The sequence below is a fragment of the Physcomitrium patens genome, chromosome 25, assembly GCF_059467195.1.
Source record: "Physcomitrium patens ecotype Gransden chromosome 25, ASM5946719v1, whole genome shotgun sequence".
Taxonomy (NCBI): Eukaryota; Viridiplantae; Streptophyta; class Bryopsida; order Funariales; family Funariaceae; genus Physcomitrium; species Physcomitrium patens.
In genome coordinates, this window is record NC_143434.1 from 5383176 (window position 1) to 5455264 (window position 72089).

Consider the following 72089-nt stretch of genomic DNA (forward strand, 5'->3'; position numbering starts at 1 on the left):
ACATTCCAAAAGGACCAGCACGACTCCGAGTTCTTCAATCTCGCCATGATTTTCCAGCTGCGAGACATTTTCGATTCAACAAGACCTTGGAGCTTATTTCCCGAGATTTTTGGTGGCTCCAAATGTGGAAGGATGTGAAAGATTTTGTCCTCTCTTGTGACATCTGTTCAAGATCTAAGAATCCTCGACATCGCCCTTATGGACTTCTACAGCCATTGCCAATTCCACGTCGACCATGGTCTTCAATTTCTATGGACTTCATCACGGACTTGCCATCATCAAACTCATTTGACAGCATCTTTGTCGTGGTAGATCGGCTTACGAAGATGGCACACTTTGTTCCTTGTAAGAAGACATCGTCTAGTGAAGTCACAGCAAGACTCTTTCTCGATAATGTGTATCGATATCATGGACTACCAGATGATATCATATCAGATCGAGGTACCCAGTTCGTATCAAAGTTTTGGAGATCTCTCTTTGGGATATTGAAGGTGGATATCAAGCTTTCTTCAGCTTTTCATCCTCAAACTGATGGCCAAACGGAATGGGTGAACCAAGTCTTGGAGCAATACTTACGATGCAGCATCAACTATCAGCAAGACAATTGGACTGCATATCTACCGCTAGCCGAGTTTGCATATAACAACACCCTCCATGCGTCGACTCAACAAACACCATTCTTTTCCAACTATGGGTATCATCCGAAGCTTGATTTATTGAGTCCGTCAATAAATAATAATTCAGCAGCTGAAGGATTTGCAAAGCAACTATCAAAGCTTCAAACTATGTTGAAGCTTCAATTACAATCCGCTCAAGAATCCTATAAGACTTCTGCAGATAGATTTCAGAATCCAGCACCTACTTTCAAAGTTGGAGACAAAGCCTGGCTTCTTTGACAAAATATCAAGACCAAGCGACCATGTGATAAGTTGGACTATCGAAGATTGGGACCATTTATCATCCAGAAGCAAATTAATCCAGTGGCATACCGGCTGGAGTTATCTGCTTCTATGAAGGTACATCCAGTCTTTCATGTTTCTCTATTGGAACCTTATCGAGAGTCATCTTTTCCTGGAAGAGTGCAATATCCGCCACCTAGTATTGAAATCGAGAACCACGAAGAATACGAGGTTGAAAAGGTATTGGATTCACGGCGAAGGTGGGAAAAGTTAGAATATCTTGTTCATTGGTGCGGCTATGACATTAATGAGCGAACGTGGGAGCCAGCTGAAAATCTTACGAATGCGCCACAAAAGGTAGAGGAGTTTCATCAACGACATCCTGATAAACCTAAATCAATTCGATGATAGCTTCTTTCTGAAGCTTGTTCTCCCAACAATATAAGAAAAGGAGAGAGCACCAACAAAATTCATAGTTGATGTAGTTATTTTTTCCAAGATAGATCGTAGTTTGGTCTTTTGATATGGATAGCCAAGAGATAGATACTATGCCAGTCAGAGTATCGCAACCGAGTAGCTCACGAAGGCGACCCCGAGATGAAGAACTACGTGTTCCATGACGACAACGTAAGATACCGAGTAACCGATCACTAGTGATCGTATTTGAGATCAAGCCTGCTTACGTTGGTCAACCAGAAGGCGTGTTTGTAGGAAAATTTCACAATGAGGACACAGAAGTTCATGCTTGGTCAGAAGTCGAAGGCGTGGGCCACTACCATTGGCTTCAAGGGTCGATGAACCACTTGCCTCATGAACAACAGTTGGAGTTCATAGCAGAAGTTATGCGATTGATGTTCATTTTCTTGCGTTGGTACTGATAAACAACATTGCTTCTCAGAGACCTCGAAGCTAAAGGAGGGGGTGATTTTAGGGACATATTCCTTAGAACTTTTTAGAGAGAAGTTTCTAGAACCTTCTAGAAGAGAAGCCTCTGGAACCTTTTAGAGAGAAGTTTCCAGAAGCTTCTAGAAAGGAAGTCTCTGGAACCTTCTAGAAGAGAAGTTTCTAGAAGCTTCTAGAAAGGAAGTCTCTGGAACCTTCTAGAAGAGAAGTTTCTAGAAGCTTCTAGAAAAGAATCTCCTGGAACTTTCTAGAAGCTTCCTAGTTAATAGAAGTAGCTCGAGAAGTTTCTAGAACCTTCTAGAAAGGAAGCCTCTGGAACCTTCTAGAAGCTTCCTAGTTAATAGAAGTAGCTCGAGAAGCTTCCTAAGTAGGAGTATATATAGGGATCGAAGTTGAAGAGTTCTTCAGTCTGGACAAGACATCTCTTGGAGTTCTAGCTCACCTTTCTGGTGTTGTTCTTGTACTCATCTGTTTAATCTAGTTCTGCCACTTTTTCTTGAACTTCTTGTTAAATTTCAAGTCTGTATTTTGTGTCCGTGACATTACCAATGATTAGTTGTTAGGTATTCTTTGACATCTTTACATTTTAAAGAATTATTCTTCTTAAGGACAATAATGTGAATTACTTAGTTAAAATAGTCTAATATGAAAACTAACTTTTTTTTGATAATTTAAGGTTGATATTATTAAATTAGAATAAGATAGACTACCAAAATAAGGTACAATAGAATGGATACAAGTTGCTACTTATATTATCTATTGAATCTCAATTTTTTGTTTGTTTGTTTGTTTGTTTGTTTTTTTTTTTCTTTTTTTTTTGTTTTTTTTTTTTTGTAGTTTCTTCTTTCTTTTCTATAAAGAATCTTAAAAAATTTTCAAAGCATAATATTCATACTTATGGACTAGATATTATAGCAATATCATCTAGTAGTAGCTATACATGTTTCCGCTTTTGGTTTGGAAGGATGTTGTTGATAAAAATCTTGTACCTTTTAAAGCACATATACTTAATTTTTGAGCAAGCTGCCATGTTCAATCACTAATAATATAACTACGCCAATATACAAAATATTTTAGATATCCTTATTTTATCTTTAAATCAAATACTTTTTCCATTTCAAATTCTTTATGATTATCTATTTTGAGATAAGATTGTGGTACTTGTACACTTCTTGATATGTTTGATTCTTTATAAGGTTTTAAAAAAAATATAAAAAACATGATATATTTTCATTAATGCTAGTAACTCTAAATAATAAGCAACAAGATTAGTTTTTTTCTAAACAAGAAATGTTCCTAACTCTTTATATTTTAACATATAAAGAGTTTTGTTGATAGATGGAACATTATTTTTTTACATATTAATTTTTGATTACTAAGATTATATATATATATATATATATATTTCTAAGATTAAAATCTTATTATTTAGTATATAAAACATATTTTTTTTCTAGACATAAATCAGATATTTAAAAAATACCTCAAAATTATCTAAGATAGAATCATTTAATTCTAAAAATAATAAAAATAAAGCTATACTTAGTTTACTTATTAATATTTAATTAAATATAATTTAGAATAGAATGTCAAAATCTTTGTGTTTAGAGCATAATAATATATTTTTAAAATAAAAAATAAATAAAAATTAGATTTTTTCTATAAATCCTTTTTTAAAAGAATAACTTTTGGTTTTTTAATATCTAAAATTGTAATTATATTTAAATTTATACTAATTTTTTAAAGCTAAATATATTTTTTAAATAAATTTCTAGCAACTTTATTATTTTATTTCTATATATTAAAAGAGAATAATAGAGAAAAATCCAGAAAAAAAGAAAAGAAAAATATAGAAAGATAGAAACATAGAAATTTTTAAAATAAAAATAAAAAAATAATTTTCTATATTGCATTTAATAATCTTGTAAAAATTTTAGAATTATGAATCTTATCAAAATTTTAAAAAATAATATATTCATGTATAATCAAATAAAAAAATAGTGATTAAAAAGAGGTGTATTTATAAGTAATGAAACCACTACAATAAAACTTTTAAAGTTAAAAGGATTAAATAAAGTTAAACCACAATTAGAAAATAAAACAAAATCATTTATAAGATTAAGATTAATATCAGTCGTTCTTTTATATATAATAGCTATCAAGAAGGCTACGTAGAAGCTTTTAAATAATACAAGTCTTATACACTAAGTCTTTAAGTTTCAAGAACTTCTATAGTGGCTTTCTAAAAATAAAAATAAAACTTATTTTAGTTATTATAATTAATTAAAATACATATACATTTGATTTAAATCAAAAAAAATTACCTTGAAGATTTTTATAAAAATATCATCTACCTAATATATTTTTTCTTCTTTCTACTTAATTAAATAATATAATCCTTTATAATAATTGATATTTTTAAAGACAAGAATAAAAATTCTATATTAAAAAATTTTAAATTAAAATTAAGATATATTATATAAATATTTATTTAAAAAAATAGTATATATATATATATTATATATATATATATATATATATATACATAGATATAGAATTGTTAAAGCCACACCTCAAAGTTGTTATAGCCACACCTCTCCTCCCTTATCATCTCATAATTGATTTTATCTATATCCCATCTCCATCCTCTATTTTTGTCTCCTCTCTTGTTCTTTGTCTTCCATTCCAAATTTGTCTTTGTTCCTGTTTCCATCTTTTGTTCTTTATCTCTAAGTATTCTTTATAAAAAATCATCATAAATTAGCATGCTTTGTCTCCAAATTCTTTTAAGTCTTTTATATCATAATACATTGACCAATCTCATTGTCACATTTTGACTTGAAATATTATGACTCCTCAGCCCACTCTACAAACATGTCCTACACTTCTTCCAAATTTATCAAAAAAATTACATGAACTTATAATAGAAATCAAGCAGTCATAGTAGTGGTTAACCAAATAAAGTTTAAACAGACTTAAAAAACACTTCTCTCTACCTCACATTTCAAAAATTGAAGGAATGGCTTGACAATACCAAAGCCATTATTCTTTACTAAAAATGGTTATCACGTCTTGAAACTTATTGCAATGCTACATATATTGGCATAGGACCAACCCTCTTTTTAAGTCATTCACCACCAAAAATTAGCAACAGAATATATAATCTTTGATAGTTAGCTCATCATATAATACTCAACAATCTTTTGTGGGACCTCCTCAAAAGGTTGCATTATTAAGAAACTAATCTCCACTTCTTAATAATCTAAGTAACAAACTAATAGTATCTAAGTATTTGCCTTATGAATGTTGGTAATAGACTTAAAGAAAGTAAAGAGCAATTGGCACAAGAAATGAGAGAGAGAAATGGAGATGAAAGAGAGTTTGAGATGGAGGATAGGGAACAAGAGACAAAGATAAGGAATGGATAGAAACAATCATGAGATGGCAAAGAGGAATAAGTCTTTAACAACTATATATATATATATATATATATATATATATATTCTAAAAAAATAATTATTATAGAATAGAAAAAAATATTTTAAGATATATAATATTTTTTAGGTTTTTAAAAAATAGAATATTCATTATAGATTTTCTTTTGAGATAACTTTTTATAAGATTAGTAGAAAATTTTGATAAAATAAAAAAAAGTAAATATTAAAAAATATTTTAAAAATATACTTAAATCAATATTACTATTAATATCTTTATAACTAAATTTTATTACTAATCTTATATATATATATATATATATATATATATATAATAAAAAAATTACTATATTACTCTCAAATTTATGATTTTGTAATGATTAATGCTTTAGAAGAATGCTATTATATACTTCATGGAGCTCAATATGAAATAATAGTATACTTATATTCTTTAAGGTTATTTGTAACTATTTATTATCATAGCAACTTCAAAAGAAAATTAGATATCTTTTCTTACAAATCATATTTAGTGTCCAATTAAAAAATTAAAAATCTAAATTTATAAAAATAAAAACAAAAGTAATTGAAGCCAATATAATTAAAGTTAAATCTATTATCAATTTCAAATTTTGGACCTAATAGTATTTTTAATTCTTTTTTAAATTTTTTTTTCAAAGTAATCTTTAGTAGACAAAAAACTTTATTGGGACCTTTTTAATTAAGATCTAAAAGTGGGGCCCCTTAGATAAGTTCGACTAATTGGTGCAAATAGAAGAGATTTTTCGTATTTTGAAACATAAGGAATTTAAGGCTAGATGAAGTGAAGAAAAAATACATTTTGTTACTTTGGCAAATATAAAGAATAGATATTCTTCTGATTTATAATGTAAGTTCTGTCGTTTAAGTACTCTCAAACTTGAAGATTAACATATCATCATGTGGTTTATTTACTGCATTTTCCTAATATTTCTGTTGCATTGCTATGAAAAAAATTATTTTGTGAAAGCCAAAATTTTAAATTTGCAATACATCATCATGCAAACAATGTTTTAGTAGCTACATATTTCAATTATAATGTAGTTGTGCTTTTTTCTATGGCTGGTTGACCACGTCTCACCAGTAGTACATCTTATTAATATGTGCCATTATGAAGAATGGTCATAAATCATTTTTAAAATTCCGGTTCTTTGCCAAAAGAAAGAATTTATGTACACAAAAGAATAAAATTATATGTGAAAAATGCTACAACTGCAAAGGAAAACTAAAATATCTTCGAGACGAAACTTGTGTATAAAATGACAGAAACTGTGCAACAATTAGGTACTATTCTAATTTTTTATTTCTGTATTATTAACTGGTCAGATAACTTGGTTTATTTATTATTAGAATAAAAATAAGGTGAAATTAAGTTGGAAGCTGCTATAACAAAAAAAGATGTGGCAAAATTGTTTAATTATATGGAACACAATTTATAAAATACACAAAAAGTTTTTAAAAAAATATAGGTTTTCAAAGGTTAAGAATACAAAATACTTGGCATGAGGGTTTCATGATGAGGCACTATTCAAATGACTTCTACCATTACAAAATATATTAGTGAATTGATGGCACTTGTATAAATGATTATTGAATTGTCTAAATAATGATACTTAGAACTTCCATGTAATTTTCTATTGATATATTATCATCATTTGGAACAGGGATGAGCATTTTGTTCTTCCTCAAGCAGTTGTTTGGAAAAAGAAAATTGGTTTACTAATAAAAACTGATACAAATTAAATACATTAATGTTTACAATAATTGTGTGTATATGTACCGAAATCAGCAATGAACATTTTTTAAATATATATTTTAAGGAATAATATTACTTATCAATATGTTTTGTACCATTAGTTCTTCAGCTTTGTTTTATAATAAATTTTGAATAGTTCTTAGATAAATAGTTCGTTAGCTTTATTTTGATAAAATTTAATTTATATTATATATACTGATTGATTGATTTATTTATTAATTATAAAATAAAGTACATTTATTGAGTAAAAATACTAGTTTTTAATATAGTTTAAGAATATACCTCAAGGTTAGTTAGTTTTTTATTATTATTATTTTTTTTGACACAAATAGAAGTTGCTTCGATTGCATTTTGAAGTATAATACAAAAAAGGAACCCAGCCATGTCTGGCCAGGCCCAGAACAAGAATTTGCACTAACTGTGCAATGCATTAACTGAACTTTGAATTGGAAACTTTTCTAATAAGGTGTTATTGAGTCCCACTACAAGCCTCACACATATATGTGTGGATTAATAGATATATATATATATATATATATATATAAACATATGCTTAATAAATAATTATATATGAAAGTGTGGATGTTGTCAGAGTTTCTCTTAGTATCTATATTCTTTCTTTCAAAATGGCTTTGACATTACCAAGGCATGACACTCACAGAGCACAGGAGGGAGGGTCTCACACAAATAGTACAACTTCTGTAACAAAATATTATAAGAAAAATCAAGGAAATAGATTTAATTTATAGACACACACACACACATACTTGCATGTGTCGCAACCAGCTGCCTTTCCTTCATCCATACCTTTCTATCTATTCAGAGAGCTCCTGACTCCTGAATAATATACATTCTTCATTTTGTTCCTCCTGCCATTCCACATCCCCTCTTCTTCTTCTTTTTATCATTGCCACTTTTTGAACATATATTTTTTTAGTTCTGAGAAGAATGAAGGGAATAGTCCTGCAGAAGTGATTGATTTTTTAATTTTTTAATTTTTTAATTTTTTTCATGAAAAAACTATTGTTATGATTGTCATTATTATGTGGACTTTATTGAAGGCAATGAATAGTGTGTGTGAAAGAGGAGCTATTTTAGGGTTTGTTCTGAGCTATAGAGAGGACCAGATTAGGGTTTAGCAGAAATGGGGCTTTTTCCAGCAGCTGGCTCTAGTGGCTGTTACTAATACATGTATTAAAATAAATAAATAAACAAATAAACCATATATATACACACACACACACACACACACACACAGTGTGTTGGGAACAGATGTGTCTTGTGATCATACATTCTCTCTCTCCCATCCTATGAGTTGTGGACAGAGGTATTCCTTGGTTATTGGATGAATTCATTCATTCATTCAACTGTCAAATGCTACAAATTGCATAGGGAGTGATGATGTGAGGGGTGGGGAGTAGGATGTTGATGTCAAAACAGAGATTCAAGACATCATTTTATTTCATTTTAAAATAATAATAACAGAAACAAAATGGGTTAAGTATTAGGAGGGTGTTTCAAAGGCTTTTGTCACCTGTGTGTGTATCTTTAGGATTTGTGGATCCTAAAGATATGGTTACACCACACTCTGCAGTCGAAGTAGTTGTAGTCAGGGGTGCACATGAATTGCAGAGTCTGGTATGCTGCCAATCAATTTTGTTGCTTCCCTTGTCCAGTACCCCCCAAAAAACCAGAGCATAATATCAGTTAGCAGCAAACAGTAGATAAGTAAAACAAGCAACGGAAGGAAGAGGAGGAGTCCTGGGAATTGCGGCTGGGCAGGGCCAAAGGGGGCACAGAGCTCCATAAGCAGGAGCAGTGCAGAGAATAATAGCATAGCCAGTGTAGTACAGTGTGTGTGGGGGGATCAATCAAGTCTCCTTCCTTTCTCTGCCCACACCCAACACCTTCTTGCTGGCCCTGGCTGTCTCTTGGGCTCCCTTTTCTTCGTTTCCTCTTTATTTTATTTTATTATATTTTTCTTCTTTATGCTGATGCTGTAGAAGCTGCCAACATATATACACACCCCCCCCCCTTTTTGAATGTCTGTGCACCTGTGCTTCATTCTATTTCATCATCATTTGCAGATTGCCCTCTTTTGCTGATTCCTGGGCTCATCCATAGTGGGGCGCTTTAGTCAATTCAGCCTTCCCATACTTATCTCTCTTGCTCTCTTCTTTTTACCACAATTGACATGTGGGCTGGGCAGCCTTAAATATAAGAATGTAAAAAAGTTACAAGGGCAAATATATAAATAGTAGCAATGATGGCAATGGCAAAAATAATAAGAACTATTCATCTGGCAACAAACTCTCCAACTTATTCTTGAGAGAAAAACAAAAGTTGTTGGATGTGGGTGGACTTGTGCCCCCTGATGTTTGGTACTTTCGATGGTTTGTTGTGGTGGTTTTCTGGTGTCCTATCAAAACTAAATTAGAATTAATGTTTTTTTTTTTTTTTTTTTTTTTTTTTTGTCTCCTTGCATTTGAAACTGTGATCAAATGGATGGGTTATTTGGAACATGGTTATATTTTTATTTATTTATTTATTTAAATATTTTTGTAGCAAACGTTTTATTTAATACCTCTAAAATCTTGGGAAGTTCTCCAACAAATTCCTCTGCACATGTGCATGTCATTCAATATGGTCAAATTATAATGTGTTTCAAATCTTTCATTTTGTTTCTAGTTGTTATTCCAAAGTTCGGTTAGATTGATTAGAATTAAGGATGGATTCTACATAAAACAACTTCTTTTTGTAACCTTCTTATTCTAAATATTATCACTACCACAATCTTACTAAGATAATAATACCTTTTTCACTTAATTATTTAAAATCAAGCCTAAACATGTCTTTTTTAAGAATACCTCCAGATCTAAAAGGAAAGTATCTCTAAATACACTTTATAATAAATTATATTGTAAAAGTAAAAAAATATCCTTTTGGTAGCATTAAGTCACTTTAAAACTCCGTCCTATTGCATTGCATTGGCAAAGAGCCAAGTTTGCATTTTAATTAGAAATGATCATTACAACGTACTTTTTACACTGCAATAATGTCCTTTGAGATTTTCAATTCAATGTGATTGACCTTATAGGAATCTAAATAAAGTATACTACAAGTTCACACCATGGTATAGAACTACATTTATTTTCATTTGTCATCATTGAGACTTTAATTCAAATTTAGATTTTACTATATATACATGAGTTTTACTATAATATTTTAATAGATCTATTTTTTTTTTAAGTATAAAAATTGTAATTAAGCTTGTGAGAATTGATATAAAGTATCATCTATAATCCAGTTATATTATTAATGCCAAACTAAAATAAGGTCTATAACTCCAAAAGCTACTATTTTAAAAAAATTGTATAATATTTTATTATATTGATATATTTATAAAAATAATACAGGGAGTCTAATTCTGAACGATTTAAAAATACCAAAATATTGAATCAATTAGCAGATGCTACAAAAGTTGATGCTTTTTGTTAAGATAAAAATAGCAAATAGATTTTAACCTTATATATATATATATATATATATGTATATATATATATATATATATATAGATAACTGAACAAAATTCGTCTATAAAACTTTCACTATAGTCATCAAATTTAAAACAACTTTTTTTCATATTTATTATATAAAATACATGGAAGATTAAATATTTTAAATTATCAAAAATAAGATTTTTGATTTTTGATTTTTTTTTTCTTAAATATCTACTTAATACAAAAAAAATTATATTTATTGAACCTTTAAAGTATAATTTTATAGTTTTTGAGTGTAAAAAAATAAACAACAAAAAATTTAAAACTTAGAAAAGTTTGTAGAATAGAATGAAAAACAGTAATCAGAAATTATCTTAAGTGGTGAAATAATTTGATTAAATCATGCAAATGAGGCTTTATACAATGTAAGTAGTAATAATTTAATTTCCAAGCTATGAACTAAATTGGAAAGTTTTTAAATGAAAAAATTATAAACACAATTACTATATTTAATACAATAGTTGTATATTGTACATAAACAAAAGCACCAATGTGACAAATCATCTAAGTACATTTAAGAAGAGGTTTTGTAAAATAATACTTATTGATGTTAAATTCAATAATGAAGATAAATATTTTTATTTGTATTTTTATTTTTTCATTAAATTTATTGCTTCTATTATTTAAGTATTTGTCCAATAATCTAATAATTAAATTTAATAAAGTAGAGGTAAAGGTCTTTACAACTCCCTAATTTTTTAAGATAAAATATATGCATATGTATATATATATATATCCAATAGTTAGATTTTATATTTTAAACCATGTTTAAAAATCCAAAACAACAATCAAAGAGCTGAATTTAAGAAAATCCAGATCGAAATCTAAAACTTGATTTCAAAAGCTGAAGATGAAGTTATGTAAGTACAGAAAGGTAGAACATCTTTAATAAGAGTGAAAATACTATTAAAAAAAATCCAAAAAAGACAAAAGAAAAGAAAAGAAAAAAAAAAAAAAAAAAACTTTTTTTTGCAAAAATTAGTTCTATTGATTTAGATAAAGCAAACACAAATTATTTTATTGTGACCATTAAAAATAATAAGTTTTAAGATATGTGGATCCTTAAATTTAATATTTTATATTACAAAAATTATTAAAATATTTGGTTTTGTATCTATAATTTATATAATGATAATAGAATATTAAAAGAAAACAACATGCTATTACAAAATTGTAGCATGTAGTATAATTTTTATTTAATTATATAATAAAATTTGTATGAACATTGATTAATATTTGATATGTTCTTTATTTACAAGACAACTTGATTTCTTTGGTTGCATTGGGCCAAGTTAGTTGTAGATGGCCATCCTTGCAAGAGTGGAGGTTCTCTTGTTTTTTACAAGAAAGATAAGGCTTTGTTCTTGATTGATCTCTCCTTATCTAAGCTAGGTTTTTGTAACCTAGAAGTTGCTTATTTTGCATCCATAATTCATGGATTTTGCAACATTAACATAGTATGTATCATTAAGTTGATTTTAGAATACTCCAAGCATGCTGCCAATTAATTTTAAAACTGTTGAGAATATTTGGACAAATACAAGAGTAGTTAGAAGTAATGTGTACAAAAATACATACACATATATACACACACAAGGGAGTATGATGATGTGGTTATCTCACTTATACAAAGATAAGATGAGAAGATAAACAATATCTCCCCACTACATTATAAACACTATAGCTGTTAGGGACATATTCCTTAGAACTTTTTAGAGAGAAGTTTCTAGAACCTTCTAGAAAACAAGCCTCTGGAACCTTCAAGAAGAGAAGCCTCTGGAACCTTTTAGAGAGAAGTTTCTAGAAGCTTCTAGAAAGGAAGTCTTTGGAACCTTCTAGAAGAGAAGTTTCTAGAAGCTTCTAGAAAAGAATCTCCTGGAACTTTCTAGAAGCTTCCTAGTTAATAGAAGTAGCTCGAGAAGTTTCTAGAACCTTCTAGAAAGGAAGCCTCTGGAACCTTCTAGAAGCTTTCTAGTTAATAGAAGTAGCTCGAGAAGCTTCCTAAGTAGGAGTATATATAGGGATCGAGGTTGAAGAGTTCTTCAGTCTCGACAACACATCTCTTGGAGTTCTAGCTCACCTTTCTAGTGTTGTTCTTGTACTCATCTGTTTAATCTAGTTTTGCCACTTCTTCTTGAACTTCTTGTTAGATTTCAAGTCTGTATTTTGTGTCTGTGACAGTTTGTCGAGACTACACTAACTTGAGATATCAAAGCTAGTTCTTTCTTAGTAGAGTGTGGATTACCCCTCTACTTGAAGGTATACTAGCATTTTTTAGAGGTTGCGGATTACCCTCCTCTAAACTGATACTTCTTCTGTTACAATATTGGAGTCTTATTCTTCTTAGAGAGAGTGGATTACCCCTCTTTTTGAAATTCTTAAGGCGTTTTATAGGTTGTGGATTACCCTCCTATAAACCAATATTGCCTCTTATAGGGTCATTTTTATCCTTCTTTTAGAATGGCCGGAGGTCAAGACATTAGTATGACAGAAAGTTCAGAGTCTAAGTTAGATGCTATTATGAATGCCCTCACTACGTTATCACAAAGAACTGCAGAGATTGAAGGAGTGGTGGCAAGGCTTCATAATGATGGAGTATCTGGGATAGCACAATCTAAACTACACCAGCCTCAAATTTCGGCACTTGGAGAAACAACTTTACCTCAAGTTCGACAAGAACCACTAGTTCTACAACATAAGGAGCCTCGAGTTAGCCTTCCAGATAAGTTTGATGGAACACGTTCCAAGTTTCAAGGATTCGTCAATCAAATCAGGTTGATAACAGTTTTACAACCCGAATGATATCCAACGGAGGAGTCACGTGTTGGGCTTGTTGGAACCTTACTTACGAGACAAGTTCTATCATGGTTTGCTCCTTTGTTTGAGAAACGATCATCCATATTAAGTAACTTCAAAACCTTTTTGGAAGCATTTGCGAAAGCATTTGGTGAAGACGATAAGGTTCGATGGGCTACAACAAAGATCCGGTCGCTACGACAAGGGATGCGTTCTACATTAGTCTATGCTTCGGATTTCAGGCAATTAGTATGCGACATCAATTGGGATGAAGAAGCGTTGATGAGTCAATTCTATTGGGGTTTAAGAGATGATGTGAAGGATTTGCTGCTAACTCTTCCTGATCCACGAACGCTCAATGAAGCCATTAGCCAAGCTGTGAAGTGCGATAATCGCCTATTCCAACGTCGCCAAGACCAACGCTTAAGACAACATACAATTCGCCATGCTCCAACTATGTCGGCAAGCGGTGTGAATTCGCATTCAGAGGTAGAAGACATGCAAATTGATGCGGTACGTATCAAATCTCTTACTATAGAAGAAAAAAAGCGACGTATGGAGGAAAATTTATGCTTGTATTGCGGTGGAGAAGGCCACAAAGTCGAAAACTGCCCCAAAAAGCAAAATCAAGGCATAGTCAAGACTAGGGGAGTATTTGTTCAAGAAAACGAAGATGCCCAGCCACAGTAGGAACCGTGCGGCTGGACAATGAAATATCCCAACAACAATCAGGTTCCTTTCTTTCTGCCCAACCTGCACTTTGTTTTACAATCCCTCTGTTTATCGGCCCTCAAAAACTGAGAACCTTAGCACTACTAGACTCAGGAGCATCTGCTTGTTTTTTAAACGAAGAATTTGTAAAGCGTCATAAGATCCCTTTAGTACAAAAATCAAAACCTGTTCATGTTGAGGTCATAGATGGGCGACCTTTATTGTCTGGTAGCATCATCCATGAATCAAAACCTATAGAAGTAACATTTAAAGACCATAGTAGTCATATTATTTTTAATATTATTAGAACTCCATCAAATCCTATTATTCTTGGTCTTTCTTGGTTGGAAAAACATAATCCATTGATAGATTGGAGGTTGCGGAAGATGACTTTTTCCACAAAACCACCCAAGAAAAAACCTAGTAAAAAACCTCGAAAAAAGAAATCCTTATTCATTGGAGCAAGAGTGTTTATAAGATCATCTAAGGAAGGCACTCCATTTGTCATTTATGTGGCTCTAACTACCGAGGAGAAGATCTCAACAGCAAGTATACCGGAGCAATATAAAGATTTTGAAGATGTGTTTCAAAAGAAGAACGCCGACATACTACCGGAACACCGACCATATGATTGTACCATAGACTTGCAAGAAAGAGCACAACCACCTTTTGGCCCAATCTATAATCTATCGCAAACGGAGTTGGCAGAGTTACGAAAGTACATCGACGAAAATCTAGCCAAGAACTTCATTCATCATTCAAAATCATCAGCTGGAGCACCCATCTTATTTGTGAAGAAGAAAGATGGATCATTACGGATGTGTGTGGACTATTGAGGCCTCAACAAGGTAACAAAGAAAAATCGTTACCCATTATCCTTGATTTCTAGTCTCTTAGAACAACTTGGACATGCGAAGATCTTTACAAAAATTGATCTAAGAGGAGCTTATAATCTCGTACGAATCAAAGAAGGAGATGAGTAGAAGACAACATTCCGTACAAGGTATGGTCATTTCGAATATAATGTCATGCCTTTTGGTCTTACCAATGCTCCAGCGGTTTTCCAACATATGATGAATGATATCTTTCGAGAACACCTCGACGATTTTGTTGTCATCTACTTGGACGATATTCTAATATTCTCTAAAAACGAGGAAGAGCATGAAGAGCATGTTCGTTTGGTCTTGGAGAAACTACGCAAGCGAGGACTATATGCCAAATTAGAAAAGTGTTTATTTCACCAGACGGAGATGGAATTTTTGGGGTTCATTGCGACTACAGAAGGTTTGAAGATGGATCCCAAGAAAGTAGAAGCAATCATGTCTTGGGAGGTTCCGAAGACGGTTAGAGACGTACAATGCTTTCTTGGTTTTGCTAACTTTTATCAGATCTTCATCAAGAATTATTCTCAAGTTGCTACTCCTCTCACTCGATTAACATGCAAGGATAAGTTGGAATGGGGACCTTTGGCGGAGAAGGCGTTTCAAGATTTGAAGACAGCATCTACTACAGCTCCAATTTTGGTACATCCAGACTTTACAAAGGCCTTCTATTTAGAAACTAATGCTTCAGATTTTGCTTTGAGAGCTGTGCTTTCACAAATGAGTGAAGATAAGAAGCTCCATCCAGTTGCATTCTATTCTCGGAAGTTCTCTATTGCTAAAATCAATTATGAGATCCACGATAAGGAACTTCTTGCTATAGTGGATTCTTTCGAAGAATGGCGTCACTTTCTTGAAGGAGCTGCAGATCTAATAACCGTATATACAGATCACAAGAATTTGGAGTATTTCATGACGGCTCGAGTTTTAAATCGGCGTCAAGCTCAGTGGATTATGTCGTTATCTAGATTAGATTTTGTTATCACTTATCGACCTGAAAGGCAGCAAGGACTATCCGATGCTTTATCAAGGAGATCGTATCTTGTACCAAAGGTTGGAGAAGCAGCGTTTGATCAACAATGTACAACGTTATTGAAGCCAGAGAGATTTCAACTTTGTACTATTATTGTATCATTTGATGCTGACTTCCTAAATGAGGTACGTGCTATGACCATTAAAGATTTAGTAGCCATTGATATCAAGCAACGTACCAATGATGAGAAGTTCAAGGTGGAGGGAGATCTTTTATACTTTGAAGAGCGATTGTACATTCCAAAAGGACCAGCACGACTCCGAGTTCTTCAATCTCGCCATGATTTTCCAGCTGCGAGACATTTTCGATTCAACAAGACCTTGGAGCTTATTTCCCGAGATTTTTGGTGGCTCCAAATGTGGAAGGATGTGAAAGATTTTGTCCTCTCTTGTGATATCTGTTCAAGATCTAAGAATCCTCGACATCGCCCTTATGGACTTCTACAGCCATTGCCAATTCCACGTCGACCATGGTCTTCAATTTCTATGGACTTCATCACGGACTTGCCATCATCAAACTCATTTGACAGCATCTTTGTCGTGGTAGATCGGCTTACGAAGATGGCACACTTTGTTCCTTGTAAGAAGACATCGTCTAGTGAAGTCACAACAAGACTCTTTCTCGATAATGTGTATCAATATCATGGACTACCAGATGATATCATATCAGATCGAGGTACCCAGTTCATATCAAAGTTTTGGAGATCTCTCTTTGGGATATTGAAGGTGGATATCAAGCTTTCTTCAGCTTTTCATCTTCAAACTGATGGCCAAACGGAATGGGTGAACCAAGTCTTGGAGCAATACTTACGATGCAGCATCAACTATCAGCAAGACAATTGGACTGCATATCTACCGCTAGCCGAGTTTGCATATAACAACACCCTCCATGCGTCGACTCAACAAACACCATTCTTTTCCAACTATGGGTATCATCCGAAGCTTGATTTATTGAGTCCGTCAACAAATAACAATCCAGCAGCTGAAAGATTTGCGAAGCAACTATCAAAGCTTCAAACTATGTTGAAGCTTCAATTACAATCCGCTCAAGAATCCTATAAGACTTCTGCAGATAGATTTCGGAATCCAGCACCTACTTTCAAAGTTGGAGACAAAGCCTGGCTTCTTTTACGAAATATCAAGACCAAGCGACTATGTGATAAGTTGGACTATCGAAGATTGGGACCATTTATCATCCAGAAGCAAATTAATCCAGTGGCATACCGGCTGGAGTTATCGGCTTCTATGAAGGTACATCCAGTCTTTCATGTTTCTCTGTTGGAACCTTATCGAGAGTCATCTTTTCTTGGAAGAGTGCAATGTCCGCCACCTAGTATTGAAATCGAGAACCACGAAGAATACGAGGTTGAAAAGGTATTGGATTCACGGCGAAGGTGGGAAAAGTTAGAATATCTTGTTCATTGGTGCGGCTATGACATTAATGAGCGAACGTGGGAGCCAGCTGAAAATCTTACGAATGCGCCACAAAAGGTAGAGGAGTTTCATCAACGACATCCTGATAAACCTAAATCAATTCGATGATAGCTTCTTTCTGAAGCTTGTTCTCCCAACAATATAAGAAAAGGAGAGAGCACCAACAAAATTCATAGTTGATGTAGTTATTTTTTCCAAGATAGATCGTAGTTTGGTCTTTTGATATGGATAGCCAAGAGATAGATACTATGCCAGTCAGAGTATCGCAACCGAGTAGCTCACGAAGGCGATCCCGAGATGAAGAACTACATGTTCCATGACGACAACGTAAGATACCGAGTAACCGATCATTGGTGATCGTATTTGAGATCAAGCCTGCTTACGATGGTCAACCAAAAGGCATGTTTGCAAGACAATTTCACAATGAGGACACGGAAGTTCATGCTTGGTCAGAAGTCGAAGGCGTGGGCCACTACCATTGGCTTCAAGGGTCGATGAACCACTTGCCTCGTGAACAACAGTTGGAGTTCATAGCAGAAGTTATACGAGAGATCTTCATTTTCTTGCGTTGGTACTGATAAACAACATTGCTTCTCAGAGACCTCGAAGCTAAAGGAGGGGGTGATTTTAGGGACATATTCCTTAGAACTTTTTAGAGAGAAGTTTCTAGAACCTTCTAGAAGAGAAGCCTCTGGAACCTTTTAGAGAGAAGTTTCTAGAAGCTTCTAGAAAGGAAGTCTCTAGAACCTTCTAGAAGAGAAGTTTCTAGAAGCTTCTAGAAAGGAAGTCTCTAGAACCTTCTAGAAGAGAAGTTTCTAGAAGCTTCTAGAAAGGAAGTCTCTGGAACCTTCTAGAAGAGAAGTTTCTAGAAGCTTCTAGAAAAGAATCTCCTAGAACTTTCTAGAAGCTTCCTAGTTAATAGAAGTAGCTCGAGAAGTTTCTAGAACCTTCTAGAAAGGAAGCCTCTGGAACCTTCTAGAAGCTTCATTGTTAATAGAAGTAGCTCGAGAAGCTTCCTAAGTAGGAGTATATATATGGATCGAAGTTGAAGAGTTCTTCAGTCTCGACAACACATCTCTTGGAGTTCTAGCTCACCTTTCTGGTGTTGTTCTTGTACTCATCTGTTTAATCTAGTTCTGCCACTTCTTCTTGAATTTCTTTTTAGATTTTAAGTCTGTATTTTGTGTCCGTGACAATAGCTACAATATTTACTTATCTAAAAAAAAATTATTATATTTAAGGGCAAAACCATAGATTTAGGAAAAATGATACAATATCCTTTTAAGAATTTATTAATATTTTTGTTCATGAAAAATAAGTCGCTGCATGCCAATACTATAAGTAGGTTGTTGATGGTTGCACAAAAGGAAAAATTTGGTGAAAAGATTAGCAAGATTATTTGTAGATTCAATTTTCTTGATCTTAAGTGCTTGATTAGTAACTATTTTATGGATATAACTAAAATACTTTGAATCAATATGCTTTGTCTTGTGGCTTTTAATGAAATCAACTTATATCTATGCAATTCAAATACTATTATCTTCATACAAAGTTGGAGAATCATCATGTGAAAGTACACAAATTATTTGAATGAATATCAATTGATTGCAACCAAATACATTTCCAAGATACTTCATGTAAGGCAATAATTTTTGCATGGTTGGATGAAGATGCAGTTATAGTTTATTTCACTAATTTCTATGATATTACAACTCCATGTCTTAAGAATATATAGCTTGTTTCAGATTTAGCTATTGCAATATCAAATTTATATCTTGCATCAAAATATCCAATTAATTTTAGATATGTAGATTGTTTGTAGTATAATCCCAAATCTTTAGTATGTGTTAAATAACATAATAAATGTTTGATGCTATTCTAATATTATAGTATTGGATGTACACTGTGTCTTGCAAGAATACTGATTGTAAATGTAATATATGATCTTGTAGATGTAGCTAAATATAAAAGTGTCCCAATTATTGTGAGATATAGATATTGATCTCTCAATATTTCTTCCTCCTCCTTGTACAAACATTATGGATCATGGCCATCACAACCATGTCCAACCATTGGTGTTGATAATTTAGAAGCATAAATCATATTGAAATTTTGCAAGATTTTTCTAATATATATTAGTTGGTAGAAAAAAAAATGCTACTATTTGTGAGATGCATAATCTGAAGACCAATACAAAAAATTATTTTTCCTAGAATTTTCATCTCAAACTCATAGATAAATAGGTTAATAGCTGCAACATATGTAGATCTAATATCCACTAGGTTAAGATCATCAACATATACAGTGATGATCACAAAACGAGTTTTATTTCATTTGATTAATAAACAAGGAATTAGTGGATTACTTATAAATTTATTTATAATTAAATAATCTCAAAGACATTGACATTATATGCATCTAAATTACTTTAGATCATACATGGCCTTGTATAATTTAATACCATGATATTATCTTGGAACAAGTGCATATGGAATTCTTATTTTCAAACTAAGAGGAACTTTCATATAAATATTTGTATCAAGAGGACTATAGAAATACGCAGTTATCACATCCATGAGATATATCTCAAGGGTGGCATGAACTGCCATTCTAATAATATATGAGAATGTAATTGAATCCATGACTAAAAAATATGTAGATTCATAATCAATGCCAAATCATTGGATAAATCTTTGGACAATAAGACAAGCTTTATAGTGGATTATTTGACCCTTGGCATCTTACTTACATATTAATACTATCTTATACTTCATAAGGCAAGAAGTATGAGTGTCCACAATTAAACCAAAGACTTTTCTTTTATTCAAAGAAGCATACTCTTCTTTGATGATAGTTTTCCATTTTAACCAATCAAAATGATGCATTACTTCTTCGATGGTTTGAATTCAAGGTCTTTTTTCTTATAAGAAAGAGCTTTTGCAATTATGAATGCAAATGATTTATCTATTACAATAATTAGTCTATCTCAAATATTGATTGTAGTACAATATGAAACAAATAATTTTGTACTCAACTTGATTTTATTTCTCTTTATTTTAAGATTTTCTATTGCATGAAGTGATGGTATAATTTGCATGGACATATCATCACTTATTGATGGTCTCATAGGTTTAATAGGAACTTCTACGGAAACAATATCAAAAACACTACATGTAATAGCCTTCTTCTTTTGTGATTACTTATCTAGTCCATAAGTTTTTCTAATTTTTTGATGTTTTAATCCGAGGTATATTAGTTAATGGTATTGCAATCTAAGCAAGTTCATTTTGAGCTTCATTAATTGAAACTCTTGTAATTTGAGGCGTATCATTGAAGCCATCAAGTATTTCATCTACAATCCGTTTTAGATACAAAATCTTAGCAATTTCAATTTAAACTAAAGATATTCTATGATTAGAATTCATTGTAAATATTTTTGGTATTTTAAATATAAATATTAATTTTTTTTGATTAAATATTTTTTTTCAAAGAAATAAAAATATATTTTCTTCAAAATAGAAATTTTATAAATGTGCACATAAAAATGTGCCAATTGATGGATCAACAATAAAAATAATGCTCGATGAAACAAAACCAACATATATGAACTCTTGTCAATAAGTTCTAATAGTATGTCATTGAGGTTTTGATATTGGAATCCAAGTATTGCAATCAAGCATTTGTAGGTGACATAAATTTCGAACACAATCTAAAATGAGCTCTTGTGGTATAATAATTTCAAAAAAAGAAGGACAGAGGCGTATTAATATTGCAGCATGCAAAACTCCATGATCCCATATAGATGCAAGTAAATTTGCTTGAAGAAAGTGTAGCTGGGTAATGAATTGTATATGCTTTATAAATGAATCTATAAGTTCATTTTAAGCATGTTCATATGGAACACAATATGTTAACTCAATCCTTGTTGTAATACAATAGTCTTCAAAAGACTTTGATAGAAATTCTTTTGTATTATTTATACACAATGTTTTGATAGGATAATCAAGAAAATGTGCTCAAAAACAAATAAGCAAAGATATAAGATTGGCAAAGACCATGATTTGAATTGATAATAATAAAAAATATGATTTTTTGCGTGATGCATCAACAATGACTAAATATAATGAAATGGTCTAGATGTTGGATTAATAGGACCACAAATATCACCATTCAATCTTTTAAGCATTGGTGGTAACTCTCATGGAAGTTTTCAAACTGAAGGCCAAGTAATCATCTTGCCTTGCATACATATACAACATAATTTTATAGAATTTGCATCTACGAGTCTTAAATTATGTCTAATTATACATAGAATTATCTTCCAAAATAATATAAATCTTAGATGTCCCAATTATCCATGCTAGAAAAAAACATAATTCTTTATGATAGATGATAAAAAAAAATAAATATAATATGAGGCTGAATTGCAATTTGGTATAAATCATTTGTCGCAGTAAAGGCTTTATTTATAACTTTATGTTTCCATGCAAGAACCAAAATCTCCCGCCTATTTAGAATTGCAATTGAAAGGTGATAACCATTGGTACGCACATCTTGGTGGCTAATCAAACTTTCTAAGGTACTAAAGATACAAACATTGCATGTTTATATTTTAAGATGAAACTTGTACGTAATTTTACCATCACTGTTCCCTCTTGTAAATAAAATCCATTTGTTCCAACCACAGTTATTAAATTTCTAGTTTGCCAAGTTGAAGATTTTTCAATAAATAACTATCTATTCCACAAGATAGTATGTGTTGTTGCAAAATCAATGAATACATCATTTGACTCATCATTAGAGGTTTTGTCATTCATATAAGCTTCTAAATCATCAACACTAATTAAATCCATGGACACATCCATGGTATGAACTTTACAAGCCTCAGCTTGAAATTTCTTATTTTTTTGGAATATTTTAACAAAGTATTCTAAAATATGGCACAAATATCTTAAATATTCAATCATCCCATATTTATCGCAAGAACCTAACTTTGATTTTTATTTTTCACTGTAATTAGTTGTAGAATGTTTATTCTTTTTATATGGATAGAAATAGTCATGACCATGACTGACCTAGTGGTTATGAACACTTTTTTCATATTTGTATAATTATTTTTTAGAATTTAAATTATTAAGTACATGAGATTATGGAACCATAATTCCAATAGAATGAGCTTCCGCATTATGTAAGAGTAGCTTATTTTATTTCTCTACAAGAAATAGATAGGACATGAAATTAGGATGATTTTAAAATTTCATGTTTCTATATTGTTGTGTAAGTACAATAAATGTGGAAGGAAATGTAGAGAGAGTTTTTTCAATCATTTCTTCTTCAGAGTTGCTTTGTCTGTATAACCATAGTTGTAAGATAATATGATACATTTCACTGTTAAAAGCATTTAAATTTAAAAAATCTAAAACACATAAATAAGTCGAATTATGACATGCACATAGAAGGAAAATAGTCTTTTGATGATCAAAGGTAGATTTAAGATTCTTCCAAAGCTTGGCTAAATCTTTTATTTTTAAATATTGATGTTGCAATGCAAGTATAAAATGATGATGAAGGAAAAGAAGTATTTTCCAAAGAATAGCAAGAAAAATTGAATTACTTATAGTAGGAGATTTTTCAAATAGAATTGCATCTGAGAGTTATTTTGCAAATAAATTTATTTTTGCCATTTTTGCCCATAATAGATAATTATTTCTATTAGTAGCTAATGGTGGAAATAAAAAAGCTTGAAAATATTGAAATGCAATGGTGATAGTTGAAAACATAGTAGAAATAGTTGAAGATATTGAAGAACTCATTATAAATAAATCTATAAACAAAAAATACAAGATCAAGTAAAAAAGGTTGAATAAAATGCTCCTTAAAATATAAAGCCAAACAAAATAATAAAGTTGAAGCTTGAAATCAAAAATATTAAAAAACTTGAAGAAATATATATATATATATATATATATACATATATATATTTATACAAAAATAAAGATCTATGATGGATTGCAGTAGATGGCAGCAAGGCGTGACAGTTTGAAAGCAAAGCATGGCAATCATAGGTGGGATGTGGCATAATACAATAAAATCGTAGTACAATAGCATGGTAGAATGTAACATAGTAGCAAGATAGGACACATCACAACATAATAGTAGCAGCAACACAACACAATAGTAATAAGAGCACAACAACAATACATCAATATAGTACAATAATAGTAGTAGCTTAGCAATAGGATAGAAATTAAAAACAAGGAAAAAACAAAAGATAAAGTTGACATAAGCTTTTAAAAACCAAGACTAGTATATGAAAGAAATTATATTGATAACGTATTGAGAATGTTTGGAAAAATACAAGAGTAGTTAGAAGTAATGTGTACAAAAACATATACATATACATACACAAAAGAAGCATATTTATGTAATTATCTCACTTATACAAAGAGAAGAAGAGAAGATAAATAATTTCTCTCTACTACATTCCAAACACTCTAGCTATAATATTTACTCTAAATTATAGTAAATATTATAAAAAGTCCTAGCTATATTTAATGCTATCAATACAAACTTTATCTAAGCTTAATAGTAATTTTTTAGTAGTGGCTTTGCCCAACTATAAGCAACTTACACCAACATTTAGTGTAGTAGATGATAAATTTCAATATTAACAATACTATTTTTTATAACTTTTCAAGCTACTTCTTATAAGAATTAGACATAGAATCTAACACAATTATGTAAAAAAATAAAATTAAAAATTAAATAGTTGTAAATAAGTCTATAGAAAAAAACATCTCTTTGAGATAAGTAGATGAAGATACAAGCTCATATTTTTAGCAAAGATATATACATAAAAGAATGATACTGATTTTAACAAGATCCTCTTATTTAAAATAAAGAATATTTTTATTTAGATGTTATTAGTTAAAACTACATAATATAATTTTAAATTAAAGAAATTCATACTTAATATTTTTTTGCAAAAATAAAAATAAAAAATGATCTAAATATATTAATCCAAAGCTTAGAATGACTTAAAAAAATAAAAAAATACTATATTAATATCAAAAATTGAAAAATATCTATTGATCTATTAGTATTACTTATATTATATATTAATAGTATGTTTGATTTTAATAATATAATTGATACTAATATAGTATCAAATTTTATTGTATTAGTATCAAACATACTAATAATATGTTTGATACAACAATAAAAAAGAAATTTGATACTAATAGATTAAAAATACAACTAAGCAAATTATATATATATATATATATATATATATATTAAATCTACTTTTTTTAAGTATTAATATCTATAGAAATTATAAAGGATATAAACTTTGCATGTTGCTAATAAGATAATATTGAGATGATATTAATGCACTTAGATATTATAAAACTCAATATATATGTTTTTAGTATATGCTTTTAGATTATATTCAATGCAATTTTTAAGTAGTACTAAAGATGAAAGAAAGTATATTTAACATTCTATACTCAAGTGCAACAAGCAAGCTTATATATGCAATAGTATGTGCTTGATCGAATATCTTGTATGTTTTAACTGAAATTAATAAATATATATTAGACTTACTCAAGAATATTAGAAGTTACTAAAAAAATACTTTGTTATTTGAAAAGATGCATAAATATTTTAATTATGTATATTGCAAAACATAAAAATAAAAATAAAATATATATTTTATATTTTTTCCTAGTCACTATGATAAAAATTTATTATTTTTATAAAAAATATATTATAAATATATATCTTTATTATGTTTAATAATTTTTTAAGTAAGAAGTCTATTTTACAATATATTAGAACACTTCCAACCACATAAGTAATGTATATGCCTGTTATAAAAGCAACTAAAGATGCAATACACTTTAGTAGAATAAATATATAATTAAATCAATCTCTTTTTAAGGAAAAAAAAATGTTTATTTCATATACAAAAAATATTAGAAATAACCTTTCTCCTGGCAAGAACTTTTTCCCACCCATTAACAAAGACCCTCTCACGCATGTCAGGCTATAAACAACAAAGAAGAGAATTTGAACTTGTTTTTTATTCCCCTTTCCATCCACAGAACCACAAAAACTGTCTTGTACCAAACTGACATGAGTACACAAAAATCATCATCAACATAATAATAATAAACCACATGTCATCAAGAACCAAAAGGCTGACAAAGACATTCCACAAAAAGCCACCAACTGCAACAATTAACAGAGGCCAAAATCCAAAGCACAGCTCCCTTGGGTATTGAATCACCATGGGCATGAATATTCAAAGCTACATTTCCCTCAATTCTCATATAGAGGAATATATATATATATATATATATATATTTATTCATTCATTCATCAATCCATTCATTTAATGTATGTAAGTATGTAAGTATACAGATACATATATATTAAAATAAAGGAATGGAACAGGGAAGGGATTGACTCTTCATGCGACAGTGTATCTGTAAGGAAGCGAGTGCAGAGAGAGTCTGCATGCAGGGCGAGATGGAGGGAGGGAGTTAAAAGGAGGGAGGGAGTTTAAAGGAGGGAGGGAGGGAGTTAAAAGGAGGGAGGGAGGGAGTTAAAAGGAGGGAGCGAGGGAGGGGAATGGGGCCCAGTTACTGACTGCGAGCCACGCAGGTTCCATACAAGGATAGGGTACGACGAAGGAAGGAACGGGGCAAGACGGGGGAGTTGGGGGGGGGGGGGCATTGAAAACCAGGCAACACGGTGGGAGTGTTTAATCCCTGGCTCCATATATATAGACGCCAGCCGCCCCAAGGGGTTTGACAATTCCAGAATCCCAGGGGGGATACCCAGCAAGCAAGCATCACCCTCACCCATGAGCAGCACCGCAGCAGCAGCAGTAGTTGCCAGTAGTATTAGTAGTGATAGTGCCAGGCATGAGCAGCATGAGCTGCAGCAGAAGCCACAGGGTGGAGGAGGAGCTCTGACACCCCCTCCCCTCCCCACCCCACCCCAGCCCCACACTCTCATCCAACCCAGCCCAGCGTTGCGAGGTTCAGACTGCACAGCGCATCGCATCGCAGACCAGGGACAGAGACAGCACAGGACTCGCACCAGTAGCAGCATCTCCAGCAGCAGCAGTGCCAGTGCTGGCTGCTGCTCATGAAAGCGGAAGAGAAGGCCAGGGAATGCCACCACTGCAAAGAAAGTGAAAGGGGGGATATTGTTAGCTCCAGGGTAATAGGCATTTTGTTGCAGGTGGGGCGTGAGGGGGGAGCCTGACAAAGGCAAGCGGGATGCAGGTGCAAGGCATACAGTGACCTACGCAACGGCGCAGGTGACGACGAGCGATAGGCTGGCTACGAGTCTCGATAGCCGAGGAGGAACGACTGAAGAAAGGACGAGGCGGAGGGATGAGAAATAGTAGCAGAAAGGAAGAATGAGGGGGTGCGAAGAAATTGGGATGTGTGATGGGGGGGGGGGGTACTGATTGCGGCGCTGAGGAGCTCGCGTACCGATTTCTAAAGGACGGTTGTGGAAGACGAGGCAATGGAGCATCCGGCGGCACCACCACGAGACGCGGGGGACGGACGGAAGGTGCCCGGGACGGGACCGGGTGAAGGGGAAGCGACGCGACACCGCATGGACAGGAAGGGAGTGAGGAGAGTGAGGGAGTGAGGCGAGGGAGGGAGGAGTATATGTATGAGAGGGCACTCCCGAGGGGCCTCGCAAATGGCCCACACGCAGATCGTTCGCATTCCCACGCACCCTCGTCTCCTCTCGTCTGTCTGTCTGGCTGTCTCGCAGCGGCAGCAGCTGGTCACTCATGGGCGCAGTGCACCTCAGGCTACGTCACCACAAAATTCGTGTCGTTGTCGCCATCGCTGCAGTAGCATCTTCGGCGCCGCAGTTCGTTGCTGAGCTGGTTGATGTTTGAAAGTCCCGCTGGTGGAGAGTTGTGCTTGGTTTCTTCTTCTTCTACTACTTCTTCTTCTTCTTTTTCTTCTTTTTTTCTTTGTTCCTTTCTTCTGTTGTGATGCGATCGGCATGGTGCCAGAGTGATGAGAGGGCGTGAGAGGGCTTAAAGGAGGTTGAGAATTTGCAATCTTGGTGTGGTGTGAGGAAAGTGATCGGGGAGTGGATCGGGGAGGATTGAGGGATTGGGTACCAAAGAAGAAGTATTCAGCTACATGTGGACTTCAAGAGCATGTACTTGCCTGTCCAGTAGAAGTGGAGAATTAGTGGCGGGGGGTAATTATGGACGACAGCATTGGGAGGACCGGTTCAGTAGCGTCGAAAGGGGTGGGGCTGAGAGGATGGAGCTCGTGGTGGTGCGCGCGAAAGTGGCTGTCGGCGAGAATGGCTGGAGTGCAAGGCTGCTGACTGAAGCTGGCGGAGGGGCCTCGAAGCTTGCGTGCCTGAAATTCGCCGGGACGCTGGACAAAGTGGACAGCAGGTCCAGCGGCAAGGTGACGGGGTTGGGGACGCAGAAAGGTCGCGTGGTGATCATCGCGGGTCCGACTGCCGTCGGCAAGTCACGCGTTGCGATAGACTTGGCCAAGCAGCTTGGCGGGGAAATCATCAGTGCGGACTCGATACAGGTCCGACCTGGTCTCATTTTAACGTCTCGCCCAGGATACTGAAGCTCGAGGTTTTGTCACTCGCTCATGCAATTAAGCGGCTTCTAAATTGATCACTGACAGGTTTCGTCAATTACGAGCATGCCGACAAAGAAGTAGATGCTACGTATCCTCAATTTGGATGCATTGTGGTTGAGAAATAGTGTCACCAGCTGCTTTTGCTAAACCGTCTGACCCCCCTGCGGCCACTTCGATTCAGCTTGTTCCGTTACATATATATATATATATATATATATATATACACCCTTCTATTCCTCTGCGCAGTCTTCATTAAGCTTCGCGCCGATTCAATATGCTTGCGCCGCCCTTGCAACTTCAGCTTAATTATTGAGAATTAAGATTAGGCTAATCCTCAAGAATGTCATTACAAGAACCCCCTCGGATACCTCAAACATCTTGAATCCCTCTCTTGCTTGTACCGGGGGTTTCCACTGTTACAACAAGACAGAGTTGGATTAACATCCACTCCAGCGCATGAACCCATTAGTGCTAAGTTGAATAACAACGGCGCGCATCTTTTTATTCTTCCAAATCATGAAGGATTTTTGTTACGTATTTGGTGACAGATTCTCAGTAGATGAGTTGGGGCGTCTGTGTCTTGTCTACTGGAAGAAATTTCGAAGGGAGGGTCAGAAACAGTTCAATCGATTTCAGCTTTGGTTCCATCCAAGTAAAACGTTGTTTCGTCATTGAATTGCAGGTTTACCAAGGCTTGAACGTCGGAAGTGCCAAGACGCCATTGCATGAACGGGAGGTGAGTAGACTCTCAGACTTTTAATTTATTATCGCTCCTTTCAATTCTTGCTCACGATTCAGCTGCATTGTTCATCTCTTAGCTTTTATTGGTGCGCTACAGGAGATCGATTACTTAACGGCTTAGTTGAAGCTAGGTGACTGGGTCGTTTTATGCGCAACCAATTTTGATTTTTTGTAGCGGTCTTGTACAGGGCATCCCGCATCACCTGGTTGATATTGTCCCTCCAACGGAAGGTTTGTGAACAAGGCCTGTTTACTGCACATTCCCCGAGGTTGACAGTAGGAATTTTCTCACATTGCTCTATTCAGCTATTTCTTAGGAAACTGTTTCCAGGATTAAGGTAGTGATGGAATAGACTGCGAACTCAAAGAATCACGACGAGTGTGATCGCTCACCGATGTTTCTTTGCTCATGGGGACAGAATACTCAGCCAGCCAATTCTGCAAAGACGCTAGAGATGCCACGAAACTTGTGCTCGACCGCGGCCGCGTCCCCATAGTTGTAGGAGGCACATGCTCTTACCTACGCTGGTACGCAATGCAACAGACAGTGCCACCACGTTCTTTCGCCATTCTAAGATTGTTGTGACCGATTTGCAACATGCGACGCCTATTGAGATCGTTAGCTCGCTCTCCTAACCTTGCCAATTATCAATGAATTCAGGTATATGAACGGAAAAACTGGAGCATCATATCCCTCTTCTCAACAAGTGAATGCCGCCATTGAAGGCAAGATTCGTCGCTTGGTTAGCCATTCAAGGGGCTGGGAGTTTGCTGTGCACATGCTTGCGCAAGCAGGTGATCCTGACACTGCGTACAACTTAGCTCGAAACGACTGGCACCGCTTTGGCCAAGCTCTACAAGCAATCTTGGTACCTATCTTCTCATCACCCTTATATCAATCACAGTTTTCATGGATCAGGAAACACCAACCACCAACCGGAGGGACTGACCTTTCCGTGAAAATCCAGGTCTCTGGACAATCCCGTGGAGTGTTTCCAAGCCCTCACAACTACAAGCTTGATCACACGGACGGGTCAGAGTGGGACTGTAATTACGATTTCCAGTGCTACTTTCTCTACCAGCAGCGCGCTGAGCTTTACCGTTGGATCGATCTGCGATGCGAGCATATGCTTGTAGGTACGGTCGGCTGCAGGATTTGGAGCCTCCATTTGCTCCACTTCGGTTGATTGTTTCCTTTTTTATAAGGATTAGTTGGGTGCATTAACTGTAGACCTGACTGGTGCGGTTCGGGACTTGATTGTGTGGATGCAGATCCGCGGGGTTTATTACAAGAGGCTGCATGGCTTCTCGACATCGGAGTGATGCCGGATACAAGTTCCGCATCCCGTGGGATCGGCTACCAGGAAGTAGGCTTCACTTACCATCCTGATCATTCGTCAATCAGAGTCCGTGGCTTTTATTTCCTCTGCTTCCTTTAAGCGTGCAGTCTCTCAGAAGCGTGAATGCAAGGAACAGTCATGTTGACGCGTTTGAAGTAAATTATAAATTGGACCGCATGAGAATCCATACAGTCGCATTCACACAAATGGCTTGAAGTCACCTAACCGATGACAATTGTGAAACTAGGCAATGGAGTTTCTAGTGGATTGTAGAAGGACAGGAGGCAACACCACTGAGGAGAGGTTCCTGGCATTCCTGTCAGGCTTCCAACACATCTCAAGGTGTGAGCAAATTCAGAGTATATTCCTTTAAATCTTGTTTGAACCAGGTTGTGTCACGATTCTCCACTCCTACAGACTACTGAGACTTTCTTCAACTTATTTTAACTATTTTGTTTCTACAGAAGCCTGGTGAAAAAGCAACTGAAATGGTTCCGGAGCGATCAGCACAGCGACGTGAAACAGTTTCATTGGATCGATGCTTCTCAACCAACGGTAAACTTATGACATTCCGCACCACAACAGTGATTACATAATTATTATACACTTTCTGCGAAGGTTTTAGGAATGTTTTGTCCATGTTTATGATTGACACTGGTTGAGTTCATGTGCAGGACCAGATTCTGGAAGCTTTGAGGAAAGAGTATTGGCGACGGCCAGGTTATCCCTCTGAATTGAAAGGAAGCGATGCTATGAAAGAAGCCAGTTATAAGGAGGGTAAAACATTGAAGCACTACAAGGCTAAGAACAGGTAAACATATTTTGCACAACTTAGGAGCAATTTCCTCTAAGCAATCAAAAGCAGTTGTATCCACAAAGGCTGCACTGCGATTAATTTGGTTCGATTTGAGTGCCTTGCAGGATTTTTACAGACTCAACAGTAATCTCACCTGTGTTAAGGTGGGTGAAGCAGACGCAAGGAGGGCGGAGTCTAAGCTCACGAAATTTAGTTAGATTCTGAATTTTTTAAACGAATTAGTGGGGACAACTTACCCCAAAACGTCGAGTATTCCTGGTTGGTCTATGAGCTCCATTTTAAAGGGAGATCTGCACTTAAAAAACCACACTTCCGGGCCACTGTAACATTATATCGCAAGGTAGGCTAGTAGCCAATTTTTATGGATGTCTGGCATCATCAATCGATGCAGTTTTTTGGTAGGCGACACTTCTCTTCTGTTCCCGTGATTTATTACAAATAATCTGTACATGGTGCTCATTGTCGTTCGAATCAAGAACCTGTCAAAAGGAATTCAATGATCACATTTTCATTGTTCACTTGCGAAATTCCAAGTATTGCTCCCTTTCATTAGGAGTCAGTTTGCCTGTCTTTGCCTCCAGTTTTAACCCTAAGTCGTCTATCAGCCTGTGATATCTGGGCTTGCAATGGTGCGAGTACCAAGAGTTGATTTCAGAAACGTATCCCAGGACCACAGAGAGATTTACAAGAACTTTTTAATCCAATTATGCTAATTCATCTATCTACATTTATCTCTTTACTTTACTTAAGGTTGTACTGATGAGTCAGAGCATTATAAAAGTTTTGTAAACAAATTGTTCCAAGAAAATTCCTGATCAATAACTTGTGACAGCTCTAAAGTAGTGTACTCATTATGTTCTGTCTCTGCTGTTAACTAAACAATCAACTGAAGATTATCTCTAAAAACAGCACAATTGGGGACTTTTGAATACGTGGAGAAAAGTCATATGCCTTCGCGTGCAACCACTTTACACAAGTTCCTATGGAATCAAAACTGTTTCCCTTATCTACTGGCGTTTAGGCGGCTGCATGTGGTAGTTAGGGGATTGTTGTGGTCCACAGTAACTCTGTCAAGATGTTTTGAAATATCACAATAGATGTGAAAACCTCAGGTATGTTCCTTTATCACAAATGATAAATTTAGAGTAGTTGAGGGGCTTTGTAATCCAACCACTTTTGGCTCTCAGCTACAAGAGCGAACCATCCGTTCCTATCCATCAGTTTCAACATCTCCACGTAAGAGGAAAGGAAATACAACGAGGAAGGTTTCAGCAATGAGTTGGTGCGGAGTAGAATTATCAATGTAGGGCCCCAAATCACCAACTGCTAATTCCATGGAATAGGACGTCGACCTTAAGTGGATCACAGACAATACGAAAACATAGATTACTGGATGAAAGACGGTGCTCAATGTACTCCAAAATGATAAATAAACTAAAACTAAAACCAGGGAGTCTTGTGCAAAGGTAACCAGGCTCACGTGCCAGCCACCCATTGGCAGATCATGGCCAGCTGGTGGTTGGCAAGCAAAAGAACCGGTATGGCCCCCTTGTACCAAGCAAAATCTACATCCTTGTTCCGATAAAACGGTGTCAATGCAAGATACCATACAGAACAAATGGAACCATGCAGTAGATTACTTCTATGATCAGATGATGCAATCATAAAACAAAATTAGATTAAAACCAGGAGCGAGTCTTGGAACTTTCCAATTACACAAGTGACCCCACCCACAATGGCTGATTTTATCCAGATTTACTTAATGGAAGGAGAATGTGTAAAATCAACATCTTGATTCAATCCCCTGATTCAATTCCAACGGTTAGAGAGGCATACAAAGTAATACATATACCTTGCTCACCTCGCATACGACCACTCTGTGAATAGGACAATATCTAGTTCAAAGCGTGCGGTTCCAGGGCCTAGTTGAAAGGCACTTCAAGCGTTGTCTCGTCCACAATCTTAACTACCGTGCTACTACATGTAGCAACAACACGACGAAATACAATGGCTACTGTCAATTAAACCCGGCACATGTACATTCCATGAAGATGAGAAGCGACTGCCTTCCTCAAGGACCACATTCACAAAGCATGGAGAATTAAGCACTCCAACGGTGCACACACCATTTAACTGAGATAACTGTGTCTTTCAGCTCTTGTGAACTGAGAGCTCTATAGATAACCGTAAATCTCGTCCGCCGCTGTATACAATCCTACGTCTTTCATCATTGTCCCATCACCGCCTGTTCTAGGTTCTGTACAAAGAAGAGGCTCCGTAAGTCCAAAACTCTCCTGAAGAGGAGAAAACGCCTTCGTCCATAGCCATCAACTGTAATTCAGGGGGGTGCAGTCAAAATTTCAAAAAAGGAAAAATAAAAAGGACAGCAGTATTAACAGTTGTGCCGCGGTCACTTAAGCGGACCTCCATTAGCTGCTACTGTCGTCCATCATCATTCTCGCAGCTGCTAGTGGGAAACTTCCCCACACTCTGCCCAGCAACATCTTGTGGAGATAAAATCTTCAAACTCCGTACACATCCGCAGAACTCCCTGTACAAAAACACAAACTAATCAAGAGGCATTTCGGGAATCTGCGCCAAAATAGCAAACTAATGAATCACCACGCTTTAAAAGTTTTACATCGAACAAAAACATTCTCGAGGCACATGATTGAATAGACTTACTCCCAGGGATCGTCTCCGACGAGAAGAACATCGTTCTCGTGGTCTGTGTACACCAATTGCCAGCCCTTGGTAACATCATCCAGCTGCCCTTGGAGGTTGAAGAGATTTGCCAACACTCGCCTCAGACCAGTGTAACTTTCACACTTTTTAAGATCGATAGTGCGACCGACTTTCCCTGGTTGATATACCTGCAAATCAATATCTTTGCTTTCAGCATTCAAGGGATTAAAAAAATAAATAAAACAGCTCTTATGAAATGTTACAATTGTCACACCCGACGAAGACAAATCAAAGATAGGGCTAGACGATTGCAACTCCCCAATCTCACCTTAATGCCACTTCTCATCGGAGTAACATGCGCCTGGGTCGCCTGGCAACTTTCAGCTGTGAGCTTGTTTCCAAGATGGCCTCCAGACGTAAGATCGGTTCTAAGTAATTCAACTGTTACTTCAGAGACCTCACCATGAGATGGCGCTAACGTCACAGAGGAAGGTACTTTCTTGTCGGCCAGATCAAATCCAAACAACTTGCACGGCTGCACCAACGCAGGAGTAGTACGCAGTTTCACTAACTCCACTTTGTCCCTCGCTTCAAAAGGTGGTATCACTTGTGGTGGCAACATTTTTGATGCCGATTCATTGTTAAGCGAGGTGGTAGGCAGGTTGCTTCTCTCAAAAACTGGACGAGGTGTAGATGCATTGTAAAGCCAATTGAAGTTTAGACAACCACCACTAAAGTCTGACCAGGACGCAGACGAATGATCATTGCCAGGAGCTTGCTCTGAGCTGGCAGGGTTTACAGACAGCTGCAAATTCATATTCTCAGATGGCACCCTAGGGCTGATAAGAGGCTGATGTGGAGCAACAGGAACTCCAAAGGATGGCATATCTGCACGTGGGAACCAGCTTTGCTGCGCAGGCATTGCCTGGGGTACAGTCTTTGGTGGTGGCTCGGGCTTGACGTTCCACGAGGTATTTCGAGAACAGACTACATCTTCATCCTCTTCATCTTCCATACTAAATTCATTGCGAGAGTCAAAGCCCTGCAGGACCTTAAACAGTTTATTCGACTGATAAGAATCTAGCACACTTTGGCTGGTTCCTGCACATATCAAGTTCGCCAGAATAAGTCGCACATCTAAAGAATTAAAGGTCCTGCGTGTTTAGTCTAAAATCCATAAACCCTATTAAGAAGACAAGAAAGAATGAGCGCAATACAGGCATGAAGAGAGCTCATATATCATGCATCTCGAAAGTTAACACCCATGCCAGCCCAGTTCAGATGAAAGTACCCAGAAGGGGATCTTTCACAAGAGTAGGTGAGCGACGCTTCTGCCGCGCCCCCCCTAGAGGAGGGGGCAAAGTTGAGATCGGCACAAATGGCTCGATCTCCCATGGTGAAACCCTTTCGTGCCTATCACTAGCTGAAATAACTTCGTCCCACTCTACTTTCATTGATCTCCACAGTGAGTTGGGCCATCTCAGAGGATCAGCATCATTTACTTCGGTAATTGTGCCAGCGTACCTGAAAGACCATAAATAACATTGAGACAGTCTATTCATTTGGCACCCCATCAGGGAGACAGAAAGAAGAAATTAACACAACCAGCAGTAAGAGAACGAAAGCATCGCACCTCCTCCCAGAAGATTCTTCTGATTCAAACTTCATCCTGAAACGGGACCCAACTGCGAGGTTATAGTCCATGGCCTTCAAAAACTTGTGATACGGAATCACAAACTCGGATGGACTGGTCCTGCATGCATTCAAGACAACCTTTAATTTCCAACAGATGTCAAGACTAAGAAGGTAGTATCTATAAGGATTGAAATTGAAAAAGGCCATGATTTGAACGCATAAAAATGGAAACGCTACCGTTGCGTGCATCGGAAATGATGAAACAGGATCCAAAGTACGAGGGCCATTGATCCGACTGAGATAGCCTTTTAACTAATGGAATAGTCTAAGATTCCACTTCAAATAGTGCAGAACTGTTATTGCTAATCCACATCACTAACTCCTCTCCATTCAAAGAACCTGGGGTTATAAATGACGCTGAATCGCATTCCTTCCCGAGAGGCATGGGAAGCGGCTGCTAAGACACCAAGATGCAGGTTGGTGCTCGAGAAATAGGTAGAATGTGCTTGTGGCTGTTGCTTCGAAGCCCTTCGTACTCCAACTCTGAGCTGACCGTTTTCTCCCCTGCTCAACACTAACAGTTCAGTGTCCGCAGCAACATCACCATTCCTTTTCAAAACTAGAATCAGTAAAATAAAATAAAATAAAATAAAAGTGTTCTGAAACATGAAAGACCAACTAATCGCGATCTAATCTAAGCTACAGAAGCAATATACTGTTCATCACAAAGATGCATTCGGACCAATACCGGGTCACAACCATGCAACCACTAATGGCATTGGGCGTTTCAAAGGTCATTGAACACCCGCTACAGAACACTTTAAGAGTGAGAATGCGAGAATGGGAGGCACTAATACAAACTCACCGAAGGAATATGACAGTGTCTCCAGCAACTAGCTTCTTTGCAGAAACAAAGGTGCTCCAACCTGTTGTGAGAAGGTGCCTGCGAGGATAGCCTGGAGGAGGCAAAAAAAGATTGATGAAAACTGTCTCCAAAGCGCAAGAAAGTCAAGTTCATACGAGGATACTATCCATATCGTTAATCCGCATTAAATAGAATATCAACATATAATGCTTTGATATTACAATACCTCGATAGATGTGTCGAAACTTCCATTCCTGTCCGTGCAAATCTTTTGCCACCAATTCTTGACATGGAGGATTCATATTGTAGTCCTAATTCAGTAAAAAAGAAATTCTAGTCAGACGTACAAATCCAAGACTAGGTAAGACCTCTCAAGCAAAGACACATGAAATGTAAAGACTAGCATCATGAGGTACTGAATGTCATCCAAAGCCGTCCAGAAAAGGAAGCAAGCCAGAAGCAAGAAGTCCAAGCAGGCATAAGCTACCAGCCAGTGCTCGAAACACATTCCACTCATGACCACGTAAATCTATGATGTCATTCCTTGATCTGAAGTGTGGACAGACCCACTCACAAGTAAAGGCAAGCAGTCTTCAGCTGATCTTCTGGGAACTGAAAACCCTCCATGGGTGCTCGTATCACTAGCTGTTAAAGTTTTACAGAACATCTTAACGCTGCTCTGCTTGATTGCAGAGGGAGCTTCTTTCATCTCTTTCGTCACCGAACCCTGGAGTGTAAAAACACGCGAACCGTTACTAGTACCCAAAGCTGTGCACATTATGGTACCACACAAATTCTCTCTCTCTCTCTCTCTCTCTCTCTCTCTCTCTCTCTCTGGGTGTGTGGGCGCGGGTATGTGGGTGATTTATTAGTAATACAAACCTCATCTTGAGGAAGAAGATCCATCTGCGCGAAAACTTCATCAGTATTAGGATCGGCCTGCACAATCACCAACAAGGAGTTCATTAAAACAACAAGATTCTCTTGGTTGCACTGAAAATTGTTACCCCATATTAGAGGGTTTAGTTTCTAGAATGTCTGAATGAATTAACTTTGTCATGCCAACTGCAATTATAAAAAATTAAATAAATAAAAGGAAAAAGAAAAGTGAAGCATGTGCCCAAGGCGGTGATCGTGTCACTTACTTGTAGTTCAAGCTGGCCTATCCTGCAAAGCAAATGAGAGGGCAACTTAAAATGACTAGATGCTTCTCGGACATCCGCAGCGCCGGCTGAATCTGGCGTACATGCAATAACCTGACAGTTCACAGACAGGCTTCGTTAATAATGATGTAAACCTGGACCAGCGTGAACTGATCTTCCTTGCCATAGAATGAAGAATACAAACGACGGTCAAAAAACATGCATACATTCCTGCAAAAAAGGCAAAAACTTGTAGTAGCTCACAAAGAAGACACATAATCGCTGCGTTGAGGAGGGAAACAGCACACACCTGCTCAATATGCCCTTGTGGCCAGTAAATCACAAGGCTGTCTACTGGAGGCAGAGACGTAAGAGGCCCTGCACATGCGTGCCATAGCTCATAGTCCAGATCATCTATTTTGGACAACCCCTGGTTCATCATTGGGCCCCTCATCATGCCACCCCCGTACCCATACATCGTTGCTTGCCGTTGTAACCACTCCTGCTTCTAATCTGCTTCTAATCCTTAAACGTTCCCTGCACACATACTTCTGGAGTCAGCTCCCCATAGCTAGCTGTGCACAAGCTCAACACACACAATCTGACATTGCACAACAATTGGCGTTCCTAAACAAAATGGAAGAAACTAACTTCAAAGACCAGTAGACTGCACACACGTGCAGACAAATCATCCACGTTGTCTAAGCATAGCCATAGATGAAGTGAAACCTTTCATGTACACATAGAAAGATACAACTCGCAAGTAAGTCCCAGAACCCCAGCTAAGTCGCAGGCTTTGCAATCAGTTACTCTCGTGGTCAGTGATTAGGTTATGATGTACTTAATCGAGCAGTTTCAGGAAAATTTTGCCACCAATTATGTTTAGGAGTGCGTTTTTTAGAATTCTCTGTTGAATTAGCTGCGCCGAGACATGAGGGCACTCGGGCGCCTTCATCTCACTTCACATCCTCTCGAATATGAATCTCTTCACCGACTGCTTTAGTGAAACTAATTATTCGAAAGATGAACTTCAGCAAACTGGTACAACCTACGCATCAGCGTTTTACATGCTTCAAAGCAGTATCAAGTATTCAAACTGGACATCCGAAGAAATCAGTAGCGGAAAATAAGACCCAGTTAACCATCTCAGTCAACTACACCATGTCGATATGAGAAGCTCGTTCTAGAAACAAACCGAGCCGATTTCAACACTTCCACTCTCGCTCTCCCTCTCTCTGGGCAAATGAACGAAGCAAGTAATCTAAAAGCTTCGCACCCCCAACGCCAAAGAAACTGGACGGCTGCGAATATGATGGACTTGATGCCGACTCTTAAGCCCAGCATGACCAGTGGCCACACAAACTGCGATGCTTGTTTAGGCGCCTGTAGCTATTCCAGAACACAGCCGCAACAGATGCAACAGCTCAAGAATGCTGCATGCCCTCACTCAAACCCCGGCACACAAACCAAAACATCGAAACTAGCTCAAACTTCGTCTCCCAATACCACCTCCTCCCGCAAGAGAATTCTGCATACTCCACCTTCCATTAACCCTCCCATACTTCTCCTTACAAAGCTTGCCGTCTCCATCGTCTACCCCATCTTAATTTTCTTTCATCACAGTGACCGCCTTACCCCCACTACGACACTTGCTTACAACCATGTACGCACTTTTATGTCCCTCGTCACGTCAAAATAACCTGCTCTCGTCGTTACCCAGCCACAGCACTATGCATGTGATCTCTCTCCCCCTCTCTCTCTCTCTCTCTCTCTCTCTCTCTCTCAACTGAACCCACCTGCAAGGTAATCCAAACCACGATGTCCTTCTTTCCTTCTTTCCTTGCTACCTCACTTGACAATTCTCGTAATAAACCCACAAACGGAATCCGATCCGCGTCTCTCATTTGCGCCCCCCGAAATCGGGCCTTGCGAGACAAGGGCCTGGATTTGTAAGATAGTTAGCGTTGCATGCTGGATGTTGCGCGGTGCACAAAGCCACGAGATCTAAACAAGATGAGATGGAATTCTCACAATTACAGCATTCTGAGAAGAAAGGGGGCAAGACGAGTGAGTGAGTGAGTGACTTGGTGACTTCATCTGGGACCCTCCTCCTCCCTGGTTCCATCCCCACTGGTGCCTCTGCCTGCTTGCGTGCCTCCCTGCAGCGCTGCCGGCTACGTTTCCTGCGCAGTCACTCACTCCCCACTTCCAAATTTTCACCATCGCCGTCACCAACACCCCCCATCCCTGGTCCTTTACTTCCTACTCTATTTTTACCACCTCCTCGCCGCGAAGGGGGAGCGACGGGTGGCGCTGTTTCCGTCATCTGGGTCTGCCCGCTGCCCGGAGTGCCCGGGACCGTGCACCCTTGCCAGGTAGTGGTGATATGTGTGTATCCCAAACGATGAACCAGTTCAATCAAAAGCCATGGTGCTGCCAAAACGGGTCCTCGCTTCTTCTCTTCTTCTTTGTCTTCTTCGACTTCTTCTGATTCAGGGGCCTTCGAACGGATGGATGGATGGATGGATTATTCCATTCGTAACTATCTCGTGTGGTCTAACTACGTCCATCCATTGTCATTGGTACGAATGAGTTATGGTACTCACATGGTTATCATCTCCAGTAGGCCCCCTTGAAAACCATGATGCAGTTTCATGTACAGAATGTGAGATATGTTGGAAGAAAGACGAAACTTGGAAAGGGATCATTTCAAGAAGAAGATAAGACTTGTGCTAAACATTACTATTACGAAAAAAAAGTGTGAGCTCAGGCGTAGTGAAGAATTGTCATATATTTTGCATTCCATGCTCTTCATCTCATGTACACACTTCATTGATTTATTCAGCAATGGATTGAGTGGTAGGAGATGAATACAACCCACGTGTGTACCCTAAACCAGTTTCTGTATAAGATTCTACTCCTGTCAGCTCTTGTTTGAGTAAAAGATTATTTTATCATCGTCTTTGTTTTTTTGTTAGGGTGATGGGGGGGATGATACACTGTACTCTTCGAATGGGTACACAGGGTGTGTTCAATAGGTGGGAATGAAGAACGAAAATGTGGTACAAAAGGGAAAGTGGTGCACGGAGACTGGAATTAGCGGAGCGAGAATGGTGGAAGCGAATGCAGCGAGAATATATCCTTTGAGGGTGCGAGACGACGAGGGATAAGTACGAGCTGGCGAGAGAGAGACACAGCCAGTTGAGGGAGACACAAAGCGCGCGAGTGAGAAAGAGGGAGAGAGGAGATCCAGGGTGTGAAATCGAACGTCTGTCAGAGAAGGTCGAGAATCGTGGCAGAGATAGATAGAAAAGCCTGCTCTGCCACACTGCAAGGCGCCGGCGAAGCGCCGAGGCCCTAAAATAGCCTGAGAGAAGAGAAGCAGAAGCAGAAGACGAAGACGAAGGAGAAGCATAAGGAGGAGAAAAAGAGGCCATGGTCCCCCTCGTGGTGGTTGTGGTGGCGGCCTCCTTTTTGTGCCTTGAGCGGCGCCCAGGGAGACCTTGCCTACCCATTTTGAGAGTCTTACTTCCATTCTCACGTATCTCTCTCTCGTCCATCTCCGCTGGCTCTTGCTTTTGGGGATATGCGACGTCCTCACTGAAGATGCCTGATGGGTCAGAGGAGGAAACTCAACGATAAATCCATCGCACTCGTCAAACATGCCATCGTCTTCGTGGAACGATGACAACAACAATGTTAATAACTTTTATAATGGTACCCATTTATTCATTTATGTTGACGAGTCTGCAATCGATGTTCAAACGTAGAGAACATCCTCCCCGTTTGTTGCATGCATTTAAAGTAAAAATGGTATAATAGGATTTCACTGCAGGGTTTTTATTTATTTATTTATTTATTTTACATACCAAAAACATCCAATTTTCAGTCGATTATGATTATTATACAAAAATGGAATGGGTTTAGTTTGGTATTTTGAAAATTTCCCACTTCTTCTGTAAAAACCATATCAAGTATTAAGAAAAAAATGTCAATATTTTATCTCTAGGGCAAGAACATAATTTATTTTTCAAAAGGCAGCATGGACCAATCAGTAGTAATTATAACTACAACAACAAAATTAATGAAAGGAAATCACAACTTGGCAGGGTGATGAAATATGGCCAAAGGTACCCCACTCCGCAGAGGATACAAAAATGCTGCGTTGACACCAATTCCAAACACCCAAATAGTCATTTAGATGAAAGTGGATGCAAACATGAGGAGAATAATATATTTATAAAAATAGAAAAATATAAAAATGGATGAACGAATCGGTACAGTCTCTCGCTCTCTCGCTATCTCTCCCGTTTGGAGGTGGGCTGTTTTTTCTTCTTTTTTTTCTTTTTTTTTTCTTTTTTTTTTTTCCAACGCGTCGAACATGAGAGGGAGGAGGCGGAACATGGGTGAGAGGGTGGGCGCTAGATCTAAAAGCCAAACATAGAGCGCAGACATTGAATGGTGGTGTGATCCCAATGTACCTGCTGCAACTCTGTCAGACCCTCCCTCCTTGCCACCTCCGCAATCCTCCTCCTCCTCCTCCGAGACCGCCACAGCCCCACCCCCACCTCACTTCCCTTCTTTCTGGGGTCCACATGGACAGGATCCAGTTAGCCAGAACAACAACAACTACAAAAATGCCCACGCCGTTGCATGCTCCCTCCTCCATCCTGTTTGAATTGTGCGGGCCTCCTCAGAAGAGACATCGGGGATGAGGCTCGGAGGAGAGGGAATGAATAATGAATGGCACGTCCACTTTTCTCATGGGTGGGGAGAGTGAGTGAGTACGTGTGTTTGCGCGCCATGTCCCTTAACTGCCCATGTCTAGAAGACCCCTCGAATGAAGGCAGTGGTGAGCATGTTCTGACTGGAATTCCGCTCTTGACAAGCTTTTTCACCTCGACACATTATTACTCAGTAGGCACGTCTATTTCAGTGATGTTCACTATGGTCATATTTTTTTTTCACTCGGGGGGAGGAGGCGAAGATTCTTATTGATTTCTTTCTGACATCTCTGAACTGAGATGATGCTTTGAAGAATCATGTCCACCGTTTTACTGGATGATGTGCATGCAATTAGTGCAACCAACAGCCAAGTTCAGTGCAGGAAAGAAACTTAAATATATTATGTAATGAGATATTTGAAGATGTATATAGTGGGGAAAGATTGCTTTGATGGATGTTTCCAAATGGACGTCCATTGTTCATCAAAACACGGTAATTAAATAAATGTTCTCAACGGTGATTTTTCGTCGTTACAGAGTTTTGTATCTTAGAATCGGTTAAATCATGTTGCTCTGAAATGAAAAAATAAAAATAAAAAAGAATAATACAATTACTGATAGAATATTATCAACGCATCTAAAGTAGTGATGAATAAATAAAAATACACATATTATGTAAAAATAAAAAAATAAAGTTTGTTTACCACTAGTGTATGTGCACTCATCCATCCATTTAGGCACTTCAACTAAAACTCGGAATTATTTTCTGTTTTCCATGTGTCGATATTTCAACGAGACAGTTTTTAAAAACAGAAAAAAAGAAAAGAAAAACCATATAAACAGCTTCTAGCAAACCTACTACTCCAGCATCAATTATCACTCACTGAAGAGCAAGATACTGAAACATGAAACACTAAATGGTCAGTGAAATCATCAACGTAAGGCACTAGTCTTCGTACATCCTGAAGGATTTTAGTAATTTTCTCCCCAAAACTTACAAAGTATAATGTGATGTATCGTACAATGTGTACATTGTTTTACACAACGTGTACGATTTTATATTCTTTTAAACAAAAGGAAGGATTGTGACATTGGAGATATGATAATGAATGAATGAATTGCACTATTCACTTACATCCAATATGAACAGGCACCCAATTCTATGGCAGATCTTCTGAAACCAGAGAGGTGGGGACAGAGAAACGAAGAACCATGAAAAATGGGCTTTGAAGACATCGGATATGAGCAGAAGCGGCTGACTAGATGCCTGCCTGCACAAGTCGCCGTATGGGCTAGATCATGTACCCCACACGTAGACTCGAGAGAATTATGGCGGGCAGCCCGGAGAATCGGGCAGCACCTATTGCGAAGCTTTTGGGTTTATTTAAGGGCAGCAGGGGCAGGCATGTCGGTACGCGGTTTTGGGGTATGGTGTGGTCATAGGAGTGGAACCCACTTATGAACATGGGAAGAAGAGGCAGCTGTCTGACGCCGCGTGGGGGGGGGGTGAACGTTCGTTCGGTGCTGTGCTGGTTCCCGAATGAAGGCAAGATGCTCTGCTTGCTTGACCATGAGTACATTAAAAAGCTTCTTCTTAAGAGGAGAGGAAATAGAAATGGGGGGTTGGATTCTGGTTGCCCGCTTCACCAATGGGGGCCACAATTCAATCAATCCCATCAACCTGGGTTGTGAGACCAAACCCAAACCTCGTACAAGCGATGCTTTCGAAATACAACAGCACTTTTCAGTTTGCGGGTTTGAGATTTCTCTTCTTCATTGATATCTGTTAGATCTTGGAACGGATTCCTCAGAGCATGGCCACCGGTGGCGCCAACGCTCGCGCCATCGGGCGGCCACGATCCCTCCCCCCAAAAAAGTTCCCCGCCAACAGCGGCTCGAGGGCGGGGGAGAGAACGGCGACGCCCGATTTGGGCGTTTGGCCGCCAGCCTGCCCTGCAAACAACCTGGTTTGACCGGACCCGTCCTTGCAGTGGGGCCCATACGGTAGCCCTTCTGGGACTGCCACGTGGCGCCGGGCCTTGCTTATACCGACTACCCCTTCTTGTGGTCGGTAGAGGCCAGGCCCGGCTCCACCTGGGCCCACTCTCACCCCCCTCTTCTGCCGCCCCATTGGCGCCAACGGGTGGGGGTCGCCTTGGCCCGTATGCCATGCCGCCACGCCATCCACCGGGATGGCGCGAGCGTTGGCGCCAACCGGTGCGGATGCTCTGACATTGTCGCCCCTGCTCTTGTCAGCTTTTTTTTTTTTCTTTTTTTGTTGTCAAGTGCAATTTCTATGAATTTGAATGCATAGTCTACCACAGTGGTCCATCATTCCACAAGGGATACAAGGAGGAAACAAAAGAAAAGAAACACCACACATGGGTTATTAGGGGTGCCAAGCTTATGAGACAGTTCCACACAAGATTGTTGTTCCATTCACTTTCCAACAAACTTACCACAATGGTTTACTATCATGGAAGATGATGGTGAGAGAGAGAGAGAAAGAGATGGTAAAATACTCACAAATCAATATGCCAATTAATAAAAAATTAAAAGGAGTCTTTGACATTCACTTGTGAGCTCGGCTGGGGAACTTTTACGAGCATCAGTCACATTCCCTTCTTAGCAATCCAACTCCAAAACTTAGTCAAGCATGTATTTCCAACTTCATGGGCTGCTTTATAAAACTCCCAACAAAACCACAAATAGTAAAAACGCTGCAAACATATACCAACATGGATCAAAATGGTTGTAAGTCAATCAGGACATAATACACAGAAGAACAGGTGAAGCACATAAGCACATCCTATTTGGCAAAATGTGGGCTTGGGAAATATTCTCCTCATTATTGGGCTGCACACTAAAACTCCTGATTAACTCATAAAAGAACCCTAAAAGCCCTGGCAGGTTTAGCAAGTCAACAATACAAGTAAACAGAAAACTATGACATATTTTGATAATAACATGTGAACAAGTACATTACAGTTTATTTTTATTTTTATTTTATTATTATTGTAGAGCCCATCCATTTGGTTTTTTAAGATGCAAAATTGTCTTTCACCCATGCTCACAAAATCATCACCTGTGACACCCCAAATGTTGTGGCTCACAACTGTGCATGGTCAATGTTTACCTTGAGATTCTACATTTTGCATTTTTTCATTAATTTTTAAATTTTTTGTCTGTTTGTTTTTTATTTCATTTTATTTTAAAGGCAAGGTTGGGATCCATCACTTTGCTGCAATGATTTGGAAGTAAGTGCCACATTATCCCAAATATCCTAAATTCCATGCAAAGGTACACCATTGCAATACTGTCATGTGTTTTTTTAATAAAAGAAGAAAAATGAAGGGATGATTTTAATTCTTGCATTGAAATAGTGATGAGAGTATCATGCTTTGAATCATATGGTGTTGGAACTTTATCCAAGATCAATAAATAAATAAATAAATAAAATATATATATAAACAATATTAATTGAAAGGATGAAATAGAAGGAAGGTCAGCTCTAGGACGGTGTGGCCAACCTAGAATATTATATGGATGATGGGAGTGACTACCCATTTAAAGGTTGAAAATGGGTATTGTAGTAGCAAACTTGAGGTTCTCCTGGTCGGGTACAAAGCTTACAACCCCTGAGATTAAACCAAAAGTGTGGTTCTCGGAATAAACTCTATTTCATGTTTACTATTCATGAGTGGGTTTCCCAATAAAGTGAATAATATAAATAAAGTCATCCAACCCCTATCAACAAATAGAAAATACAATAATATAGTCCCTGACTTAACTTTACTTTGTTCTTCTTCTTATTCCTTTTTTCCTGTTTTTCAAACTTCTTCTCTTTGTCTCAAAAGTCTTTGCTCTACAAAGATGAAGCACATGGTCTGCTTGAAGTGAAGGGAACATCTCAGATTTTTTGACAACAAAATAGGATGACTTTAATTCATGGACTTGAGCACTTTTTATTGTGTGCATTTGTATATAAATATATAATTTACTAGAGTGTCAAACCAAACTTTTTTTTATGTATTGCATTTGGCAGATTGTTCCATGACTTCTTTGTTTAATTGGTTTTATTTATTATTTATTTTATTTAATGTATATCAATGTTTTTTTTTCTCTTAAATCTACTGTTGGAAAAAGTGTTGGGTCAACTTGACTTTCCTTGACTTAAATATAAATGAGACTATGTACAGAAATCTTACATATGTCAGAAAACATTTCTTTCATGTGGGATTAGTTATATCAAAAGAATTATTATCATAGTGATACACAAGTTCACTTGCATTAAACATTCACAAATGATGACAATGGACTACATGATGTGGATATGGTAAAACTTACATACACCAAGAATGAGAAATTTTTGAGGAGGAATTAAAGATCAAGATAGTTAACCAGATTCAAACATCCCATAAAAAGGCAAGTGGGCCATTTGTTCATTCTTTGAAAAAATATAACAAATATCAGATGACAATCCCTTGGAGAAGAAAAAAGCTTATTTTAAAAATAAATAGCCATTGTATTACAGAGTACCAAACAAATTAGCATATATCATCTTATATTTAACTTGCATCTTTCTCCTCACATTGCAAATTGTTACTTACTTTGGTAAAACCACATGCTTATGATTTACTCGTTTATTAGTATTACTATTTCTTAGTTTCAAAATCAATGGTTTGGATCATTAACTTTGTTTGTCCTCTATTGTAAACTACACAATAACTATATTGGCACTGAGACTGTTGCATTGTTTTTTTTTTGTTTTTTTGTTATAGTTGTCCAGTGCTTTACATGAATTTTTTTTCACATAACTTACAAACATGAACATTAGTAGTATAGAGAGCCATTAATATTATGTACAAGGTGTTTTGACTGCCTAAAATTACTTCACCAATTTTGTTTTCTTCTTTAAATGCATGTTGTTGTGCAATATTGATTTGCAATGATGGAAAAACCAAATACCCATCTATTGATTCTCAACCATCCAAAGGTGTAACAAACATCTATACCATCCATCCAACAACATTATTTCATAGTATTTCAACTCTACATGCTATTTCATTTTATGAGATTAGACTTAGGTAGACTAGCCAAAATGAATGGTATCAAAAATTAAAACGAAAATTTAAATAAATGGCAAGGAATGTATATGAATTGTAAGCTGAAGTTTGACAACATAAACTTAAATATCAAAGATTTATTAGTATCCTAATAGTTAAAATATCATTTGAATAATTAAGTAGTAATGGATATTGAATCTATGGTGCCTGTTATGCATGTGAAAATAATCCATTCCATAAGTTGTCTATGATTGAGTTTCTGTGATTAAAACTAATACATACAACAACCAAATACTGTAATGAAGAAAAATTTACAAATTACACTTTTCCAATGAGTATCAATCATTTGATTATTTATTGTTTACACATACATACACATGAAGATTTTAAGAACAAATCCTAGTATGGATACAGTGGATCTTTTATATATACGTATATATATATATATATATATATATATTCACTGTGAGTGAGTATTGGATTTAAGTAAAGATATAATTTAATAAAAAAACATAAGAATCTTGTATTTTTTTATACCAACTGTCTTGTCTTCTGAGATAGTTGAATTAAAGATTTAGTTTTTACAATTGAATCATACTATAAGAATTGAATGAATGTATAATTTACATGTAAGGAAATAATTAGTGGACGAATGAACAATTATGGCATATTATGTTGTCATTTTCTTGGTTTCTTAATTAACTACTACATAGAAAAGTAATTCATAGATCTTCTTGCACTCCCTCTTCACCTTTGATTTTATTTTATTTGTATTTTGTTGTTAGGGTAAGTGTGTATACACACACACACACATATATATATATATATATAGTTTTTTCTGTTAGCTTGAAATGCTCTTTGTTACAACCCCCACACATGTTTTCTTAGCTTCCAACACATTCTATGTTATTTTCTTAAGTGCACTTATCCTTCAAATTCACCAATCTTAGATTAAAAAACACCAATCTTAGATTAAAAAACAACAATCACTTCTTTTGTTAATCAAACACACAACCAAATAGTTACGTTGACAAAATCAAGGCAAAATGTAGTTCAAATCTGGGGACCAGGAACATAGTTCACAAGTCCAAACATTGGGATCAATCCACATATACGCACATTCACAATTCACCAAATCTTCCACACATGATAAAACTAGCCAGATGTTTCATAATTGTAGACTTCGAACACATGATACAAAGTAGTGAAACATACATGTATGTATAAATATGAATACAAATAAAGTCGACAGGGGGGGGGGGCTCATAGGGGGGGGGCAGAGAGACAATGAATGTGGAGCTCAGATCTCAAAGCTGCCTCGAACGAGGACGCTTTGAATCCCTCCTGGCAGCCAAAGAGAAAGAGAGATTGGGTATGATATATATAAATAAACATACACAGACTCATATAAATATATAAATATAAATATATTTATATAGAAGTCACTTAGGGTGATAATAATAGATGGACCCACCATAGCACGCACCCAAGGGCAGGGGCTAGATCGTTATCCGACGGTCGAGATCAGAAGCCGCATTCGGAAGGCAACAGCCAATGGGGATCTTGCTCTACCTGGGAAGTTCTAATCGAGAGCCGTGTGGGACCAGGTGGAGTGGGCGAGACCCGGGTTCGAACATCGAAAAGTGACGTGCTAAATGAAGGCTGGGAGAACACACGTCCTGCGCTCCGTCCTGAAATTGGGTTTCATCCCATCTGCGCCAGTTGAAAGGAAATCCGGAGAGACGATTCACAAGCCGAAGACAAAGAAGAAGACGACGAAGAAAAAGTTTGGAGGAGGAGGCGGAGGAGGAGATGAAGAAGGAATGGTGTTGCGTCAGGACAGCCGTTGCTGAGGATGCGGAAGAGGAGGAGGGAAGGTGGTTTTTTGCTGTTGCGCCTTTTAGGACTGTCTTCTTCTTCTTCTTTTTCTTTCCCTTCCTACGCCTAGATTACTAGCATGAGAAGCCTTTCCCTTCATTTTCTGTAATTAGTAGGGTTTGTGCTGAATAGGGTGCATAATCAAAGGAGGTGGTGGAGATGGAGCACGGTTATCTATGACCGCGTGTGTTTAGGGCTCGTGCCCCTTCGATCCGACTTGGCAAGCAAGCGCCGAAGTTTGGCTTCGTCCTCGTCCTCCTGCTTGCATTGCATTGGGTTGGATTCACGGGAAAAGGGGGGCTTTGGATGAGATTGGATGGGATCGGATTGGCTTAGATCGGATTGCTCCTATGCTTTGGTGGATGATCGATCAGTCCATTCCTTGCTTACCGCCATTGGGGCTACAACTGAAACGAACGTTTATTTATTTATTTAGTTTTCGTACATGTCTATTGACTACCTAGAAGGTCTTATAAAAGCTTGTCAAAGACTAAGAGGCTTTTGGCCTAAGTGTTGTGTTGTAGGTTGCTTCCAATACTTCTTAAAAGTAAGGAACTTTTAGAATATTTTTTTAATTGCTTTGTGACATATCTATATGCATCTAAATATCCCATCTATATTTAAGAAACTTTGTTATTTTTTTTTAAAGAAAATATTAGTTACTTAGCAGGTTCCTATTTATTTCTACTTATATGTACATACATATATGTATATACATACATACATACATACATACATATATATAATAAAAAAATCTCTTATATTATCCAAGTTTTAGAAGATAAATATAACATATTTTTTATTACTTAAATAAATAGTAATAAATAGAAGTAAGTAAAAATAGATAAAAATATGTTAGAAAGAAAACATCATCTTTAAGTAGTTTGAAGAAAGTTTTTTAGATGTAAATGAGATATTTAGACTTTTATTGATATGCCACATAATTATTAATTTTTTTTTAGAAATTTTTACTTTTAGAAAGTTTTATTAATATTAACCTGTAACTTGATACATAAGCTGTAAGATCTTCTTTGTAACTAGTAGATATAGAAGTAAGATACATATCATTTTGAGTCTTGTCAGTACCTTATTATTGTTTTAGTCTTGGTTCAATATTCTCTAATCTCTTAAGATAATTATTTTTATTTAAAAAGAAAGTGGATTATTCCACTTTTTTTTAAAAATATTTGATTTTTTTAAGATTATGGAACATTCAGCTTTAAACTAATTTTTTCATTTTAAAATTATCTAAAGAAAATAGAGTGGCATATGCTTCTTTGTGGAAATTTTTATTTAATATTAGAAGTTATAGATTATCTTCTATTAAATTGAATTAGAAAATTTATTATTCATTTTAAATTAGATTGAAGAAAAAAAAAATATTAATGCTTTCTTTTACAGAAGGAATAATAAATTTGCAATTACTGCAAATAATTTTAATATTCTTTAAGTGAAATATCTATTATTAGTAGATTTAATCATAAAAGCATTATTTCTACGCCTAAAGAAAAAGTCAATAATAAATTTTAACATTTATGCTAAGAAGTTGTTTAATTGAAAGAAGCAAGTACATGTAGATTAACTTTGCAAATGAATCCAAAAAATCTTGCTACTAAAAACATGAAAGAATTAAAGATTATTATGTGAGATGAGTTTATTAAAATAAGATAAATATTTTAAAGATTTTTATAATATATTAATGTTTTTTTTTAAAGATTTCATCTTTCTTAATATCATAACAAAATCACTTAAGTAAGATTTATAAAAATATTTATATGTAAAAGTGTTATTTTTTTTGGTTTAGATCTTTAATAGAGAAAAATTTTACTCTTTTATAATCTAAAATTCTATTTAGAAATATTTACAATCATATTTTGGAAGAACAATTCAAAAAAGATAATACTAACAAAATTCTAATCTTTGCATCTAGAATCACATGTAATTAATATCTATTCTTTCAAATTCTAAACATTTGCATGTTATATGAATTGGAACAATAAGGCTTTTATCAATTAATTTAGATATGGTTTGAAAGATAATATCAATTATCTATTGTTTTTAATGTTAAAGTTAATTTATTAGAATAATTTATTATTTATATAATTTTATGTGACAATTGATTCTTTAAAAGGCAATACAAACAAAGATTTGATTGAAAAAGAACAAATCAAGTAATAACAACTCTTAAATTCTCAAAAACTTGTATAGATTGATATAATTCAATTTAAGGAATTAATATTAAAAGAAAAAGACAAATGCTATTATTACTTGAATTTATATTGTAGAAAAATAAGTCATATAGATAATAAGAATTAAATTAAGGATTAAAAATTTAAATATGAAAAAATTAAAAAACAAAGATTTCGGATTGTTGTAGGAACATTGCAATTGAATAACTCTCGATCATAACTATCAAAAGAGATCAAATCAACTCCAATAGGAGTTATTGATAGATAATCTCTTATATCTAGAGAAGTTATAGAAGAAACCAAATCATTAAGAGTGGCAATATAAAATAAAAAATCCAATAACTTTTTAATATAATTTAATATTTTTAATATCTAGTATTACTTGGTCTTTCCAAATTTAAATTATTTAATTCTAATATCGATCAAAAACTATAAAAGGTCACTCTAAGATTTATTCTACATGCCAGCAAATCATTGAGATCTTTATTTATTGAATCTAAAATATTTATGAAAGTTGCAAAAGAAAGAAATACATTTATTACTTATATAGCACAAAGTCTTTATTCATATAATTGTTTTGGTAGAATCTCAAAATAAATTAAAATATACCAAGATGTCTTTTAGAAGAAAAATGCTAAAATATTGCCAAAACACCAACCTTATAATTGTGCAATTAATCTTCAAGAAAGAACTCAATTATCTTTTAAACTAAATTATAGCTTTTTGAAAAATAATTTAATTTTTTGAAGAAATACATTCACAAAAATTTTGCAATTTTTGTTAGAAATTCAAAATCTTCAACAAATACACCAGTTATCTCTATAAAGAAAAATAAATTCATCGTTACAAATATGTATAGATTATTGTAGGCTCAAAAAATTGACCACAAAAATTATTATCCATTGTCTTTGATTTTGGAAGTTCTTGATCAAGTAGATAAAGCTAAGATCTATGCTAATATAAATATACAAGAAATATAGAATTTAGTACATATTATAAATGTATATTAAAAATTTAGAATATATTTTTTTCATGTTGCTACTTTATTTTCATGAATAATTGTTTTAAAAGAATTTAAATAGATTAAAGATATAGAGCAATATTTGAAGGTTTAATTTTTCTTTTAAAACCTCAATCCATATTTTATGATGCATAGATTTTTAAAATTTTATTATTGATGAAATAAATGCATCAAATTTTATATTAAGTATAATCTTATTATAAATAGATGCATTTAATAGACTTCACCTTTTTTCCTTTTATTTAAGAAATTTCTAAAAAATAGAGATTAAATATAAGTTTTACAATAAAAAACTTCTAATTATTATAGATTTATTCTAAAAATAGAAAATTTAATTATAAATATTTATTATCAAATTTTGGTTTATTCTAAATTTAAGAATTTTAAATAAATCATATCAATGTGTATCTTAAATTATTATAAAACAAGTTGAAACACGTCTTTATTACATTTTGTATTTAATACTATATATTGTCCTTGAAAACAACAAGGCTTGTCAAATGTTTTATCTAGACATTCTTATCTTATACTAATAGTGAAAGATATTGTAAATAATAAATGAGATGTTTTCCTTTTAGAACTAAAGTAAGTACACTTTTTAGCTAATAATACATTAATTCTAATTAACACTATTTTTCTTAATGATTTTTTTTTTTTTTTTTTTTTTTTTTTTTTTTAAATATGTAAACATAGCCTCTTGTTCTTCATGTATAAATTAAACTCAATGATGATTCTATTAAATCTGAATTTTAAAAAAAATCTTCTATACTGCAAGAGACATTGTTGTGTTATGTGAAAATTGGCTTGAAAATACATCATGCATTTAATTGTAGAAGTGTTTGATCTTATCTTGAAGTTGGATTTACAATCCAAAATCAATACATAAGATATTTAGTAACACCTTCTTGGCATCCTTAAACAACTTAAGTAAGCTTCTAATTATATTGAATATTCCTTATCAATCTTAAAAAAATCCTAGTAAAATCCTATCACACTTTAATCAACTCTAAATAGACCTTAAATAATCCTTAACATTCTTAATTAAAATTTAAAAGAATCTTAGTCAATCCTGAAAGAATCTAAAGGAAATCTTTAAAAAATCATAATAAATCATAATCAAATTCTAATAAATTCTAAAGTAATTTTAAGTATATTTTAATTGAACCTTAATTAAATTCTAATTAATCTTAATTAAATCCTAAATAATTCTATAGCAAATTTAAAATCACAATAATAATCTATGTACATTTTGATATTGATTAAAAAAATTTATTCTTTTAAACCAAATAATTAATAATATAGACATAGAATTTAGAGAGAATTGAACTTACATACTAGAAGAAAATGCTTCTAATTTGTAAAGGTCTTAGTTGTCCTCCTTGTCCAACTTTGATGCCAACCTTCAGTATCATTAGTTTTCTTTTGAACTAAAAAAATGCTCTCAAAAAATTTACAGTATGTTCAAAAAAATTCAACTATCAACATACAAAAAAATCATTTCAATCTACCAAGCAAATCATATTTTAGTATTAATCTAATATTTTTCTATATAATTTTTGCTTAAAGAAATTCCTTATATTTACCTAAAGATGTTTATATTATTATTTTTTTTAACTTATTTTATTTTTTCTTGCTTATGGTTCTATAAAGTATGTAGAAGTCATTTTTACAAAAAAAGGATATTAATACTAAATTATTTTTACTACCTTTATAGCTTTTATTTTTGTTTTTAAAAGTAATTTTCTTCTTCAATTTTAATTAAATTATATATATATATATATATATATATATATATATAACAAAAAAACATTAATATATTCTAAAGGTGAAGCATAATTATGTGAACTGTAAGTACAACATGACTTTCCAATAATAAGATATTTTTTATATAAAAATTTTTGGACCATGTTTAAAGAGAGTTTTGGTATATTCAAATCTAAAAGATATAAAACAATTATTTTAAAATTTGATGCATATTCTAGAGTTAAGATTCTATGTTATTAATTTTTCAACTTCTACCTATTTCAAAACAACTTTAATCATTTGCTTCAATGTATTTTATTATAGATCTTTTAGTCTTTAATTTTTATGACTTTATTTTCAAAATGGTAGATTAAATTATCAATATTTTATATTTTATATTTTTTATAATAATTAATATGAGTGTGGATATAATTTTTTATTTTTTATTTTTTATTTGATAATATCTAATAATATCATAGATTTTTAAATGATATTATATTTGATTTGGGACCTCACTTTGTATTAAGATTTTAAAAGTCACTTTTTAATTTTTTTAAGGTTGATATCAACTTATCTTTAGTTTTTAACCTCGAATTTATGAAAAAATAGATTGTGTGAATCAAATATTAAAGTAGTATTTATAATTTACTATTAATTGTTGCTAAAAAAATTAGACAAATTTCTTGCCATTACTAATTTTTTTATATAATAATATGGTGGTTTTTCTACTCAATAAATTATATATTTTTTCAATTATGATTATCATTTATAATTTGATACTTTGAATATTTTAAAGTTAAAAATCTAGTAATAGAAGATTTAAGAAGTAGAATGCTAAAGTTTTATATAACAATAAAGATTCAAATTAAAAAATCATAAAAAAAATGTAGAAGTTCTTAAAAATATAAAATATAAAATAAAATTAGTAATAAGATATAATTTATAAGAGTACGAGAGACTTTATTCTTATTTATTTATGCACTATTTAACTTAAAGATATTTGATAATATTCTATAAGATCTTTGAAACATATACAACTTGCTAGATAAATGTCTAAATTGCTAAGAAAAGTTTTTATATGTCTGCCACATGGCCAATTTATTGGTTACGTCTTAATTCTTACCAATTACCTATAGATACATATAAAATCAAATCTAAGTCTATGAAGCTTCTAAAAAGCTACTCCATAAGATATTATATAATTTATTTATTTATACTTACTTCTACATACCCTCTCTTATTTAGATAATTACTATTATTGATTATGTTAGTAATAATATAGTCTTTTAAATATTTTCATGATTCATATCCTTTGTAACATACCATTCAACTTGTTTTTCATGAGATATATATTTTTTTTCTTTTGAGTATTTTTATAAAAAAAAGATATTAATTCATAATACAATATATATATATATATATATATATATGTATGTATGTATGTGTGTATATATATATTACTCAATTCTATACTTATTTTATATGATTAAATAAAATCATTGATATCTTAAATATTTTAAATTTAATTTATAAAATAAAAAACTTAAAATTAAATTATAATTATATCTTAAATATCCTAAATATATACATATATTAACTTTATATCTGAATAATTTTAAATTAATGATAAATAAATTATTATTTAAATTGATCAAATTTTCAATCTAATAAAAAAAATCAAATAATTTTAATTTTGTGTGTTTTTTAAATAAGTTGATAAGGTTGTTATTTTAAAATTCTTGTAATTCTTATATATTTTAAAAACTTATTTCATACTAATTTTTTTTATTTTGATTTTTTTTATAATTTTTTTTAGAAGGATGTTATATGATGTGGCATCAGGTATCAAATTCCATTAAATAGATATAGTATAATTTAGTATAGTGGATTTTCATCCATTTAGCATTTTTTGTTAGTTGACCTTGTTAGTATCAACTAAGATTTAAAGGTTTAGATGGAAAAACCCTCTTGACTTGATATTTTTGTTAAATCAAGTCTTATTAATAGACTTTGAGAATAAAAAACTTATGTTTGTAATATTTTTCTTAACTACAATGATTAGCCATTTAGTAAAGTTTTAAGGTTTTTTCTACCTACACTTGTACTCTTAGATTCTCTTTTCGTGGTATGAAACATAACTAAATTTAGTTGTATTTAGATTTTTCATCATTCACTTGATAAGAATATTTTCTTTTTTAACTTATACTGTAAAAAATTAAAATAGAATAGTTTAAAAAAATTTATTTTTTTGATTTTTCTAGATTTTGATTTTTGCACTATTTTGTTGCACCCTTAAAGGGCTTGTGGAGCAATAGTGGATTAGATAGATTGCATTGTAAAGGTTGTAGTAGATTAGTTCTTGTGCATTTTTGCAATGTTGCTAGAAAAAATAATAAAGATTGCTCTATTTTATAATCTTTCTCTAGAAAACAAAACAATTACTTGGTAAGAAAGAATTTGCATCTCATTTTTACAATTGCTATGTGTATATGTTTTAGAAACTTATCTCTTTAAGTTGCTCTTACATACTATCATTGTTACAAGTATAAGATGTATTTGGAAGACTCTAGTATCTAATTCACTTTTTAAAATTAGCACAAAGGCACTAGAACCAACAATGGTAGTCAATGTATATTAGCAGCATTAGCAACAACATCTTATGTCAATTTGCAATAACTTGTGAGATATGATGATAGGACACTTTATGGTCATAGGAGACATTCTAATGATAAAACTAAAATGCAATGATAAGAGCATATGAGGTTATAGGCAATGATATATGTTATAGGGAGGTTAAAATAGAGATTATGTGAGCTATTAAAGAGAATGCTATTTCTATTTTAATTCCTATGGTGAAAAAAAGAAGGTCAACTAAATGAAAAGATTGTATCATCTTTTAGAAACACCAAAAGAAAGGTAATAGCATTGGCTTTGGATAGAAATACTTCACTTATTTTGTCATAAATGGTCTAAGATATTAAGACAACTTTGTCTACAATGGGAGTGCCACCATCATTTGAGCCACTTTGAGTGTTTATTAAATATTTGGAAAGTGAGTATAGATACTTAAGACATGAACAAACATAACACATTTAAGATTTTTAATATAAAAAGAAAGATATTTCATACACTATATATGTTTGTTTAACTTGGTTTGTAATGAAATTATAAGGTATGTTTGCTAAGAACCAATTTTTTTTAAAAAAAAATTAAAAAATAAACTTGATAAGATTACATTTATTTGAAAAAGAAAAAAAAATACCATAATAGAAATCATAATATATAAATTATTATTTTCTACAAAAATACTTATTTTTTTAGTAAATAGATTTTTAAAGTCAATAATATGAAGCAAAAGAAAAGATAATCCTAATTTCTTGATGAAACTTAATCCAAATATTTATTGCAAAAAACATCATGTATTAAAAATTTTAAATATTTTGAATATGATATACTTGATAAAAGTATCCATAATTAATATTATTATTCTAATAGCTATATATCATAGAGTTGCATTTACTTTTTTTTTAAGACAAGGTTGATGAATATAATTAATATCTTGATGTAATAAAATGTATTAGATATCAATTGAAGCGGGGATTTCTTTTTATTCAGTTATTAGATCTTGATTTGAATGGTAAATTAATAAAATATCTAAATAAGTATTTATTAATAATAATATTAAATTATAAAAAATTAAGAATATTAAATAAAAGAATAAAAATTAATTTTAAAATTAAATATTATATGTCATTTATAAATATTCTTAAAGATAGTATAATATGGTTGTTATTAAGATGCAATTGCAATTTGTAGAACAAAGAAGAGAGAGAAAAAGAAAAAAAAATGATCCTTGTAAATATTATTAAATATAAATATAAATATATAAATATATATATATATATTAGTCTATAGATATTGTTTATAGTTTTTCATTCTTAAATAATTCCATAATAAAAATTTAAAATAACACATAAGATATGATTTATTATTTGAAATAAATACATAAGTAACAAAAAGACAATAGAAATTAATTTTTTTATTGAATTTAATGAAGACTTTACTAAATTATTGGATATGATATTTAATGTGTAAAATAGTAAATAATATTATACAATTTTATCAGATTTTATTAGACATTATAATTATTATGCTTTGTTTTGGATTTCACAATACAAAAATCAGAGTATTTTTGTACTTAGATGTAGAAGTCTAAATATTCATAGGAATGTAAATATCTATAGGAGTCCAAATATCTAATATTTGTTTAAGAAATTTCTAAAACATTTCTTGAAGAAGATATTATCTACCTAATATGTTTCTATCTACTTCTACTTACTTCCACTTACCTAAGTAATATTGACATTTATTACAGCTACGGATAACATTTGGAATCATGTATTTTAGGATTCGAGCTTTTAATTTATTATAAAATAAAATTTTATTATTTTTTATATTCTTTAAGTCAAATTAAATAGATAATATTAAAAAGTACATGTTTAATATATTCTTATGTATTTTAAAATTTATATTTTTTATTCAAAAATATTTATATAATATTTTGATTCTAAATTAGGTTTAAAAATCTTATTTAATTCAAAAAGAATAATTAGAAAAAAATGATTTTATTTTATTTATTAAAATTTTAAGTAAGACAGAAATTAAAGAAGTTAAATATCTAAGATTATAATAAATTTAATATTGGTTTTTTAATTATCTATTTTAAGATATAAAGTTTTACTTTAGACAATTTCATTATAGTAGCAAATGACTTTGTTTAAAGATATTGTGATAAGAAAAAAATAAAGTTAGAAATTACAAAAAAGTAAAAGAATGCATAAATAGTATAGTTAAAGAGAAAAAAATAGATAAGATAATCTTATACTTTGAATAGTCAATTAGAGATCTAAATTAGATATTAGTTTATTTAAAAATAATTGAGTATTCTATCAATAAATATTAGTATTTTTAAAATAGAATATAATTAAATATATTAAAAAAAGAAAAAATAAAATTTAAGACTTTTTTTTAAAGGTTTTTAAGGTAATTCCTAAGTATGAATATTTTTTTCCTAGTATCTGGCCAATAATTTGTTGCAATTATTATACAAATAAAAATGATAAAAAACCTTGCTATTACATAAATATTTGTTAGATATTTTTTAGACATTTTATAGAATATTTAGCATTCCAAAAAGACAAGACAATTCCTAATATCTTCTTAGATTTAATTTAATGCTTTTGAATTATTTTGCAGCCTAAACAAAAGTTAAGATTTTTTTTTTTTTTTTTTTTATTTTTTTATTTTTTATTATTAATATGTTATTGTTGATGTTACAATTCTTTTAGAATTTTTATTTTTATTTTTTTATATGCATCACAAATCAGTATATAAATTTTATCTCTTAATATTTAAAGAAATAATTGTAAGTAATATTTATTTAGATACAATACAATAAATACGCTCTAATGAACTACAAAGCTTCTTTTGTAACTAAGATAATGCTTTTGATTAGTCTAATCTTGCACATATTTTGATATATATGTTTTAATAATTGCCATGGATTACTTAAAATAGGTCATAAATACACAACCAAAATTCTTTTAGATCTAATATAAAACTCTAAATTTTCTTTGTTATTAATTTATTTTTTTTATTTCTATTCAATATTACTTTGGTAGTAATGTTTTTAAATTAATTTTATTCATATTTTATGTTTTAATTGCTCCAATACTATTAGTATATAGATAAGTAAAATGCAACGAAATATAATGAATAAAATTGTATGATTTTGGTCCTATAAGTAAGTAGTTAAACCAGATGAAATAAAAAAATTACAACCTCTAGCAATAACAGTAGAGGCAAGAAATTGAGTTTGTTGGCTCAAACAGTGAAATTTAATTCCAAAATAAACAGTAGGTTCTTATTCAAATATCTGTACCAAAAATACGACCTTATTAATTGAAAAAAATATAAAAATCAAGCTCATTATCAAAAATTTGTCAAGTTTTTCTGTGTACTATATACCTTGTATTTTTAACTTTTTATTTATTTATTCTAGATTGGAATAAATATAAATTTTAAAAAAATCAGAGATAGTATTTTATTTACAAAAATAGTATTTAACAACAATGCATGTATGTTTGTTATTTCTTAGACAAAATTGTAAATCTTTATATTTTTAAAAAAAGTATATTATTGTAAACTTGGTTTTGGAAATTTCAAGAGTGGATTGTAGTAAACTAATTGTACTTGAACCATGTCTCTTTAACAACCAAATAAACAATATATTTTAGATTATTCTATTTATCTTTACAAACAATCTTAAATTTAATTTTTTCTATTCTAAAAAGAATGAAAGTGTGTTAGAATTATTATTCAAATATATATATATATATATATATATATATATATATATATAGAAGTATCATAATTTTATTAAATTTTTATTAAATCCAATGTAGACCTTAGAAATATTTTGGTAGATGTATTGGCTTCCACTAACATATTATGTATATATTTTGTAATACTAAATAATATTTTGACTTTCTTGAAAAAGAATAGGAGAATTTTAAAGTTGTATTGTTGTGTATAAAATTACCTATTGTATTAACAATTCTAGCTTTAAAGCCAATAAAGCATTGATATCTTTGTCTATCTATAAGATGAAAGACAAACTATTATCTTTGTGCAAGTTATGATTAAAACATCTTTATAAGTAATTAAATTTTTTCTTCTTTAATTTAGTTTTTACATATAATTTTTTTTCTACTTCTATATAAAAAATATTATTTTAAATATGATTAGAGACGAAGTTAATATATATATATATATATATATATAATTTTTATATATATATAATTTATATATATATATATATTTAATTTTTTATATCTTAAAAAATATATAAAATTTATATATTTTTAATTTTTTTTAAGATATATAAAATTCTTCTTATTGGTGTTAATATGCTATTCAAGCTATATAATTGGATAATTTAAATAAAATGATTCATTAAGTACAAAGTAGATGTCAATTGGACAAATATACTTAGATCAATAAGATTTTGGTAAGACCATTATATTTTATGTATTGTTCATGATATTGAAAAAAAAATTATTAAATTCAAAAAATAATATTTTTTTATTAAATAATAGAATATAGATTCTATTATATAATTTTTTTAAAATTTATATTGGTTGTATGAAATGTAATTTAAACAAGCATTATGCATACTTTAACTTTTTAAAATTTATTGTAAACTAATTCAAAAAATTATTTTAATTATTAAAAACATTATTTTTTACTAAATATAATAAAATAAAATTGATAAGAATAATTTATACAATATCATTATTACTTTAATATAATATCATTATTATTGAATTTAAATTTTCTTCTTGGAGGTCATTACTTCTAACATGTATAAATTCAAACAACAAGAGGACATCATATCTACTACCAACATGAGTATGATTTCTACAAATTGGTTAAAATATTTATAATATTTATCTATAATATAACTTTTTTATTCAATTTTTAAGAAAAAAAAATCTTGGATTATATAAGAAAATTATTTTATTTAATGACATCATAATATGATAAAATTATCTAAAAAAATATTTAAAGAAAAAAATATTTACTAAGATTCTTCTTAATTTATGTAAAGTTTAAAAAGTATGAGGTAAAAAAGCCACCTCAAAATATCATTAAGTTTGATATTCACTTAAATAATTTTAGTTTATGTTAAAAAGAAAATATAATAGAATCAGTATAAAATTAATATAAAAAGTGGAAGAATTTTAAAAATTATTAAATTGTGGTTGTTAAATAAGACAATAATTTTTTTTGAATTTTCTATTTTTTATTTAAAAAAATTCTACCACTAAAGTATTAAAAATTACAGCAATAAGATATAAAATATATAAAATATAAACAATAGAAAAAATCATTCAATAATATGTACTAATTTTATAAAACCTATCACATAATTTTTTTGAATCCCAAGTTTGTTCAATTTAAAATAAGAATGAGCTATATATAGACATTTATATATAGAAATTTAAGAAAATCAAAATAGTATCATCTTTTCTTAAGACATTAATACTAGCAAAAGAATACTAATATAATATTTGCCCTTGCTAATAGGATATGGATAAAGAATTGGTTTTTAAATTTAAGTTAATACCAGTTTACTATAACAATAAATCAAAAGATTTTTTTATTTTTATTGAAATTGAATTTTTTATTTATAAAGTATCACTTAGAACCAAATTCTAATGGAAAAAAATCTATTATTTTAAAAATGCAATAATAGAATGAAAAAAATTCATACATAGTACCTAATATTTTTACAATATAAGCTTTGAAAGGTATATATAAGTACATTAATTAGTCTTAAACTATCTTAAAAGGTTCATCAATGTCCAAATATTATTATCAAGTAAATGTAAGATATATATGAGAAAAAATTTGATTTATCTACTAGATGAACTTCTTTTATAAAAATAACTTTGTTTAACAATTTAAGAATATTATCTTATATTAGATACCTTGTTTTTTCTTAAAATCTATTTTAGTTATTTTTTAAGGATTTTCCATAAATAAAATATTTTAACCCTAAAAAGATAAGAATAATCTAATAATTATAATTTATATTCATTGTTTTTTTAGTTATTTTAATATTTCAAAATAATTTTTGATTATGAATTGATCGATTTTATTAAAATATATATTAATTATTTATTAATAAACTATAATTTTATTAAAATAAACACCAAAATTAATTCCTGATAGTTTATAAAACATTATGTATTCAAAAATTTTTATAGCACTTCTATAACAATCACAACATATAATAAGACTCAAGTTTACTTATGAACCTCATGTGAGATGTAATAAACAAAAATAACACAGATTTTTTAAATGTAATTTGACATTTTGGATATTAGTCATACAACATAATAAAAAAAATTATACAACAAATTTTCATAGATAAAAAAAATGAAGAAAAATATATACTGATTAAAATCTATATGTTGATTAAGAAACTTAAAACATAAAATAATAACATACCAAATATGTCAAAATATATACATACATTTAAGATATTACAAAATATTTACTATCAAAATATCATTGTAATTTAAAAAAACAATAGATATACACAATAATAATAACATAACTAGAATATTTGAGAATTGCTAACTTTATTTTTTTAAGATTTAAAAATGTCTACCATTGTATTGTGTGTATGTGTGTCTATATATTTATATATACATATACATATAAATAGGTATTATTTATATTTTTGAATTATTATTTTTTTAATTTAAATAATCAATTTTTAAAATTTAAAATAATATGAAAGTAATAGACTTAATAAAATCTAATAATTATCATTTAAAGATAATATAATATTTACTACAATTTATTCAAAATATTATTGTGTTAAATCTTAAAAAAAATTAAAGTATAATATTAAGCTAATATTTGAAAAATAATTCAAAAATAAAAGTGTGACTAAATTTTATTAAAATATTATTGATTAAGCTATAGATTTTAGATATTCTATTTGAAGAATTGATATAGATAGTTGAGATTATATATATATATATATATATATATATGAATAAATTAAGTTAAAAATTTGATATAAATGTGTTTAATATGTTGTTTTAAGAAAAATTCTGCTCAAAAGAGAAGTAGTTGCTTTTAATAAAAATTATTTTAATCAAAGATTTTTTTTTTTTTATAAAAATTGATTTCTTTTATGCAAAAAGTATTTTTTATAAAAATATTTTGAATCAATAGAGATATTTATAGAAATTATCTAACTAATGATAAGAGTAAATCAAATAAAATAGAAAAAAGTATATAATTAAGAAAACGTTATAGAGGTAATAAATACAAAATGTAATTTATCAGATTATATTAAAATAACCTAAAAACAAAGTTTAACAGAGGGTTCTGGTGTTTTTACTAAAATTCTACGTTGTTTAACATATTTTTATTTTTAATATTTTCTTTTTTATAGCAAGAGAATCTCTAAAGATTAACTTAAATTATCTAAAATATATATTATTTTTATAATTATGTATTTAAACATATAATTTTTATATTTCAATTTTATTAAGAATACCATGTTTAAAAGTTAAGTGTAATTATCAAATAAAAATTTAGAATGATTATAAAAAAACTCAAAATGATTTTTTGCAATCATCTTGCTATAAAAATGTAACAATGCTTTGAAGAAATACATATACTATACAATAACTAGAACTTACAATTAAGAAGGTTTGATATATTTTAATGTAGTTAGGCTGTATAATAAATATATTGGAGAATTTTCAACTTTTGATAAATATTATTTTAGAAATATTTGTCGAACTTTCATGGATGAAATATTATTCGCTACAAATAAATAAATAAAATCACAGAATAAAACTAAAACGTTTAGAATACTAACGAATATATAAGTTAATACAAAACTTGTAAATCGTAAGGATGTTTTATATATAGAGAGCTGTAACAAGTTAATGAAGTTTAAAATATAAAAAAGAACAACAACGAAAGTTTTGTTAAAATAAGCATGGAAGGAGTAAAGACTTTTGCAGCACTAAGCATTCAAATGCATTTCTTGTTGTGGACTTCAGTGAATGAGAACCGTATTGTTGTGAGGTAAACATGTTGAGCATCAACCAACAATATACCGCTACTTCTTGATTATATTTGTGTGCCTAGACAGGCACGCAATAAACTCTTGATGTTAATTTCTCTAAAGAGAGAAGCAGAGACAAAATTGAGCAGGTTCGTTCATCGAGTTCTTTCCTTTCAACACATCATATCATACTCGAACTGTTTCATTAATACTAGCTCATAATGCTCAATCTGGCGGAAAGTGGGTGAGGTCCATCCTTCAACACCAGTAGTCAGATGTCGAACCTGTACAAGTTATCCAAACTCACTGCCTCAATCAGCAGACTTACAGCAGATTTTCAGTCGAGGGTGTTGTTTTTGCCACACGGTCTCCAGCTTCTTCACGATGCTGATCAGGTACGGTCTGTTGAACACAGCTTGTGGGAGTGAGAGAATGAGAAACGTTTTTTTGGTATGTGTAAGTCAGTCAAGAAGCCATCGTTTCTGATGTCTCGACTCCGGCGGATCTGAGCCAACTTGTCTCATCATTCACCATACCAAACATCGCACGTCGAGACGACACTCTTGACAGAACGAGAACTGACACTTTGTCGAAATCGGCTTGGAGCTCTTGATAGTGATTAGAGAGATAGATAGATAGAGAGAGAGAGAGGAGGAGCCCAGTGAAACCAAGCATGGTTTTGACTGGTTTTGAAGCTGGTGGAATTCAAGCGGGTTTGCCTCTGTCACAAATGCAGGAGGTCTTCAGTACTCACAAAACGAGCTTCAAAACCCAGTCACTGTTGTTGCATTCAACACCTGGATGAAAGAAACCGTTCCCCTTTTGTTGAAGACTTGGGTAGTACGTAAATCATCAAACTCTTGTTCACAATCGAAGCAGTTGAAGTGGATGATGATTCGTGCCTGTATATGGAAGGGAGGAAGGAAAGGGTCGAGCGAGAGAGAGAGAGATTGTTTGTGTGTTATCATCTGAACTTCTTGTGCGAGATATAAAAAGAGTAATTATAAAAAAATAAATAAAAAGAAAAAAGAAAAAAAGAAAAGTTCTTCTGGTTTCAGTGTGTGGAGCCTCGAAACCTCCGCCCCAACTTAATCGACTGGCTCGAGGGCTTCTCAGTCGTCGGATTGATTGATGATCGATTTGATCCTGGCCGTTACACGGATTTTGGGGAACGAAGAAGAGGTCGGGGGAACATGTTCCCTCCCAGCCATTTGTTGTACAATGCTTTTGATCTGAAATACCATCACATGTTGTTTCATTTCCAAACTATGGGTTAGTGTTTGGATATCTTAGAGCCAGTGATTGCCTGATTCATTCATATAGTGTGTGTATTTAAGATTTCAATATGAGAAAAAAAGACAATACCAAATAAAATAAAATAAAATAAAATCATGAGAGATCCTTAAACATGTTTTCTAAAAAATAAATGCTCAAATGTATTGTTACATCTTCTTTATCTTTTGGCCCATTAAAAGAAAATTGAAAAACTAAATTATTGAAAAAAAAGACTTAATATTACATATTTATGGAAAAACATTTTAAATATTTTATAAAATAAAAACTGTATTAAGAATTATTAAAAAAGAAGATATTAATTTATTCTTATTAAAATAAATGTTTTAATTGAATTAGATATACAATTCTATCATATTATATTAGAATTTATTGATATTCTTATCACTTTATTTTATATTATAATATAACTTTTTTTTTTTCTTAATACTTTAAGTTTAATCATTTTAGTATATAAGGTATCTAAATTTTTGGTTATTTGATTATTAAATATTTTTTTACAAATACAATAAACTTTGAATTAACTTTTCTATGAGATTAGCATAAAAATATAATGAGTCTTATGTTATTTAAAATTTTAAAAATATACCATTAAATTTATTGTTATATATAATAACGACTCATTTTAGTGGTGATTTTTATTGAAATTCTATTATGGTTATTGCATTTTTCTAATTAAATTTAAAATATATATTATATTTATTTTATTTATCACAGTTTTTTAGAAGTAATCTAAATTACAATGTAATCCAAATACTTATAAATGTATTCATTGAGCACTATAAAATTGGTTTAATTAATTTTTATTTATTTTAAAAATATTCTAAAAAATAAAATAAAATATTTTGAGATGTTTGGAAGAAAAACATTGTTGTCTATGATTTAGACAAAGTTGTCTACATAATGCACAGTAGTAGATACAAAGCTAATTTATCGATGCAACGCTTGTGTCAAAACTTCATTTATTTCAAATTAAGTAAGTGTGTGTGTGTGTGTGTGTTTTTTTTTTTTTTTTTTTTTTTTTCTTTGAATGTTACAAAGAACTATAATAATATCAATCTAGAAATATTGCTAATATGATTGATGCACCAATAAAGATATAATTGACTCCTAAACAAGTTTTAAATAGATTTAATTGCGACCCTGGATTTTCAAGAAGCACGAATCAAGCTTTCAAAAAATTGTGATTAATGAGACAACAATTCTATAGGTTGCGTGGGGTATAAATTAAGATTATGTTGGTGTGGTATTGCAATCAAAATCAAATGTATGTTTCTATAAAATTAAAATAATAAATTAATTTTCTTATGTAAATGTATATGTTAAAATCTCAAGGTTAAATTTTTAGATGTGATTATTTATTAATATTTAACAGTTATATTCACAAAATAATTATATTAAACTTTGAATTTCTACTTTTCTAAAAAAAATATTAAAATAACATAAAAAATAAATTACATATATTATTCTATGATTAAAGTTTTGATCTACAAATATAATCTATATTTTATAAAAATTATATATATATATACATTCATGTGTGTGTGTAAAAACCAATGATTAAGTTCAAAATTGATGTATATAAGTTAGATTTGTTATTATGTATGTTAAATCTATTCTCTTAAAATTTATATTTATTTAATTAAAAGAAATCTTAAAATTATATTGTAATTAATAATTTAATTTATTAAATTCTAAGAGAAAAACAAAGATTAAATTAAAATAATAAAAAGTGATTAATTTTAACAAAATTAGAATTACATACTTAATGTATACATGATTATTATCATCATTTATTTTATTTTATATTATTAATAATAGAAATAATTTATTTTATTCATGATAATGTAATTAATTTTGATTTTAGTGTGTATGAGTGTGTGTATTTGTGTAATTACACATATATGTATGTTTGTATTTAAATTAATTTTTTATCTTTGCTAAAGATAAAATTCTTAGACATCTTTATAAATCTAATTGTTCCAAGGGCAAAAATGGAGAACATACCAAATTGTTATGATGGAAGTAGTAATTGTATTTTACTATAAAATATTGTCAATTAATATGGAAAAGTAACTAATCCATTGCCACACTGCATGAAGACCTTGTCTAAGTTAATCAAAAGAAACAACTAAAAGTAAAAAAAAGTCAAAGACGGCTAAAGCCAAGTTGCGGTACAACAAACTGATTTATGAAGAATGATTAACAAGTCTAGACTAAATTAACGCACCATTGAAGATAGAACAAAACAAAAACCACTATGACGAGGGTGAAATATAAGACAATCAATATAATCATTGTTTACAAAATTTGAGCTAAATCAATTTAAGATTTAGATGGATAAATTTAATTTTCCCTAGTTTTATTAGAAGTTCTTCAGAAGGGCATGTGCATATATATGCACTCAATCCAATCTTATTGTCGACTTGCTCTTCAATCAGGTATTTTACAACTCGTTAATTGTAAAGGGAAGACCTGCAGCTCACATTTCTGCGCCTGAACGTCGAAGTACCAGAACTAAGCAGCTGCTTTGTGGTTACTGACAACTTTCTCATAGACTGCAGTGATTTCGCCAATGACATCGGCATGACAACAACCTCCGAAGAATGTTCAACCTGAGTACATGAACGGTAAGGATATTTAAAAGCCTGAAAAGCTGTCACGAAATACCAGTCAAGGTTTCGAGAACATTTGGGGTGATGCGCTAAGAACTGCGTCGCACCATTTTGCATTACAAAAAGAAAACTAGTTAATTCACTCTGTTACAAAATCTGGAAAGCTAAGACATCGAGAGGCTCAAAACAATGAAGGCACCTTGCTCTCCACAAACAGCTCGACAACGCCATGTGGCAGAAGACCTACAAGTGCGCCAGTCAGAGGTACAGCTCAGAGATGTAAAAGTCAGTCAGTTATGGGGAGAAGCGTGTTAACCTGGGTACAATTGGTGTGATGTCGTGATGATTTACCATCCACCTACTAATCTTCGATTGCCTCGGTTCACGCAAAATGGTTGTCTTGCCTGGGAAACGCCACAGCCCAAGACCGCAGCAGTTGTTTGTACTTCATTGCGTTGGCGTGCGTAGTCGATGATACGCGTTCCAGTTTGCAACGTGAAGAGATGCGTGCTTCCAGAGCTGCCTAAGTAATTAAAATGGATGACAACGGTGCATACGAAGAACCCTAGATGAGAAATATATGGAAGCTAGAGGAACAAAGATGCGAGAATAAGGCCTTAATCTTCACAACCAGCGTCTAGAACTCCTGAAAATCCTAGATGGCAGCAATGGAAAGTGACAAACCTCTCCCAATCGGCCAACTTAGACGATGTGAGGTCAAGTGGCCTATGCACCACCATGACTATAACCCTGGGAACAGATTTGCTAGAGTCGACTGGGATCATTGAGAAAATCCTTACCATTAAGGGTGCGAGGGTAGTGCGATCTAGGTCAGAGGGATTAGTTTTATTTCAAAGAACAGCACCTAAATGAAAGTCTGGCACACGCGTGGCAAGGTCTCGCTGTCGGTTTCGACAGCCACCTGCACGAACACTTTTCATGCAGACATGGCAAGACCAATTCAAGCATGTTATTCGGTTCTAGTGATTTACGGTTGAGGGACGGCGTTATTTTTGTTTGAGATATATGATAAAACCGATTGAAGTTGAGGCCGGCTGAGGGTACTAGTATTAAAATTTTCCATATAAACTTACAGAAAGCATGCCGGATGTCTTGAATAGACCTGTTCTGTTCCGCGGAATGCAACAAGGTGTCTGCGACATTATACAGCACGCCAAACAGACACTGGTCAGAAATGATAATTTAGTGCACAAGGATACAAAACTAATATCGAATGTGTAATTCTGCATCGTAGATGTTTAGAAAGCATAAAAGCACACAGCAAAAATTAAGAAAAATTGAAAAATGAAATTAGCAGCCTACGTTGCCTCAGGTCATCGCTATTGACACGAATTCACAAGTGAAATGAATATGCTGGCCCAAGCATTAACGACCTATTTCAGGTTTAGTGCAGGGGAAACTATCACCTTGCTTTCTCATCTGTGGACATAAGCTTGAAAATATTCTTAAAATCATAGCTAGAATGCTTCAAGTGTACTCCTGGAAAGGACTTGATCACCTTAATCCACGACACATTAACAAGCCCTGAATAATCTGATGCAGGCTTTTCGAAATTTTCTCCAGTTGTTCGGTCAATAGTTGCAAGTCCTGAACTGCAAAACGCAAGGAGAGCATATGCTCAAATGACCGTACAGAAAAAATTCAGCAAAGCAACTTATCATTTTCCTCAATCGAAGTGGTGTGAAGTCTTTCGTTTTTAGATAACGACAAGGTTTTGAATATGCAATGATGGTTGCATGTATGGAACAAGATATCTGTTAATGATTATCAAAAACATGCAACATTCTAAGTGCACCAGCACTAATTTATTAGGTCTTTCGAGTATGGCAACATGAAATCATGAGAACGAAACAGAATACGCAGGACTCAGTTCTTCGCCTTGAGTTGCGTAATGGCTGACTTCATCTTCCAGAAATTTTCTATTTTAATTAGACCATTGTACAATTTGAAGACAATCGAATAAACTCAAGCCATTCGTATAGAATCACCCTCTTCGCACACGTTAACCATTGCGAAGTTTGAAATAATAGATTGTCATGAGAGGAATTTGTTACCTCAGATTGAACAGCACTGCCTCCACCTGTACTCCCTAAAATCAGTTTTAATTCATTCTTCGTACCAGCTCTATCCATTATAACAACAAGCGGGTGGAGAAATATTTGAACCTCGATTCATTCAGACAACACCACATTTAAGTCCTAAGAAAGTCTTCAAAAAGCGAATATCGTGTACTTGAACCCCGACAGGACTAACATGCGAGGAATCCTGAAGACCAATTCCTGTATTTCCTATCCTACAATAAATGCTGATAACGTTGGCATCCCGTGCTGCGACCTTCAGACAAAGCGCAAGCGTTTAGAACAACGGCATCAGGTTGTTAGCGTCAATATAAATATCAAAGTTGGACATGTCTCGATAGTCCAAACAACAAACAAAAGACATGATTAAAACAAATCTACTAATACAAACTTGCAAATTTGTCAACCGTGAACACAACCAATTTTCCTCTTTTCAACTGTTCTGCAACCTCGCAAAATTCTCAGCCAAGTTAAAAATAAGTGGGGTAAAATTGGTTGACTTCACGATTGACGAACTTGCAATTTCACAATTTCACAAAAACCTGCCAGCAGTAAACTGCACGTAGAAATCGCCTTCGCAACGCGTCACAGATAATTACTGTAGAATTTCTTTGAGAAATCAGCTCTCTGAAAATCCAAGCCTCTGTTAGTGACTTGCCAAACATTGAAGTCTGAACCTAGAAGTTGGTACAGTAAGTCGACAATCCTAGTTGGATATAGATGAAGCGTGAGATTCTTAAGTATCGACAGGTCGAGCTCCGTCTCATACACAGCTAAGATGGTTTCGCAATCATCTGCATCCATTTTTTGCACTCATTCTCCTCCAAAAAAATATTTCTAGCGACTTTGAAAGCAGAAAATTATAACAGATAATTACTACTTCCATTTCAGCAATGCCGTTAGGCACAATAATCAACTGGAAAAAAGCTTCCAAGTAAATTTAGTCTCAAACAATTAGGGGCTATGTGCAAATTAAAAACAAAGTATACTGGCGGTCTAATCAACACAAAGCGCGGGAATTGTAGGCCTCAAATTTGGACTCAGCGTGGACGACAGCGAGGTCAAGATTGAAAGAAATAAGCTCTCCGTTGCCGAAATTGTTTGCCTTCCCGTCGTTGCAGTTCCCGGTGTAACCCCATTTTTAGTTCGCAACAGCACCTTACAACTCCGATTACGCTCATAGCTACACCCAGACTTCCCTCACAACCTGTACGAGCTGTGTTAGGGGATTAGAGCAGCAGGACGTCTATTAAACTATCTTTTGATCCCTCGGAAACTAAACACTCAGCGCGAACCTCTTCCACCATGATAACTCAAGATTCTAACGAACAATACGTATCGAACAGGAACAAAACCTCAAGCAAGACAGAATCAAGAGACCTACATAACAAACGCGACCTACATCAATGCAAATGAATATTTCATGGCGTAACACTGAAGAAGACAAGCGACAGCGGCTGCGACGCGCATCTAACGTTTCAT

At 33.0% G+C, this 72089-nt stretch overlaps 2 protein-coding genes and 2 long non-coding RNA genes across 10 annotated transcripts in view; 2 read left to right on the forward strand and 2 right to left on the reverse strand.

Moving 5' to 3' along the window:
• Positions 1 to 27125: 27125 nt before the first annotated feature.
• On the forward strand, positions 27126 to 31495 carry LOC112278352 (tRNA dimethylallyltransferase 9). Its single transcript, XM_024511696.3, has 11 exons — positions 27126 to 28037; positions 28777 to 28830; positions 29024 to 29066; positions 29255 to 29363; positions 29497 to 29704; positions 29804 to 29972; positions 30108 to 30202; positions 30423 to 30517; positions 30640 to 30730; positions 30850 to 30986; positions 31097 to 31495. Exons 1-11 carry the CDS (start codon positions 27627 to 27629, stop codon positions 31194 to 31196), a joined length of 1512 nt encoding a protein of 503 aa, XP_024367464.1. The 5' UTR covers positions 27126 to 27626; the 3' UTR covers positions 31197 to 31495.
• Positions 31496 to 33088: 1593 nt separating this feature from the next.
• On the reverse strand, positions 33089 to 39751 carry LOC112278350 (auxin response factor 1). 7 transcript variants are annotated; one of them, XM_024511695.3, is made up of 14 exons: positions 39116 to 39533; positions 37630 to 37856; positions 37323 to 37433; positions 37060 to 37116; positions 36752 to 36904; positions 36404 to 36488; positions 36178 to 36268; positions 35712 to 35876; positions 35311 to 35430; positions 34969 to 35201; positions 34006 to 34778; positions 33678 to 33865; positions 33417 to 33543; positions 33089 to 33249 (listed from the first exon to the last, which is right to left on the reverse strand). In XM_024511695.3, the coding sequence occupies exons 2-13, from the start codon at positions 37795 to 37797 to the stop codon at positions 33429 to 33431; spliced, it is 2259 nt and encodes a 752-aa protein (XP_024367463.1). In that variant the 5' UTR covers positions 37798 to 37856; positions 39116 to 39533; the 3' UTR covers positions 33089 to 33249; positions 33417 to 33428. The 7 variants fall into 7 exon arrangements, with proteins under 7 accessions (XP_024367463.1, XP_090103911.1, XP_073387980.1 ...); XM_090247785.1 differs by having other exon boundaries at positions 38596 to 39215; XM_073531879.2 differs by having other exon boundaries at positions 33089 to 33543; positions 39116 to 39751.
• Positions 39752 to 48759: 9008 nt separating this feature from the next.
• Positions 48760 to 49629, forward strand: LOC149986275 (uncharacterized). Its single transcript, XR_016501013.1, has 2 exons — positions 48760 to 48986; positions 49120 to 49629. It is a non-coding gene; the product is annotated as an uncharacterized LOC149986275 (long non-coding RNA).
• An 18072-nt stretch (positions 49630 to 67701) lies between these two features.
• Positions 67702 to 72089, reverse strand: part of LOC149986276 (uncharacterized) — a 4702-nt gene continuing 314 nt past the window's right edge. The window contains exons 1-5 of the long non-coding RNA XR_016500938.1: positions 70584 to 72089; positions 69936 to 70121; positions 69603 to 69662; positions 68825 to 69031; positions 67702 to 68508 (exon numbers count right to left, since the gene is read on the reverse strand). The exon at positions 70584 to 72089 is cut by the window's right edge and continues 314 nt beyond it. This is a non-coding gene — a long non-coding RNA (uncharacterized LOC149986276). The remainder of the gene's footprint in view (positions 68509 to 68824; positions 69032 to 69602; positions 69663 to 69935; positions 70122 to 70583) is intronic.

Excerpts from the sequence above, each read along its gene's own strand:
- LOC112278352 (XM_024511696.3), top strand. The coding sequence starts at position 27,627 with ATGTGGACTTCAAGAGCATGTACTTGCCTGTCCAGTAGAAGTGGAGAA. Across the intron at positions 28,038-28,776 it reads TCAGTGCGGACTCGATACAG|GTTTACCAAGGCTTGAACGT; the intron begins GTCCGACCTGGT and ends ATTGAATTGCAG. Across the intron at positions 30,203-30,422 it reads GTGGGATCGGCTACCAGGAA|GCAATGGAGTTTCTAGTGGA; the intron begins GTAGGCTTCACT and ends TTGTGAAACTAG.
- LOC112278350 (XM_073531879.2), bottom strand. The coding sequence starts at position 37,797 with ATGTATGGGTACGGGGGTGGCATGATGAGGGGCCCAATGATGAACCAG. Across the intron at positions 37,117-37,322 it reads TAGGCCAGCTTGAACTACAA|GCCGATCCTAATACTGATGA; the intron begins GTAAGTGACACG and ends GTGATTGTGCAG. Across the intron at positions 33,544-33,677 it reads GTCGGAGACGATCCCTGGGA|GGAGTTCTGCGGATGTGTAC; the intron begins GTAAGTCTATTC and ends GTTTTTGTACAG.